At 45.6% G+C, this 72,089-nt stretch overlaps 1 protein-coding gene across 1 annotated transcript; it reads right to left on the reverse strand.

The window, feature by feature from the left end:
- Window positions 1–2,835: 2,835 nt before the first annotated feature.
- Window positions 2,836–21,391, reverse strand: LOC109774058 (pyruvate, phosphate dikinase 2). Its single transcript, XM_020332775.4, has 20 exons — window positions 20,963–21,391; window positions 20,652–20,860; window positions 10,961–11,017; window positions 10,485–10,856; window positions 8,408–8,570; window positions 8,063–8,298; window positions 7,620–7,748; window positions 7,137–7,316; window positions 6,576–6,719; window positions 6,280–6,444; window positions 5,963–6,124; window positions 5,724–5,813; window positions 5,425–5,563; window positions 4,715–4,892; window positions 4,385–4,514; window positions 4,023–4,151; window positions 3,674–3,811; window positions 3,406–3,483; window positions 3,230–3,321; window positions 2,836–3,141 (listed from the first exon to the last, which is right to left on the reverse strand). The coding sequence occupies exons 2-20, from the start codon at window positions 20,844–20,846 to the stop codon at window positions 3,099–3,101; spliced, it is 2,820 nt and encodes a 939-aa protein (XP_020188364.1). The 5' UTR covers window positions 20,847–20,860; window positions 20,963–21,391; the 3' UTR covers window positions 2,836–3,098.
- Between the last annotated feature and the right edge of the window lie 50,698 nt (window positions 21,392–72,089).

The following is a 72,089-nucleotide window of genomic DNA, read 5'->3' on the forward strand; positions in this document are numbered from 1 at the left end:
GTCTGGAGTCATACGAAAAGGCGGCGGGTGTTCGCCGGCTCGAGCTGATGCTGCTGAACCAACTGTTAGGGCTGAGCTGGCGGTTGTCGCCCGTCTCCATCCTGGGGCACGACCCGGTTCAATTGGGGTATAACCGGAGCCCCCGGGGTACTCGTCCCAGCCCCCAGTGTAGGTGTGTTGAACAGATGCCTAGGCTCGTAATCAACAGGCACGCGGGTCTCATGTCACCTCCTATGAACCATATCTAAAGCATTTTGCCGCATACCCATGTGTCAGGCCTCCGTCCTCAGGCCCTCTGTTTCCTGTTGGATTTGGGCTCGTAGCTGCACCATGTGAGCGTTCTCGGTGTTGACATCCTTCTGAGCCTTAGCCATCTGCTCGCGAATTTTAGCCACATCTGCATTGCGTTCCACTTGGTTCTCCGCTGTTAGTGATGACTCAAGGAGCGTCGTCAATGAGGCGACTAGCTCTGAAAGAACTTGAGCTGGTGTTTTAACTGGGCCAGTCACACTTGGATCAACTGCTGAAGTGTCGGTTCCTCCCATGGTGCCGCCGGCGTAGTGCCTACCATGTAGATGGTGGTCCAGTGGGGCGGCTCGTCATCAACCGGAGCCGGCTCATCATCAGAGCAGCCCCCAAGCCTGTCGTCATACAGCGGGAGGATTGACTCGGTATCCCCGATCGACTCGTCGTCGGAGTAAACAAGGGTGTCCCCACCAGACGTGGAGTTATCCGCGAGATCAATCCCCTGGTTGAAGCCGATGAAGACATGGTTCCGGCCGGCTTGGGCCTAGGCTGGTTGCGTGTGCCGAGCCGGCTCGACAATGTCGGTGCAGATGTCCGGCTCGGGTCCTGATTCACTGATTTTGCCGATGAAGACGTGGATCTTGCCGAAGGGGACCCGGCACCCGTACTCGATTGAGTCGGCCTCGGAGCCCCAGCTTGAATCGTCGATGTAGAGCATTCCGCGGCGACTCTTGGTCATGCGGCCGATCGCGTATCCATCGATCACTGGGAGAGCTCCCTCCAAGAACTCGACACCACCGAGCGATAGCCCCACGGTGAACGCCCACTGTCGTGGTTTTGTCACGGCAGATGTCCTCTTGAAAGGACTTAGTCGTGAGGCCATCGCCGTGAGGTGGTAGCTTGAACGGGGTTGATTGGAATCAAAGGCAAGGGTTTACCCAGGTTTGGCCCCTCTATATGGAGGTAATAGCCTACTTCCTGCTTGATTGATATTGATGATGATGATCTCAATTACAAGGGTGCGACTTGGCTATCCTAGTACTCGAGAGCTTGTAACTTAAGTTTTTCTGCCTCAGGGGCTCTCCTTTATATACAGGTCTAGGCCCTGGGCTTACAACAGAGTCCGGGTCGTACTACGACCCATGCCCTAATTAGTTTCCTACTCGTCTTGCTTCCCAAGTAAGGGAATTACAACATCCTTCAGTGAGCCGCCGCCTCTGGCGCTGGGACATGAGCAGGCACACTCTACGAGTCGCCCCATGGGCCTTGAGGTCTTGATCACCACAACCCATGTTAAGTCTTATTTGTCAGGCCGCCACCGGATAACCTGGCCCTGAATGGGCGGGTCATACCGTGGGGTTCTATCCCCAACAAGATGGATGTGTGGCCACACAAGGAAGGACCGAGTCCAAAATGATGATATACGAGATAGAGTTGGGGTAGTGTCGATTGAAGAGAAGCTTGTCCAACATCGTCTGAGATGATTTGGGCATATTCAATGCAAGCCTCCAGACGCGTCAGTGTATAGCGGACGGCTAAAGCGTGCCGATAATGTCAAGAGAGGTCGGGGTAAATCGAACTTGACATGGGAGGAGTCCGTAAAGAGGGATCTGGAGGGCTGGAGTATCGACATAGAACTAGCCATGGATAGGGATGCGTGGAAGCTTCCTATCCATGTGACAGAACCATGAGTTGGTTACGAGATCTTATGGGTTTCACCTCTAGCCTACCCCAACTTGTTTGGGGCTAAAGGCTTTGTTGTTGTTGTTGTGATGCTAGATACTCATGTGTCTGAAGTCTATGCCAAATTTCATGGAGTTTGGACATTTCAGCAGCTCTCGGCAAAAAAAAAAGACAAATTTGGGGTTGTAAGAAAGTGCACTGTTCACATACAGTTTTGACTTTTTTTTTTTGCCATGAGCTCCTCAGATGTCCGAACAAGCTAAAATTTGGCACGAACATCACGCATTGGAACATCTTCCACCTGAAAAAGAATTAAGATATTTTTTAATTGCTTTAGTAAATTTCTTTTTTGAATCTACTGTTCACCGGGTGCAGATGAGCCTCGACACCGAATTGAATATACAACATATAAATATGATACATACATGGTCGTATTTATTGTTTTTGCAAACATGTGCCAGTAATAACTGTTACTGGGAGGATTTGTTGGCATCAATAAGTGTACATATCTGGTACTATTAATTTCCTTTGACAGGATTTGGACAATTCGCAGCAGTAGTTATTTATGTGGTTTAGCTGGACATGCTTTACATTTGAAAACATGTCATGTTTAACTTTTGTTCGATTAGGCAGGCATTCTAAGGAAACTACAATATGTGCTCACAGTTTGTAGGGGAAACATCATTTTATAATTGCTCCATTTGTTTGCTGAGTTTTTGTGTACAGGCATCAATTTTGTTTCCTGAGTTAGATTGCTCTAGAAGTTGGACTCGGACAGATGGCAGAGTCTGAACTTCCAACTAAAATCAAGTGAAAAGATATTTGATTTACGCAATTGGGATGGGATCACATGCTTCACTTTCACAAGCAACTCGTAGCAGCCACTGAACAAAGGAAGAAATGGAATCACTTAAATTGATAGCACAGATAATCGCCACCTTTTATTCGATTTATCTTCGTCATCATCGCTGTTTGGTACATTACCATGGCAGTTCAGGGGAAATGCAGAGAACAAGCCATTTCAGGCTTACACGCGCATACGCATCATAGACTACATATATGAAACGGCCTTTGTTAGGCAGCAGAGTTTCCACAAGTCCATGGCTATGTCTTATTTATCTTCACCAGATGCACCAACAGCAGGTTATCCGGTTGACGAGGCAGCGTCCTCAGACAAGGACCTGGGCTGCAGCTAGCCTAGCAATCGGGACCCTGCGAAAAGGTTCCATATCAAGATGTTAACGGCTATAAATAGCGTCAAGGTAGTGCTAATCCTCCAAATTTCAATATTTCAGCCAACCTGAACGGGGAGCATGAAACATAATCCAGCCCAGCCTTTGCAAAAAAAGCAACTGAAGATGGCTCTCCACCATGTTCACCGCAGATGCCCACCTGTTTGGAAACACGAAATCGATCAGTCAAATGAACTAAGAATGAATTCTGCACAACAGATAGTGTCCTCGGTGGAATACTTACCTTCAAGTTAGGCCTCGCTTTGCGACCCCTCTCTGTAGCAATCTTTACTAGCTCCCCCACTCCTCTCTGATCAAGCACCTGGCATATTCATTAACAGGTAAGTTGCCAAGTACAATATGATAAGGTTATGGCTGTACAAAAAAAAAATCAAGAGAGGAACATGCAAAATGCCTAGACATGTGAGGTGCTCACGTGTGTGAGTGATGAAAATATGGGTGGTACTTAAAACAAACTTGAAGTGGTACGGTCCCAGTCGTAACAAATTTACCTCAAAGGGGTCATGCTGGAGGATACCCTGAGCCAGATAGATGGGGAGGAACTTCCCCACATCATCCCTACTGTAACCAAATGTCATCTGCGTGAGGTCGTTTGTTCCGAAAGAGAAGAACTCAGCCTGCTCTGCTATCTGCCAATGGATGTGCAACCAGCACAACGATGTCAGGTACATGCGTATTTTCCCTTGATATATCTGATAAACTAATTCTTTGCATTTGGAGAACTCCTATCGACCAAGAGTTCTGCTAACTAATGCATGTATTATTCAGTTTACATGCTGAACGTCAATGGCCAACATTTATGGTTTTACAGAAAGAACAGAGCTATCACAAGCTTTTTACCTCATCTGCCACTAGAGCAGCCCTGGGAATTTCAATCATAGTCCCAACTTTGTAATCAATGGTTTTCCCCATATTGGTGAAAACATTGTTAGCAATTTGGCGGATAAGAGCCACCTGATGTCCCAATTCCTGGCAAAACCAAATGTCAATTGTCAGAAGGAAAAATCAACTGCTGAATCAAACTTGCAATAATAAAATCAAGTGCAGTTTGAAGAGAAATGAAATGGTCAGGTTTCCACAAATAGGTGGTGTATGGTTGTATCCCATCAAATGGATTATGTCATTTTTCAACTGCACCAACTGTGAAGTGAAGGTACACCTTTATACCAGTCCAAAGAAGATACACGTGAAGAAAGACATACCTGAGGTGTTCCAACAAGAGGAACCATTATCTCTGGAAATACTTGAATACCCTGGTTGGTCATGGATATAGCAGCTTCAAAGATGGCCCGGGCTTGCATTTCTGTTAATTCAGGATACGATATACCAAGCCTGAAATATTAGCATCACCAGCATTAGTAAAGGAAAGAAAACAGAATTGCGAATGAAACAGGCAAGTAAATGAATGGGAAAGGAAAACTTGATTCAACAGTGGTTGTGTTAAAAATATGAAAAAGATTTACACTTTATTCTGTTGATCAAATGGATATATTTCAATCTCCAGCATAGCTAAACAAATAAACAACACCAACCTGCAACCACGGAAACCAAGCATTGGATTTACTTCTGAAAGTTTCTCCATTCTTGCAAGGACATCATCCTCAGCGGCTCCAGTTTCAGCACATAGCTCACGCACAATATCCTCCACATGCCCTTCTGGAAGGAACTCATGAAGTGGAGGGTCCAACAGCCGAATAGTCACCGGGAGCCCTGAAATGCAAACATTGATGCTCAGGTGGTTCTGTGTGACAAAAATGTAGTTGGGATTCCCTTGCAAAAAGTGCAGTCTATAACTAATGTCGTATGCCATCGATGGAAAGTGTTTATTTGATATCAGTTTCCATGGGACATGTTATTACATATACCACTTTCAACGAAAGAATGAACAAGCCCTGGTAGAATTATATACCCTAAACTACATGATGAGTGCCAAAAAAAATACTTCAAGGTTAGAAGCACAATTCTTATAAGATCCTGTAATCTTGCAATTTTTTCTACTTTGTGTGTTCACAGTTACACCCATAGTCAATATTCGCTTATTTAAGAAAGTAAGCCAGCTCGGGGTATTTGAACTCTAGTGCACCTCATCTAGTGAGACAGAACAATATATTTCCTCCGTCCGGAATTAGTTGACGCTCAAACAGATGTATCTAGCACTGAAATACGTCTAGATACATCTATTTGAGCGTCATCTAATTCCAGACGGAGGGAGTATATGAATAGATAGAGATTTTCCACATACCATCCATGGCACGGAAAATGCCTTCAAAGTCGGACCTCTGGTAAGGCAGAAGACGATCTAGTGCTTTCTGCCTCAGTTCGACAGTTGGAGCCATTATCATCTGCCTCACAGCCTTAATCCTCTCATCAGAAGCAAAGAACTACAAAGTATACAAAGGAGAACATTAGCCTTTTTTACTTGCCTAGAAGAGCAGACTTGTGTCCATAAAGTTCACTTCGAAAGTTGAACTGCAAAGAATAACTATCATAACAAAACAAATCCTCAAAAAAGCAAACAGTGAAGAAGAAGTTAACACCGACCATGTGTTCTGTCCGACAGAGTCCAATTCCTTCTGCCCCATTTTTCCTTGCTGCCAATGCATCCCCGGGGGTGTCTGCATTAGCCATAACCTAGAACACGCAACATATGCATAATAAGGATTTTTTGTTGAAGCTTGTGTAATGCTTAGGCCTAACGCAGTTAACAAGACTGATGTAATTTTTAGTTAAAGTCAACTTGAGGCAGTTTCTGTTCTTGTTTTTATTCCTAGGAAGTTTACCTTGAGCTGCCTAACTTCATCAACCCAGGACATGAAAGTTTCCAAGTCAGCACTAAGGGCTGGTGGGGAAAGTGGCTGTTTGCCAAGGATCACTTCACCAGTTGATCCATTGAGTGATATCCAGTCACCTTCATAGAGCATCTTGTCTTCAATAGCTACCACCTATGCGTATAGACCATATACCAAAGTAAGCACCTCTATAATACAAAATGATGAACACAGATTTATCATACTCCCATTATGAATTTTAAGGCTGGAATGAAGTGTTGCGCCTAACAATGTATTTCCTAGACATCTGCAGCGATAAGTTCAATCACCTTTTCAATTTCATTTACACGGATGCTTGAGCACCCTGACACACAGCATTTTCCCCAACCACGTGCTACAACGGCAGCATGAGAAGTCATACCACCTCTTGCTGTAAGAATTCCAGCGGCTGCATGCATGCCACCAACATCTTCTGGGCTGGTCTCTGTCCTCACCTTTACATTCAGAAAGTTCAAAAAATATCAGGATTACTCAAGAATAGAACAAGTCCAACCCAAAAGGACATAGGAAAATGAAGGAGACATCCTGCTATTAAAAAAGGAGGATGATAAGGACATGTACAGACCAGAATAGCAGATTTCCCTTGGGCATGCCATGCTTCAGCATCCTCGGCAGTAAATACAATTTGTCCCACAGCAGCACCAGGTGATGCTGGTAAGCCTGTAGTAATAACTTTGCCTTTGTATGAAGCAGCCTCGGGGTTCGCAAACTGGTTGTCATAACATAAGGGTAATAAAACTGTGTCAATATATTGCCATAATCCAGTTGCAAATAAAATTCAAATGAGGGATGTCAATATAAGGGTTAAAATAAAGTTCCAGACACCAATACATCTGATTAAATTTGAACTTGTATAGTAAGAAAGCAAGCAACTATCTATATACATCAGATTTTAGTAGTATATCAGAATCATAGGCCTATTGAATGAGTATACTATCTTCATTAATTACGAACACATTCTCAACATGCAAACGATGTGGTTCTTGTGTAAAATCATTAAGTTATGCAAATATATCCTGAAAGAGCAGATAATTTATTGGGATAACAGAGGCACTAACAAATTACATGCATGTATTTACATGTATCAGTTTTATACACCATTTGGGTATATTCTATTATCTTATACCTGTGGATGAAGAAGCTGGTCCAAGTGACCTGGTTCTACCATCTTAATCGCTGTATTGCGGTCAACAAGAGCCTCATTAACCATGTCTACAGCAATCTTCACAGCTCCTGTGCCAGTACGCTTTCCGGATCTGCATTGTAGCATCCAGAGCCTATTTTCTTGAACTGTAAATTCAATATCCTGAATTAAACATGAAAAATGCAAGTTATTCCCCATTGGAAATAGTAGGGGTTCAGGTTAATCTTTTGACATATTAAGGCAGGATCATGACCAAAGAGCATTCATGTCATGTGGGCAATTGTAAAGAGCACTGTAATGGTGCTTGAAAATGATCACATAAACTAATTAGATAGCTAAGTTCTTCACGATGTTTCAGAATAAGTTTTATATCACGCTATGGGTCAAACGCCTTGTTGCATAAAACAGCAACACTGACAGGCCCCTCAGCAGAGCTTCCTGCAAACAGTTGGTAAACTAACATACCATCATTTCCTTATAGTGGCTCTCCAGTATTTCACAGTTTTCAACAAGCTCTGCATAGGCCTCCGGCATGTGATCCCTCATGGCATCAAGATCCTCCGGGGTTCTGATTCCAGCAACCACATCCTCACCCTGCATAAGGCAAAAAAAAAACAGTTAAATTTTTACTTTTTTTTTAGCTGCATAGCAGCAGGAAAAACCCCAAAGCACAGGGGGAATACAAGAGTTGAGTTTTCAGATTACAGAAGAATCACAGGTTCAGGGAAACAGTTAAATTATGCACTGCCATTCAATGAATATGCAATATCCACAGACTGTATTATCTTGATTGCATAATCTATTTTAATAAAAGTGGGCAACATACTGCTCTTTTGCTGTGCGCACATACGTAGAGCATGGCAGCTAGAATTTAGAAGCAACCATGAGCGATCAGAACCGAGCCATACCTGAGCATTGACTAGGAACTCGCCATAAAGCTTCTTCTCCCCGGTGCTAGGGTTCCTAGTGAAGAGGACACCTGTTCCGGAGGTGTTCCCCATGTTGCCAAACACCATGCACTGCACGTTCACGGCGGTGCCCCTAAGTCCGGTGATCTGATTAATGCTTCTATACTTGTTCGCCCTCGGGCTGTCCCACGAGTCGAATACGGCCAACACCGCTAACTGCAGTTGCCTCTTGGGGTCTATGCCAAGGCAAGAAACAACAAACATATACACATATCAACTGGGTGCCAAAAACACAATGTCAGTTTCAAAATATATAAATAAAAAGGTGAAATTCATGAATTCAACCTGAGGGAAACTGTTCTCCTTTGGCTTCAACGTAGACGTTCTTGTACTGACCCACTAGCTCCCTGAGGTCATTGGCAGTGAGGTCGGTGTCGTTGTCCACCCCCTTGGCTGCTTTCATGGCTTCGAGCTTCTCTTCGAAAAGCGCATGGGGAATGTCCATGACCTGGCAAGAGGAAATATCCTGCTAAGAAACAAGGATCCTGCTACTACTGCTAGTTGCTAGTACGAATTGCTGTAAACAAAACGTCGACCCAACTTTTTCGGTACAAAAGAAACTGCTAGTATTTAGTGAGGAACGCACATCCCAAAATGCAGTATTGGAAATCCAGTTGCCAGATTAACTGGGCTGCATCCAGCTTTCGTTCCTCCTTTTGTGGAACAATGTACCAAGCAAACGAGTAAGAGGAATTTGATTAGCTCAGGCGTTCGCTGTCATAGACCCGCAGTCTTCTTCTTGTGCTAAAATAAAATCTGCTCGATCCAAACGAGTAATGACTCGATGTTTCCTCTTTTACCAGGGCGCCGCAGTCGGAGCCGACCTAGCCGCCGGGGTCGAGCTCCAGCCTCCATGGGGGGCACAGCGGCGGCCGGGCGGTCCGGCCTCCAACCGCGCGGGCTCCGCCGCCGCCGCCGCCGTCCTGCCACGGTCGCAAGTGAACCGGTGAAGTGGAGTCTTTTTTCCTTTTCTTTTTTTGATTTGCTGGTGAAGTGGGGTCGTTGGTGGGCATTGGACTGGTGAAGTGGAGTCTTTTTTCTTTTCTTTTCCTAGTAGTAAATAAAACTTGGTACTCCCTCCTTTCATGTATATAGGGCCTAATACATTTTTTAAGGTTGTCTTTGACTATTGATAAGATTAAAAGTATATGAGATATGTATAATTTAAAATTATATCATTAGAAGCTCCTTTCATTTACGAATTTGACGGTGTATTTTGCGTAATTTACGTGTCACATATTATTGCTCTTACATGTGGTTAAATTTAGCCTTGACAAACGTATTAGGTCCTATATAAATGGAAGGAGAAAATAATATCATTGGACTGCATTTTCACTCTAGAGCTAGAAGACAACACCAACTTGTCAGGTTTGTCGAAACCTACTATATGAATTAATATTGCAGATGTCATGGCTCAATGAAGTTGGAGCTGAAATTTTTTGTCATGTTTTTCGTCACCCCAAACTGACTGTTTTAATTGTTTTGTTTTCTAAGAACAAGACAAATATTTTCATGAAATCAGACATTGTGCTACGGAAGACTGCTTGTCTTATTGTTTTATCAAAGTTTGTCTCGTTGCTTTTTGTCTTATTTCAGAAGTAACAGTGTCAAAGTTTGTCCTTCTTTTCTGTTCATCTTATTTTCAGAGTGGAGCGAAATAATAGTGTCAAACTGTAAGACAGAGGTCGCTTTCATTAGTGATTCCTTTCTCCGAGAGAAACAGTTGCGGTCAAAATACGGCAGTGTTGCCGTGCAAACTGTCCTTGGGAATCGGATTAACTGTGCTGACAGTAACAGAAAAAGAATGCTTCTGAAAGTGTTTGCGGTTTGCACGTACGGGTAGTATGTGCTGCGGCTCAGCTTTCTTCATGCAAAAATATGTTTTTATTAACAAAAAATCCTCTTTCTAAAGCAACCAATTTCATATATATTTTTGTTCATATCTTTATTAAGCTTCTGTGTGATTTGATCTCTTGTAAATTACTACTAGCCAAACGTACTTATACTTAGCCCACAAAAAGGACGTACTTATACTTAAATAAATAAATAAACAATCATTTTCACCGGTTAAGTCTACCACCGGGCGTGGCGGGCACCCCAGAGATACCTTCGCAAGCATACAAGAGCCCCAACGTAATCCTTGTCACCTTCATCATAATGCAGCAGCAGCAGCAGCAGCAGCCAACGTCTCGGCGACGCAACCCGCGTCAGACGCACGTACGTCGCTCCCTCCCAAAGCAACGGCTGCTCGACGCACGCAAATTAACTACTCGTACAAGCAAGCGATGGAGCGACGCGCATGCATGCATGGAGCTAGGCTTAGCTTAGCTTAGTCAGAGCCAGGTGCGGTTGGTATACTCACGACGTTGCCGAACATGTCGAGGAAACGGCGGTAGGAGTCGTAGGCGAAGCGGTCGCCGCTCTTGGCCGCCAGCCCGGCGGCCACCTCGTCGTTGAGCCCCAGGTTGAGCACCGTGTCCATCATCCCGGGCATGGACACCGCGGCGCCGGAGCGGACGGAGAGGAGCAGGGGGCGCGCCGGGTCGCCGAGGCGCGCGCCCATGTACTCCTCCACCCAGCGCAGGCCCTCCAGGGTCTCCTCCCACAGCCCCGGCGGCAGCGCCCTCCCCGCCGCCTGGTACTGCTCGCACGCCTCCGTCGACACCGTGAACCCCGGCGGCACCGACAGCCCGATGCTCGCCATCTCCGCCAAGTTGGCGCCCTTCCCGCCCAGCTGCACACATCATGGTCCACGATCCAGTCATCATGATCAGCATATATAGTGAATTATTAGTGAAAATACATCAACTGAGAGTGATGGATCTAGCGACTACATACCAGGTCCTTCATGGCCTTGTTGCCCTCGCTCTTGCCCTTGCCGAAGTGGAACACCCTCTGCACGCGCGCGCATTGAGCAGGAGCCATTAGTGCGACGCAATGCTAGTGACGACGAACAGTAGTAGTACAACTCGATGGTTGCAGATGAATGAGCTTGTTGGATGCTCATGGAGTGGGAGCCGGGTTCTATTTATAGCAAGGGGAGGGCGCGGAGGCCTTGGCCACGTAGAAATGGCGTGGCACCCCGGTGAGACCCACCGTGAGACGTCACCGCACGATCGTCGCATACGGGGGACGGACCAGCCCGGGGGAGGGGCCGGGTGGGCGCGTGCTCCTCCGGTGAGCTCCATGCCAAGTGGCGCGCATCTTCAACGCCGATCATCAAAACGCCCACGCCCATATACGTCTGGACCGCGGAAGCCATCCAACACGAGTCTGCATCTATCCGCAGGAAGGTCCGGACGCATCTTCTCCCATAAACCGGAGAGAAACATGAGGGTTTTACGGGCGTCTGGATCGTTGTCACACCCGCGTCAGATTGCGCTGGCCATCCAGACCCCCCACCCGCCCCTCCCACGTTTTTCATCCCACACGCCGCATTCATGTTGCTCTAGAGCATGCAGTGGCCGGCATTTATGCACGCGATTTGACCGAACGGGAGTGCGGCACAGACGGACGCGACTTCTCACTGTCGGCACTGAAACGGCGTGACGGCCGAGAGAGCGCCGCCCCCAGCTCGCCCGTCTGAACATGCCTCCTCGCCGCATTCAAACGACCATAAAACACATGCGCGTGCTAAGAAACCTACTCTGACTACATGTCTGTTCGCGAGTCGTCCGTCATTAAACACAACGCCGGTTGGCTCCGGTTATCCCCCCGATATTTAAACGATACCAGACGCCGGGTAAAAATCACACCAACTCCGCTCTCGTCTCCTCCTTGCACACCATTTTCTCCACAAGCTCCATGGCATCCGGCGAGCAGAAAACAGAGTTCTCTCGCACAAAAGCTGGTTGGATGGCCTGTCGAGCCCGCCGGATACGAGCCAAACAACTTTCTACTCCGCCTCTGTCGATGGTCTAGGCGGTTGCAGGCCAGCTTAGGGAGGCAGAAGCTCCAAGCCAGCACGTCGTTCAACAACCCGCCGCTCCAAGCCAGTCCGCCGAGAAGTGGTGTGTCGCTCCATGCCGACACGCGGTGGACCACGGCGATACAAGCATCGTGGCTGCCATGGACGACGTTGTGTCGCACCGCTCCTCCCGTGCATGTGACTGCACCATCCGTCGTCAGCGTGTCTGTGACCGCGCCCTGGCAGAGGTCGGCGATGCGGCATACATCATGTTCGCGTCCACTGCCATCATTAGGAGAAGTAGAACACGGGAGGCCGTCACCGCTTGGGTCCCATGAAGGCCACCGCCGAGGCGACGTCGGAGTACACAGGCGGTGTCTTGCCCGGTCGCAGTTTATCGTCTTTCTCTTTTCCTCCGGCTGAAGCACATCGCGGCGGTTCCGCCCCGATGATCGGCATTGCCAAACATGGGGAAGCAAACTGCCCTTTGCGCTGAAGCATATGCCTCCGGGGCTCACGATAGTGCAACTAGGGCTGCCGGACATGAGAAAGACAAAGGGATCCGCCGCGGCCGGCTGTAGACTACTATAGTGTATCCGTTTCGCGGGAATGTAGCTCTGCGCGACCAGACGTGCACATAGTTTTAGTTATTTTAGTTAAAATATGTTCAAAATGTTATGTATTTCGTTTGGCCTATATGAAATCCGCTGTGTCCGTATGAGTTTCATCTATTTGTTGAAAAAATGTATGAATGTATGCAGGCAGCGTTGGATGCGGCCTCCCGTATTCATGTCCGCGGATTTGTCCCCTGTCCACGGACAGATGCGGGAGAAAATTTGCCGGGTTGCCATTGGAGATGCCCTAACGTGTGAAAACCAACTCTTAGGGTGCCATGTATATGTAGCTATACCCTACCTTTTTTTATTTGCCATCACCAAGTATGGTTGTTTGTTGGTTATTCCGTGAGTTCTGTTAGCTTGACGTATCTTTTGTGCCGCTGATGTACGTACGTAAGTTTACCTTTGATGCAGATGGAAAATGCATGGAAAAAATCACAGGCTGCCATCGTATCCCCAGTTTAAGGTGCACGTCGTCAGTTGGCACCCAGCTGGGCAGCTCAAGGTGTGAAGCTGCACGAACCGGCGAGCCAAAGTGACACCAGCTCAGTGCCCGCGCCACGCGGTCGCGGAACGGAACGAAAGGAAAAGGATAGCGGCGTCCGTCGTGGCATGCCGGATGGGTTGTGGGCTTGTGGCCGCGTAAAGTGGTTGGTGCGCGCCGGACGGATTCGCGCCGCGGCTCAGGCTCGGCAACACGTACGCACGCTCCCCCCTAATCTCTGCAGGGATATGGTATGATCCCTTTTTTCTGAGGAGTTTACATGCCGTCAATGACCATTTCGCGACTACGACATCACTTGTCAGGCTAAACCTTTTGGGAAAGGATATCATCGGATTAGAAGCGTATGATGTGCATGCGAAAATGCAATCAATCGCGTATATAAAATGTATGGTTGGTACTTGGTAGGAACCCGGAAAACTGCAGAGGAATCGTGTAGCTAGCGGGTAGAAACTAGGAGGAAATGGTGTACGTGCGTGACAGGTTAAACTCACCGTGCTCTCTTTAAGAAAAAAGATCAGTTCAACCTGAAGAACGTGCTTGATCGGTGTTCATTGACAACGTGCACGGCGGCGTGTGGCAGCGGGCGAAGACATTTTGTTTAGAAATGGGTCTGCGTGGCGGCCTCTTCTGAAAAGGATCGAGCCGAAGATCGTCTACCGCCGGTCAAACGAAGATAAGGCTGGGAACGACACGACAGAGCTGGAGCAGAGTGTTTCGCATTTGAACGGTGTCTCCGATCAAATCACTTGCGCACGTACGTACTTGTGGTGGTTTTGTTCAAAAAAATTAAAAATTAAACACTTGTGGTGGTTTTGGGTTGCTTCTCCCGCCGTGGCCGGATCGGATCGAAACGGAACGGAACGGATAGTATCGGCACGTACGCCGTACACGGTTGAGTCGTGCTGTCACGCAACCACCATCGGTCCGCGGCTCCGCGCAGTTGCAGCAGCAGCACGCGCTACCCAAGCCCAGCCGGGTCCGATATGTACGGGTAAAACGAACCCGCGGGGTGCGGGTCCCACGCACCCTACATCAGAAAGCCGTGTACCGCGGATGTGCGAGGGGTGCCATGCTGCAATTAAAAATGTCACGCTATCGAGCGGTACGTGATCGGTAGGGATATTTAGCTTCACCTCAAAATCCCCCTTAAAAAAAAGCTTCACCTCAAAAAGATATAGAGTTAGCTCAGCTCCGCTTGTTAATATAACGAGCTCATATTTAAACTTGGCTCAACTCATGTAGCTCAGGAGCTAGATATATGTGTTATGTATGCAATAATCTATAAAAAAAAGGAAACGTTTCTGGCCGGTCCGCCGGCTAACGCTCGCTCCGGTCGCTCGCGGGCCATCCGATCAACAACGCTTTACTCGCTGCTGGGCCGTCTGATCGAACAGCACACGAGGTCCCGCATCGCTCGCTAGCCACCACATAATCAGCCCACGCGTCCCTTATCTCGTTCTTTCTCTCGCGAAGCCTCTCAGCCACACGTTTCCTTATCTTCCCAGTCCCCACGTCTCTCGCACAATGACTAATCTCTGCTTTCCCAATCTCTCTCTTCTGAGCCGCCGCGCGCCGCTTGAAGCCCCGATGAGCCGCCCTGCTGTTAGCCAGCCATCGCCGGCCGGTGCGCGGTGTGCTGCAACCAACAGGCCGCGGAGTTACAACGGCGATGCCACAACGCTTCAAACAAGCAGGCGGCCGTGTAGCGGAGCGGGAAGACGCGCATCTGCGGAGGAGAACACCTAGCCCGTTCCAGCTCCGCCGCTCGCCGATTGCAACTCTCCTATAGCCGGTTGCAGCTCTGCCACTTGCCGGTTGCAGCTCCGACACAAAAGGGATGCAACTCTACTATCTTGATTTTGCTGACCAGCCCAATTTTTGCTACCACCGCTTTCAATTTTTGATGAAACCAACAATCTTTTTGCTACCACTGTCTTTTGTTTTTGCTGGAACCAGCCCCAGTTTTGCTTCCACTGTCTTTTGTTTTTGCTGGAACCAGCCCCAATTTTGCTTCCACCGGCTTCGATTTTTGCTGGAACTAGCCTGCTTTCACCGGCTTCGATTTTTGCTGGAACCAGCCTGCTTTCACCGGCTTCGATTTTTGCTGGAACCAGCCCCAATTTTTCTTCCACTGGCTTCGATTTTTGCTGGAACCAGCAATCCTTTTTTTTGCTACCATCGGCTTTGTATGCAAGCGACGCCGCCGTCACCATTGATGCTGCAACATGTGGTGGGCAGCACCGGCGAGGGACGGTGTTGCGGTCGGCGCCGCGAAGCTACCATGGATGCAACACGGAGGCAAGAGAAAAGTTGCTTTGGTCAACGGCTTATTTATTGCGAGCGACGGCGGCAAGCATCGGCGGTGAGCATCTGCGGCGAGGCAAACGGGCGATGTCGGCGAGCGTGAGTCGGCGAGCGTGAGTCGGCGGCGGTCGAGGACGAGCGGGCGCTGGTCTCTTTCCCCTTCCATTTTTCCCCTGCTTTTTTTTGCTGCAGCGTTTTCTATAAGGTTGACGAAGGAATCATACGGTCTACAACAGCTAGATCGTGCGGCCCACGCGGGACCGGCCGAAATTTTCAGCCGGTGCGCCGGCGCCTATCAGTCGCCTAAAAAAAATACATTTATAGACACATGTTTTTCTCCAAAAATCACAACAATCTACCATTTACACTAAGATGTCACTCAGCACACTCCCTAGAAGATAACAAACCATAATATTCCCCCCTAAAAAAATCAACAATAATATTGGCACTAATCTCATGTCCCCCATGATTGCCAAGTTTAATGAGTTCAATCTTTAGATCAGTCCATTAGACTTGTTTTGTTAATGAGCTTAGATTAAAACTTGGCTCGACCGGTTAGTCAACGAGTTCGAGTCGAGCCAAGCCAAACCACGAGCTAATTGCTTAGCTCATGGGCTTCGAGTTTTAAATTTGGTCCCTATACATCGGAATAGCTAACACTAAAAAAAGGACGAAAGGATCATACGAGTCAATAAACTAAAGTGAACTCGTAAATTAGTGCCAGCAAGATGGTCTAAACTTTATTGAAAATGACGCACATCAGATATTGCCAAAATCTCATCGAGAGATTTATGTGCAAAATGTGTTGAAAGTTTACAGATAACCGGGCGATTGAAAATGAACTCACCTACTCATCACGGTAGAATGAACAAAGGATGAACAAAGATCAACTCTACCAAAATTGCCAAATCAGCAGCTGCCAAAACGATCTGTTGCAGCTTCAAAAAACATAAAATCTACCAAGCCTACGCGTGAACTCATATTCATGTGTTTTAGACATTTTACGGCTTAGATCAGCCATTCATACGTTATTATGAGCATTTCACATTTTAATCCTTGTGTTTATTCTTGTTAAGGATGAACTTGATGCACAGAGATTTATGGATCTCATGCACCATGATCTCTTGAGTAAAAATATTTTTAAAAGATTGAAATTACCAGCCCACATGACAATCTCGTTTGACATAAAAATAAATTGCCAGGAATACGTGAGTTTTATTCCAAATAAACAGTGTTACAATCGCCTGTACTAGCTCTGAAATACTTATTGACACCTCCCACTATCTACATGTGTATCACTCGCTAACGTTGCTAAGCAAAGTCGTTGTCATACGGTAGAATTGGTTTGCAGTTTAGTGCATGAACCCAAACCCGTGGGTAATTCAGCCTCTGGTTTTCTAAGCACGACAGTGGTTTTCGACAAACATATTAAGAAATCAACACGCGAGATGCACCAAATCACAATGTAGTGCAGGCAAGCAAGCGTATACGTTGCGCGTCCTCGCTTGGAACCGACATATTTTAGCATATTTTGAATAGATATGCATTGTACGAAAGACAATACTTTGCACGAGTGTTTTGTGTACGTGCAACCTGAGTGGCACGTGTGCCTGGGTATGGATGCAAAGTTCATCTCTTAGTTTGTGAAAATAACGAGGTCTACAAAACAAGAAAATGGCAATAACATATAAGTTAATAAGTTAAATTTGTTCTAAAGCGAATTACAATGTTTAGTACTATTATTATCCTCGGGGGATTCTCTTCAGTCGCCATGAGTGGGTTTTTAAACTAGATGAGACCTTGTAAACATTGCGATAATTAGCTAAAAGTTGTGTGCATTAATCGATGCAGAGGCACCCGCAAAAAAAAAAATCGATGCAGAGGCTTGGAGCATGATCTTCTTCTTTTTAAGAATTTTCAAGGAAATACACAGTAGCTTCAAAACTTTGGACCAAAATACTCAAGTTGCAATTTATTTATTTTTTTGCAATCTACTCCCGTTGCAATTTGCGAGTAAATAAACACGCATTGAACAGATCGATGCTGAAAACATGCGCGCCTATATACAACCTTAGGTAGGACGTGGTTTTCTCGTGATGCCGCCAAGTGAAATGAACCTCCGCAACATGGACAAATGCCATACGTGCACACATGCATTGATCTACCCCAGGTGCTACATGGCTGCTGCTGTCAAACCCCCCGTGGTTTCTTGTACGGTTGTACTCCATAGATAGTCAAAAGTAATCTGGATCTTGTTTTAACCTGCGTGATCACAGCCTTGGCCGCTTGCTTGATGGTCATGCCTATCGACTTAATCAAATTGCTAGATTGCCAAAATGCGTTTGGCCATGACTTACCGTGGATTCTAGGCCCGATTCCTTCCACATTCTCGATGTGCTGGAACATGGAAGGAAGTTAGCTCTTTGCCTAGGCCAAGTTGTGCCTGTTTTACTGGTTTTGTGAAACCAGGGGCTTGAGTTGCAATCCGAATAGCAGAGTTCTGCCTAGCCATACATGCATCTATGCAGCGCAAGAAAATTGGAAAATGTCTGTACTTGATATATGGCAGCCTCACAGATCTGAGTTACGCATAAGTTTATCTTATTTTGGACCCTCCAAATAATGGAATTGTTCTGCAGTTTTTAACCCTTTTCTCAAATGGTCTTTTTTTGTCCCTGCTATTGAACAATTTTTTCTACATTTTGTTCTGTTACTAGAGATAATTGGTCATGTGTTGCAGTGGGGCACAAATATTCTAGTACGTTAGCTCATAAGTTACTGGACATATTAATGTGATTGTGTAAGAAAGTAGGATTTTATTTGGTAAGCACTTACTCCCTCTGTAAAGAAATATAAGAGCGTTTCGATCACTAACAGTGATCGAAACGCTCTTATATTTCTTTACAGAGGGAGTACTTGGTAATGTTTATTGGCTTATCAAAGAAAAAATAATTTTATTTGGTAAGTCAATAAGTGGTGGACTAACTGAGCTAGTTTTTAGGGGAACCGATTGAAAAAAATAGAAATGAAGAAAAAACAAAATAGGAAGAGGAAAGGGGAAACACATTTGGGCAACGAAAGAAAGGCGAAATTTCGGAGAGCGAAATAGGGAGCCTTACCTCTCTTTTTAAGTAGAGTAGACTAGGTAATTGTGCGTGCATTGCAACAAGGACATAAACATTATAGTAGTGATTTGCCTGCACGTATTAATTTGATTGTGTCTAAAATATATTATTATATTTTATTTGGTAAACACTTATCTGGTAAGCATTTATTGGGTAGAAAACAAAAAAAAATTGTAAGTCAATAAAAGTAGGGGTGTTGAGCCGGTTTTCAAAGAAAAATGATAAAAAAATCAAAGATCGGGGGAAAACAATTAAAACAAGGAGAGGTAGGGACAAATGTATGTAAAGCTAGACGAAGGACAAGTGGTGGATAGAATATCTTTTCCTTTTAAATAAGTTTAGTTACGCTTGCCAAACCGTTCTACAACCGCTCTACAGTGAACTTGTTGTAAGATGATACGGGAAACCCACCAAAGAAAACTATGTTGTCATGTTTGCCAGAGTTGAAGTTTAACCGTACTCGCATTTTTTAGTTTAACCAAATATCAAATCACAAAAAAAAATTGAACAACACACTACAAATGGAGATCTCTTCTATTTTTTTTAGTTAGCCACACATGGTTTTCTATACCGAGATTACATAGCTGAACGTCAAAATATGTAAAGACAACTTGACTGTCAATGTGTACAATGGCAAACATTGACTTACAATTGGATCATCCCTCTTTTTGTGTGTTTTAAAATGATATCTATTGAAGTGCCCCACCCCCTTTGTTTCAATCAAGAAAGAAAAAGATCGACAAACTATGGTGAAGTTATGTTGTCACTGGTCACCAAGGAACCTAGCTATGTGTATAATGACGTATTGGAAAAAAAGGAACTTTGAGTGTAATAAGTATGTGGATCTGGCATACTCCCCCATCCGCGAATAACTGTACTTCTAGCTTTTGTTCTAAATCGGAGTTTTAAAAGCTTTGACCAAATTTATTGGAAAAAATAGCAGCATTTATGACACTAAATTAGCATCACTGTATCCGTCTTGAAATGTACTTTAATAATGTACCAATTTAATGTCATATATGTTCCTTTTTTTTATAAGTTGGTCAAAATTTCAACACTTTGACTTAGAACAAAAGATAGAAGTGCAATTATTCGCGGACGGAGGGAGTATATAGCTTTGACCTCACGGAATGTGAATCATACGGCCCCTATGCGACTCATAATTCAATTTGAGACAGTATAGACAAGAAAATGCTGAGCACTTCTGTTAAGAAAAATGTAGATCGGTGAATGCCCAGGAACGTGATAGATCAAGGCATGCTATGTTGATTCAAGAGCTGAAGCAGCTCATGGAGGAAAGGGAAGTTGCATTTACTCATGTTACGAGATCTCAAAATAAGGTTAGTCATTCCTTAGCTAGTTTTGGAAGAACGGAAGCTAGAACTGTTGTGTGGCTACGTTCTGGTCCTGTAAACATCCCTACGCTATGTAGGGAAGAACTTATTCCTGCTTGAGTAATGCAATTTTTTTCCCTCGCAAAAAGAAAAGAAAAGAAAAATGTAGATCATTTTAGTTGCCAAAAACCCATGAACAAGAAAATGCATTCCATCGTATTGTAATTTTGAAGATACTTTTTCTTTGCCGGGTAATTTTGAAGATACTTAGTCATGTGTAAATCGAGTGCTCATATTGTGGATCTACCTCAGACACGTAGTACTTAGTAAACAACTCCCTCCGTAAACTAATATAAAAGCGTTTAGATCATTAAAATAGTGATCTAAACACTCTTATATTAGTTTACAGAGGGAGTAGTAATTAGACAAGCGTCTGCGTTTGTATTGTGCTTTAAAAAATAAGAAAAATAAATGATCTTCTGCAGTACTCCAGTATATATGTATTACCTCTGTCTCAAAATAAATGTTTCAACCTTGGCACAATTTTGTATTACTAGAGTGAGTATAAAGTTGAGAATCTTATTTTAGAACGGAGGGAGTATTGTTTAGTTGAGACTGACTAAATTGACGCGGTGCTTTGCGCGATCGTACGGATGGCATTTGAATTAGGAAAGCCCGCACAAGTCAACCGGAAACGATAACACTCCAGTGGCACACACGAGTCGCGAACTGTTTACCTTCTTTGTGGCGGGCATGGGCGCCGCGACTGCGTTGGGAGGCGAGCAATGCCGGCCCCGCGCCGGGTGGGTCACCGCCTTTGATTTCGCTTGACGGGCTCTCGGCGCCGCCACCGATCGGGCCGCCTCCCTGCTCCTCCCGCCGCCGCTCGTGGTCGGCCTCTGCACGCACACGGCCCTCGAAACCGACGGCATCCTTCCCACCTCACCTGCACCGGTTCATCCATACGCCAGCTAAGCTACTTCACCGCGTGATCGGTCGCCGGAGCAGAATCGAAACAGGGCGGTGGAGCACCAGCCGGCGTACGTACCTGACCGGAGCTGAGCTGAGCTAGGCGGGAGCGCGGTGGAGCTCCAACGATGCGGGAGAACCACGGGAGTGGAGGACCGGGGTAGATGTATCTGTGTATGTTTGTGTGTGTGAGTACGTATGGGCGGCAGCGCGTGTGATCGAGGCGAGATCGCGCGGAGAAAGGGGAGACGAACGGGTGAATCCGGCGGCCGTGGAATATACTGTCCGTGACATGTGGCGCGAGGGTGGTCACATGTGAGCCCGTCGCGGCGGGTGCACCTTATCCCGGCCCTTGGCCCCGTTGCCTCCCCGCGTCGTCGCCACGAGTGGCTGTAGACGCGAAGACCCCCGGCTCCAGGGAATTCCCGAAGCCCGGTTCCGGCAAGTGGTGGAGAACACCGGAGTTCATCAACCTCACGGCCCCCTTTTTTGTGGCATCGACCGTAGCAGGACCACTCTCACAAGCTGATGTAACGTCAGAAATATCACTTTTGAGAATATGGTTGATTGGGGTTAATTCCTGCCTAAGGGCTTCTCTAGCAGATCTCCAAAAATCATATTTAGAGCGAAAATTTCTGGTTTGAGGGATTAATCCTTAGCTTGCACGGCACTCTCTCATCCCAACTGAACAACCGCCGCCTCCACCTCGATTTCACTTCCTAGTTGCCGCCGCTGCCGCCACCTACCTCTCTGTCATCCAATGGCGGAGCTACAACAAGGCCGGATGGGCCATGCCCTGCCCAACATTTTGAAATTTATACACTTTTTTTTTACTATTGAGCCTTAGAACACCAGCCCATAGGCTATTTTTTCATTTTGGCCCGCCCAGAGTTGGGCTTCAAGCTCCGCCACTGCTGTCCTTCCGCCACCTTGCCGCTGTTAGAGACTAGTGGTAGGGCTAAGCCCCGGCATTGGTCGATGAAGGTGGTGGCGGGGAGGTCTCCGCTAACGCAGCCTTCGACGGTGAGATGCAATGTATGGACGATGACTTGAGGCAGATGGTGTGACTGTGCAGCCGCGGCGATGGCATTTCTGGCCCAGCCGACAGTCTTTGAGCGAGATGTTGACTAGTGTGTCGAAGTAGGTGAAAACCAGCTTTCTGCAAAACAAAATCACAAGCCATTTCCACTATCGTATCCACGCATATAAATGTTAGGTCTGTTACGACACCTCGTGTGTGACTTGCCAATACATTCAAAGTATTGCCATATATGATTGTAACGTCTTTTATGGTAGAGTTATCTTACAACGAGTAAGCGGTGCACAATAGGGTCGCGAGTCTACACTTAACTTGCAAGAGGCGTTAAAGGGACTCCATAGTTACCTTTTTATGCTTTTCGTTGTGTTTTATTTTGAACTAGTGAAAGTGCGTTATATCGACTAGAGGGGGGTGAATAGGCGATTTTTACAAATTCGTCACCGAGGAAATACAACTTGAGGAATTTGTTAAGTGACAAAATACAAGCAGCGGATAAAGTACTCAGGTGCATGCATAATAAGGCAGTAGCATAGTCATCATGATGAAATGAAACATACACAGAGCACAAGTAGCGTGCAAACAAGATAAGCAGGTAGAAGACATGGTGACTGAAGAAATAGGGTTGAGGAAATTGAGAAAGTCTTCAGTCAAAGTCTTCAAATAGTAACGATCAAGTTCAACAGCAAGTAAGCAAGGAAATGAAAGAGTTGAGGAAATAGAACCAGTAGCTCGGTGAACACAGTGATTTGGTAGACCAGTTCCAACTGTTGTGACAGTTGTACGTCTGGTTGGAGCGGTTTGATATTTAAACCAAAGGACACACAGTCCTTACCGTATTCTCCTTGAACTAAGGTCACACAGACCTCGCCCAATCACTCGTGGTAAGTCTTCAAGGTGACTTCCAAACCTTCACAGATTTGGTCACCCGGCGATCCACAATTCCTTTTGGATGCTCTAGACCATGACGCCTAACCATCTGGAAGATGCACAGTCTTCTACGGTAACAAGCGTCGGTTCCACACAGGAACAATCTCTTCAGTGATGCTCAATCACTTTGGGTTTTAGGTGTTGGGGTTTTGGGTTTTTCCTCACTGATGATCTTCTCTCAAAGTCCTCGGAGGATGGGATGCTCTAAATGACAAGTGTCGATCTATCTCTCGGAGCAGCCAACCAACTAGTGGTTGAGGCGGCGGCTATTTATAGCTAGGGAGCAGCCCGACATGATAAGACATAAATGCCCGTAATGATATGACCGTTGGATGGATAAGATATTTTGGACAGTTGGCACAAAGCACAGCAACGTCGGAAATTCGAACCATGAAATTCCTCAGTGCTACCATGTTCCTCACTGTAGGCAATTCACACTAGCGAATTTCTAACTCCTCAGTCAGAACAAATTCCTCTGAGACCAGAAGAACTTCGTCTTTGTCATTAAAGAAATTGACTGAACTGCAAGAGATTTCCAAAGTCTTCACTTGAAGGATTGGGCATGAGTAGGCTTTGAGATGAGCATCACTTGGAAATTTTTCCTTAGTATTACCTTGACCCCCTTTAACAGTGCGGTGTTTTCTATGACTCAAAAGAAGAAAATGAAACCACGAAAACAAAAGTCTTCACACTTCATAGTCCTCGCATCAATATCTTCAAGGTCATACCAATTTCCTCATTTTCAAAGTCTTCAAGAAAACCAAAGTCTTCAGATGAAGACATTCATTTTTAGGGGTCGACTTTCATCGGATATATCAAACTCCTCAGAAACTTATAAGACCTATGTACACTCACAAACACATTAGGCCCTTAACCTATAAGTCTTCAATACACCAAAATCATTAAGGGGCACTAGATGCACCTACAATCTCCCCCTTTTTGGTGATTGATGACAAATAGGTTAAGTTTTCAACGGGAATAAACATATGAAGTGTAAGTACTGATTTTGAGGAATTTGATTGCAAGAAATAGAAGAACTCCCCCTGAAGATGTGCATATTTGAGGAATTTGCTTTGGACTGCAAATGCACATTGTAGGATAAAATCATGGAGATCTCCCCTATATCTTGTAATCCATTCACCCATTTAATATATAGTACTAAGAATTTGAAATGCATGACTGAAAATGGTGTCTGGCGAAATTCAGCATGTGTGCATTAAGTAACTTGAGGAAATAAGCATGCAAAAAGCAGTTCAAAAGTGTCAGACCACCATTGGACTTAAGTTTACAACTCAACCAACAAACACTTCAGAAGAGCGAGAGTTGCAACTTAAACAAAAACAACCCAGATATAAGACCCGCTTGAAGACTGATGTCGCTTTAACTACGTCAGTATTTCCCCAGAGAGGAAGGGATGATGCAGTACAGCTATGGTAGGTATTTCCCTCAGTTATGAAACCAAGGTTATCAATCCAGTAGGAGAACCAAGCAACACTATGTAAACGGTACCTGCACACAAAGAACAAATACTTGCAACCCGACGCTTATGAGGGTTTGTCAATCCCTCTACGGGTAACGGTGCCAGAAATTGTCAAGTTGTCGGGATAAATTTGTGATAGATTGGATAAATATATCTCGATAAAATGCGAAATAAAAGATGCAAATAAAAGTGCAGCAAGATATTTTTGGGTTTTTGGAATAATAGATATGAAAACAAAAGCAAATAAAAATAGATCCCAAAGCAAATATGATAAAGAATAGACCCGGGGGCCGTAGATTTCACTAGTGGCTTCTCTCAATAAATAACACACGGTGGGTAAACAAATTACTGTTGGGAAATTGATAGAAGATCGAATAATTATGACAATATCCAAGGCAATGATCAATATATAAGCATCACGTCCAAGATCTTGTTATCCTTAATAGCAACGATACATGCGTGTCTTGCTACCCCTTCTGTCATTGGGAAAGAACACCGCACGATCGAACCCATCACAAAGCACCTCTTCCCATGGCAAGAAAAATCGATCTAGTTGGCCCAACTAAACCAAAGATTCGGAGAAGAAATATGAGGCTATAAATAATCATGCATATAAGAGATTAAAGAAGACTCAAATAATTTTCATGGATATAGATCTGATCATAAACTCAAAGTTCTCGGATCCCAACAAACACACCGCAAAAAGAGTTACATCAAATAGATCTCCAAGATACCATTGTATTGAGAATCAAGAGAGAGAGAGAGAGGAAGCCATCTAGCTACTGACTACGGACCCGTAGGTCTATCATGAACTACTCATGCATCATCAGGGAGGCACCAATGAGGATGATGAACCCCTCTGTGATGGTATCTAGATTGGATCTCGTGGTTCTAGAACTTGCGGCGGCTGGAATTGTGTTTCGTCGACTCCCCTACGGTTTCTGGAATATTTGGGTATTTATAGGGCGAAGAGGCAGTGCGGGAGGCCACCGAGGTGGGCACAACCCACCTGGGCGCGCCCTGGTGGGTTGTGCTCCCCTCGGAGCCCCCCTCTGGTACTTCTTTAGCCCATTGGATGTCTTCTGGTCCAAAAAAAATCTCCAAAAAGTTTCACTGCATTTGGACTCCGTATGGTATTGGTTTTCTACGAAGTAAAAAACAAGCAAAAAACGACAACTGGCACTGGGCACTACTGAAGGAAATATGCCCTAGAGGCAATAATAAAGTTATTATTTATTTCCTTATATCATGATAAATGTTTATTATTCATGCTAGAATTGTATTAACCGGAAACATAATACTTGTGTGAATACATAGACAAACAAAGTGTCACTAGTATGCCTCTACTTGACTAGCTCGTTGATCAAAGATGGTTATGTTTCCTAGCCATTGACATGAGTTGTCATTTGATTAACGGGATCACATCATTAGGAGAATGATGTGATTGACTTGACCCATTTCGTTAGCTTAGCACTCGATCGTTTAGTATGTTGCTATTGCTTTCTTCATGACTTATACATGTTCCTATGACTATGAGATTATGCAACTCCCGTTTACCGGAGGAACACTTTGTGTGCTACCAAACGTCACAACGTAGCTGGGTGATTATAAAGGTGCTCTACAGGTGTCTCCGAAGTTACTTGTTGGGTTGGCGTATTTCGAGATTAGGATTTGTCACTCCGATTGTCGGAGAGGTATCTCTGGGCCCTCTCGGTAATGCACATCACTTAAACCTTGCAAGCATTGCAACTAATGAGTTTGTTGCGAGATGATGTATTACGAAACGAGTAAAGAGACTTGCCGGTAACGAGATTGAACTAGGTATTAAGATACCGACGATCGAATCTCGGGCAAGTAACATACCGATGACAAAGGGAACAACGTATGTTGTTATGCGGTCTGACCGATAAAGATCTTCGTAGAATATGTGGGAGCCAATATGAGCATCCAGGTTCCGCTATTGGTTATTGACCAGAGACGTGTCTCGGTCATGTCTACATAGTTCTCGAACCCGTAGGGTCTGCATGTTTAACGTTTCGATGACAATTATATTATGAGTTTATATGTTTTGATGTACCGAAGGTTGTTCGGAGTCCCGGATGTGATCACAGACATGACGAGGAGTCTCAAAATGGTCGAGACATAAAGATTGATATATTGAAAGCCTATGTTTGGATATCGGAAGTGTTCCGGGTGAAATCGGGATTTTACCGGAGTACCGGGAGGTTACCGAAACCCCCCGGCAACATAATGGGCCTTAGTGGGCCTAGGTGGAAGAGAGGAGAGGCAGCTAGGGCTGGGTCGCGCGCCCCTCTCTCCTCTTTCCCCCCTCCCAAGTCCTAATCCAACTAGGAAAAGGGGGGAGTCCTACTCCCGGTGGGAGTAGGACTCCTCCTGGCGCTCCCAAGGCTGGCCGCACCTCTCCCCCTTTGCTCCTTTATATACGGGGGCAGGGGGGCACCCCATAGACACAAAAATTTATCTATTGATCTCTTAGCCATGTGTGGTGCCCCCCTCCACCATATTACACCTCGATAATATCGTAGCGGTGCTTAGGCGAAGCCCTGCGTCGGTAGAACATCATCATCGTCACCACGCCGTCGTGCTGACGAAACTCTCCCTCAACACTCGGCTGGATCGGAGTTCGAGGGACGTCATCGAGCTGAACGTGTGCTGAACTCGGAGGTGCCATGCGTTCGGTACTCGATCGGTCGGATCGTGAAGACGTACGACTACATCAACCGCGTTGTGTTAACGCTTCCGCTTTCGGTCTACGAGGGTACGTGGACAACACTCTCCCCTCTCGTTGCTATGCATCACCATGATCTTGCGTGTGCGTAGGATTTTTTTTGAAATTACTACGTTCCCCAACAGTGGTATCAGAGCCTGGTTTTATGCGTAGATGTCATATGCACGAGTAGAACACAAGTGAGTTGTGGGCGATATAAGTCATACTGCTTACCAACATGTCATACTTTGGTTCGGCGGTATTGTTGGATGAAGCGGCCCGGACCGACATTACGCGTACGCTTACGCGAGACTGGTTCTTCCGACGTGCTTTGCACAGAGGTGGCTGGCGGGTGTCAGTTTCTCCAACTTTAGTTGAACCGAGTGTGGCTACGCCCGGTCCTTGCGAAGGTTAAAACAGCACCAACTTGACAAACTATCGTTGTGGTTTTGATGCGTAGGTAAGAACGGTTTTTGCTAAGCCCGTAGCAGCCACGTAAAACTTGCAACAACAAAGTAGAGGACGTCTAACTTGTTTTTGCAGGGCATGTTGTGATGTGATATGGTCAAGACATGATGCTAAATTTTATTGTTTGAGATGATCATGTTTTGTAACCGAGTTATCGGCAACTGGCAGGAGCCATATGGTTGTCGCTTTATTGTATGCAATGCAATCTCCCTGTAATGCTTTACTTTATCACTAAGCGGTAGCGATAGTCGTAGAAGCATAAGATTGGCGAGACGACAACGATGCTACGATGGAGATCAAGGTGTCGCGCCGGTGACGATGGTGATCATGACGGTGCTTCGGAGATGGAGATCACAAGCACAAGATGATGATGGCCATATCATATCACGTATATTGATTGCATGTGATGTTTATCTTTTTATGCATCTTATCTTGCTTTGATTGACGGTAGCATTATAAGATGATCCCTCACTAAATTATCAAAGTATAAGTGTTCTCCCTGAGTATGCACCATTGCGAAAGTTCTTCGTGCTGAGACACTACGTGATGATCGGGTGTGATAGGCTCTACGTTCAAATACAACGGGTGCAAAACAGTTGCACACGCGGAATACTCAGGTTAAACTTGACGAGCCTGGCATATAACAGATATGGCCTCGGAACACGGAGACCGAAAGGTCGAGCGTGAATCATATAGTAGATATGATCAACATAGTGATGTTCACCGTTGAAACTACTCCATCTCACGTGATGATCGGACATGGTTTAGTTGATATGGATCACGTGATCACTTAGAGGATTAGAGGGATGTCTATCTAAGTGGGAGTTCTTAAGTAATATGATTAATTGAACTTGAATTTATCATGAACTTAGTACCTGATAGTATCTTGCTTGTCTATGTTAATTGTAGATAGATGGCCCGTGCTGTTGTTCCGTTGAATTTTAATGCGTTCCTTGAAAAAGCAAAGTTGAAAGATGATGGTAGCAATTACACGGACTGGGTCCGTAACTTGAGGATTATCCTCATTGCTGCACAGAAGAATTACGTCCTGGAAGCACCGCTGGGTGCCAGGCCTGCTGCAGGATCAACACCAGATGTTATGAACGTCTGGCAGAGCAAAGCTGATGACTACTCGATAGTTCAGTATGCCATGCTTTACGGCTTAGAACCGGGTATTCAACGACGTTTTGAACGTCATGGAGCATATGAGATGTTCCAGGAGTTGAAGTTAATATTTCAAGCAAATGCCCGGATTGAGAGATATGAAGTCTCCAATAAGTTCTATAGCTGCAAGATGGAAGAGAATAGTTCTGTCAGTGAGCATATACTCAAAATGTCTGGGTATAACAATCACTTGATTCAACTGGGAGTTAATCTTCCGGATGATAGCGTCATTGACAGAATTCTTCAATCACTGCCACCAAGCTACAAGAGCTTTGTGATGAACTATAACATGCAAGGGATGAATAAGACGATTCCCGAACTCTTCGCAATGCTAAAGGCTGCGGAGGTAGAAATCAAAAAGGAGCATCAAGTGTTGATGGTCAATAAGACCACTAGTTTCAAGAAAAAGGGCAAAGGGAAGAAGAAGGGGAACTTCAAGAAAAACAGCAAGCAAGTTGCTGTTCAGGAGAAGAAACCCAAGTCTGGACCTAAGCCTGAGACTGAATGCTTCTACTGCAAGCAGACTGGTCACTGGAAGCGGAACTGCCCCAAGTATTTGGTGGATAAGAAGGATGGCAAGGTGAACAAAGGTATATGTGATATACATGTTATTGATGTGTACCTTACTAATGCTCGCAGTAGCACCTGGGTATTTGATACTGGTTCTGTTGCTAATATTTGCAACTCGAAACAGGGGCTACGGATTAAGCGAAGATTGGCTAAGGACGAGGTGACGATGCGCGTGGGAAATGGTTCCAAAGTCGGTGTGATCGCGGTCGGCACGCTACCTCTACATCTACCTTCGGGATTAGTTTTAGACCTAAATAATTGTTATTTGGTGCCAGCGTTAAGCATGAACATTATATCTGGATCTTGTTTGCTGCGAGACGGTTATTCATTTAAATCAGAGAATAATGGTTGTTCTATTTATATGAGTAATATCTTTTATGGTCATGCACCCTTGAAGAGTGGTCTATTTTTGTTGAATCTCGATAGTAGTGATACACATATTCATGATATTGAAGCCAAAAGATGCAGAGTTGACAATGATAGTGCAACTTATTTGTGGCACTGCCGTTTAGGTCATATCGGTGTAAAGCGCATGAAGAAACTCCATACTGATGGACTTTTGGAACCACTTGATTATGAATCATTTGGTACTTGCGAACCGTGCCTCATGGGCAAGATGACTAAAACACCGTTCTCCGGAACTATGGAGAGAGCAACAGATTTGTTGGAAATCATACATACAGATGTATGTGGTCCGATGAATATTGAGGCTCATGGCGGATATCGTTATTTTCTCACCTTCACAGATGATTTGAGCAGATATGGGTATATCTACTTAATGAAACATAAGTCTGAAACATTTGAAAAGTTCAAAGAATTTCAGAGTGAAGTTGAAAATCATCGTAACAAGAAAATAAAATTTCTACGATCTGATCGTGGAGGAGAATATTTGAGTTATGAGTTTGGTCTTCATTTGAAACAATGCGGAATAGTTTCGCAACTCACGCCACCCGGAACACCACAGCGTAATGGTGTGTCCGAACGTCGTAATCGTACTTTACTAGATATGGTGCGATCTATGATGTCTCTTATTGATTTACCGCTATTGTTTTGGGGTTATGCTTTAGAGACGGCTACATTCACGTTAAATAGGGCACCATCAAAATCCGTTGAGACGACGCCTTATGAACTGTGGTTTGGCAAGAAACCAAAGTTGTCGTTTCTTAAAGTTTGGGGCTGCGATGCTTATGTGAAAAAACTTCAACCTGATAAGCTCGAACCCAAATCGGAAAAATGTGTCTTCATAGGATACCCAAAGGAGACTGTTGGGTACACCTTCTATCACAGATCCGAAGGCAAAACTTTTGTTGCTAAATTCGGAATTTTTCTGGAGAAGGAGTTTCTCTCGAAAGAAGTGAGTGGGAGGAAAGTAGAACTTGATGAGGTAACTGTACCTGCTCCCTTATTGGAAAGTAGTTCATCACAGAAATCGGTTTCTGCGACACCTACACCAATTAGTGAGGAAATTAATGATGATGATCATGAAACTTCAGATCAAGTTATTACTGAACCTCGTAGGTCAACCAGAGTAAGATCCGCACCAGAGTGGTACGGTAATCCTGTTCTGGAGGTTATGTTACTAGATCATGACGAACCTACGAACTATGAAGAAGCGATGGTGAGCCCAGATTCCGCAAAATGGCTTGAGGCCATGAAATCCGAGATGGGATCCATGTATGAGAACAAAGTATGGACTTTGGTTGACTTGCCCGATGATCGGCAAGCCATTGAAAATAAATGGATCTTCAAGAAGAAGACTGACGCTGATGGTAATGTTACTGTCTATAAAGCTCGACTTGTTGCGAAAGGTTTTCGACAAGTTCAAGGGATTGACTACGATGAGACCTTCTCACCCGTAGCGATGCTTAAGTCTGTCCGAATCATGTTAGCAATTGCTGCATTTTATGATTATGAAATTTGGCAAATGGATGTCAAAATTGCATTCCTGAATGGATTTCTGGAAGAAGAGTTGTATATGATGCAACCGGAAGGTTTTGTCGATCCAAAGGGAGCTAACAAAGTGTGCAAGCTCCAGCGATCCATTTATGGACTGGTGCAAGCCTCTCGGAGTTGGAATAAACGCTTTGATAGTGTGATCAAAGCATTTGGTTTTGTACAGACTTTTGGAGAAGCCTGTATTTACAAGAAAGTGAGTGGGAGCTCTGTAGCATTTCTGATATTATATGTAGATGACATATTGCTGATTGGAAATGATATAGAATTTCTGGATAGCATAAAGGGATACTTGAATAAGAGTTTTTCAATGAAAGACCTCGGTGAAGCTGCGTATATATTGGGCATCAAGATCTATAGAGATAGATCAAGACGCTTAATTGGACTTTCACAAAGCACATACCTTGACAAAGTTTTGAAGAAGTTCAAAATGGATCAAGCAAAGAAAGGGTTCTTGCTGTGTTACAAGGTGTGAAGTTGAGTAAGACTCAATGCCCGACCACTGCAGAAGATAGAGAGAAGATGAAAGATGTTCCCTATGCTTCAGCCATAGGCTCTATCATGTATGCAATGCTGTGTACCAGACCTGATGTATACCTTGCTATAAGTCTAGCAGGAAGGTACCAAAGTAATCCAGGAGTGGATCACTGGACAGCGGTCAAGAACATCCTGAAATACCTGAAAAGGACTAAGGATATGTTTCTCGTTTATGGAGGTGACAAAGAGCTCATCGTAAATGGTTACGTCGATGCAAGCTTTGACACTGATCCAGACGATTCTAAATCGCAAACCGGATACGTGTTTACATTGAACGGTGGAGCTGTCAGTTGGTGCAATTCTAAACAAAGCGTCGTGGCGGGATCTACATGTGAAGCGGAGTACATAGCTGCTTCGGAAGCAGCAAATGAAGGAGTCTGGATGAAGGAGTTCATATCCGATCTAGGTGTCATACCTAGTGCATCGGGTCCGATGAAAATCTTTTGTGACAATACTGGTGCAATTGCCTTAGCAAAGGAATCTAGATTTCACAAGAGAACCAAGCACATCAAAAGACGCTTCAATTCCATCCGGGATTTAGTCCAGGTGGGAGACATAGAAATTTGCAAGATACATACGGATCTGAATGTTGCAGACCCGTTGACTAAGCCTCTTCCACGAGCAAAACATGATCAGCACCAAGGCTCCATGGGTGTAAGAATCATTACTGTGTAATCTAGATTATTGACTCTAGTGCAAGTGGGAGACTGAAGGAAATATGCCCTAGAGGCAATAATAAAGTTATTATTTATTTCCTTATATCATGATAAATGTTTATTATTCATGCTAGAATTGTATTAACCGGAAACATAATACTTGTGTGAATACATAGACAAACAAAGTGTCACTAGTATGCCTCTACTTGACTAGCTCGTTGATCAAAGATGGTTATGTTTCCTAGCCATTGACATGAGTTGTCATTTGACTAACGGGATCACATCATTAGGAGAATGATGTGATTGACTTGACCCATTTCGTTAGCTTAGCACTCGATCGTTTAGTATGTTGCTATTGCTTTCTTCATGACTTATACATGTTCCTGTGACTATGAGATTATGCAACTCCCGTTTACCGGAGGAACACTTTGTGTGCTACCAAACGTCACAACGTAACTGGGTGATTATAAAGGTGCTCTACAGGTGTCTCCGAAGGTACTTGTTGGGTTGGCGTATTTCGAGATTTGGATTTGTCACTCCAATTGTCGGAGAGGTATCTCTGGGCCCTCTCGGTAATGCACATCACTTAAACCTTGCAAGCATTGCAACTAATGAGTTTGTTGTGAGATGATGTATTACGAAACGAGTAAAGAGACTTGCCGGTAACGAGATTGAACTAGGTATTAAGATGCCGACGATCGAATCTCGGGCAAGTAACATACCGATGACAAAGGGAACAACGTATGTTGTTATGCGGTCTGACCGATAAAGATCTTCGTAGAATATGTGGGAGCCAATATGAGCATCCAGGTTCCGCTATTGGTTATTGACCGGAGACGTGTCTCGGTCATGTCTACATAGTTCTCGAACCCGTAGGGTCCGCACGCTTAACGTTTCGATGACAGTTATATTATGAGTTTATATGTTTTGATTTACCGAAGGTTGTTCGGAGTCCCGGATGTGATCACGGACATGACGAGGAATCTCGAAATGGTTGAGACATAAAGATTGATATATTGAAAGCCTATGTTTGGATATCGGAAGTGTTCCGGGTGAAATCGGGATTTTAACGGAGTACCGGGAGGTTACCGGAACCCCCCGGCAACATAATGGGCCTTAGTGGGCCTAGGTGGAAGAGAGGAGAGGCGGCTAGGGCTGGGCCGCGCGCCCCTCCCCCCTAGTCCGAATAGGACAAGGAGAAGGGGGCGGCGCCCCCTTCCTTCTTCTCCCTCTCCTCTTTCCCCCCTCCCAAGTCCTAATCCAACTAGGAAAAGGGGGGAGTCCTACTCCCGGTGGGAGTAGGACTCCTCCTGGCGCGCCCCAAGGCTGGCCGCACCTCTCCCCCTTTGCTCCTTTATATACGGGGGCAGGGGGGCACCCCATAGACACAAAATTTGATCTATTGATCTCTTAGCCGTGTGCGGTGCCCCCCTCCACCATATTACACCTCGATAATATCGTAGCGGTGCTTAGGCGAAGCCCTGCGTCGGTAGAACATCATCATCGTCACCACGCTGTCGTGCTGACGAAACTCTCCCTCAACACTCGGCTGGATCGGAGTTCGAGGGACGTCATCGAGCTGAACGTGTGCTGAACTCGGAGGTGCCGTGCGTTCGGTACTCGATCGGTCGGATCGTGAAGACGTACGACTACATCAACCGCATTGTGTTAACGCTTCCGCTTTCGGTCTACGAGGGTACGTGGACAACACTCTCCCCTCTCGTTGCTATGCATCACCATGATCTTGCGTGTGCGTAGGAATTTTTTTGAAATTACTACGTTTCCAACAACTATGTCAATAGGTTAGCCCCAAAAAATGATATAAAGTTGATATAAAATGATTGTAGAACATCCAAGAATGATAATATAACAACATGGAACAGTAAAAAATTAGAGATACGTTGGAGATGTATCAAAGACTAACTCAACTTTCTCCCCCTTTGTCATCAAATGACCAAAAGGGACGAAAATTAAGGACTAATGCCCCTGAAGAATATCAACTTGAGGTTGGTGGAGGAGCGCCAGCTTGTCGGGTCGTTTGTCGATGTAGGGCCAGTCGCAGTCTCGTCAAGATCCTCAGCTTCATCCGTCTCACACGATGAAGAAAATGAACTAGCGACCAGCTGAGGAACTTTGACTTTCTTGAATTTCTTCGAAGGAGGATGTGACCAGTCAAAGTTCTGCTGAAAGTCCATCTGCTTGAGGTCTTCTTCTGTATAAAGATGTGAAAGTATGGCCCAAGTGCGGTCAAAGATTTCATGCACATAGTAGTGATTTTTCTCCACAGTGTTCTACGTGACAGTCATGTTCTGAAGAATTGAGCCAAATTGACGCTTGACCCACTTGTGATTGCGATCGACTTTTTGGTGAAGACTAAGAAGAAGCTCGCGATCATTCATCACACGCGGGGCAGTGGCCTGAGGATTTTGCTCCGTGGCTTTCCCATTTTTATCAACTGAGGAAATTGTCCTTTTGAGGACTTCAATAGGCGGTAGAAAGCTCACGATCAGCCATCACACGCGGGGCAGTGGCTTTAGGAATTGAAGACCTTGCTCTGATGAACCTCATAATCCAAGGAGCATAAGGCGTCAATTCAAACGGCGAAAAAGAGCAACATTGGCCAAATTCCTCATGAAGAAATCGTGATAGTTTGTGGGAATCCCATGAATGATGTTGAACATCAGATTCTTCATGATGCCAACAACTTCTTCTTCCTCAGAATTGTGGCCTTTGATCGGACTGAGGGTTTTGGTCAGGATGCGGTAGACTGTTCCGGGCACATACAACAAATCCTTCATGAGGAAGGTGGTTCTTGGAGCTTGTCCTGAACGCAAAGGTTTCATCAACACTTGCATGAGATGATTTGGAAGTTCAGATTCCTCATACAGCCTTGCACCTTTTGCTGGAGGGCTGACTAGGATGGCATGAAGCAATTGAGTTGCCGGAGCTTTGTAGTGAGTGCTTTCAGTCATCCAGTCCAGAACCCATGAGTTGACATCTGAGACATTCCCAGTGAGGTGCAGAGTTGCATATAACTGAAGAATTAGCTCTTCATTCCAATCACATATGTCAGCACAGAAATTGAGGAGTCCAGCTTCGTGAATAACATTTAACACGGGTGAAAATCATGAAATTGACTCCATATCCACATGAAGAATTTGACGGTGTTGGAAGACTTTGTCCTTGCCAAAAAGAACTAAGGCATAAAAATTCATCTGACTTGCAGTCCAAAACCTCTTGCGCCTTAATCTTGCTGAGTCATAAGGATTTGCATCAGTGAAGAAGTGATGCTCAGCGAAGAAATCAACATTGTTGAATTTTGGCCTCCTTGTGCCAGACTAAGGATTTTGAGGCTTGGGCTGAAGATTTGCAGTAATAGGCCTCACAACCTCTCTAGGCACAACTTCTGGTGTAGTAGACTAAGGAATTGAAGCGGCAGTTTCATCAGTCTGGGTCTCCATGTCTTCAGCTGATGCAGTTGAAATTTCTTCAGGTATGGACAGGAGAGAAGTTTGGCGTCCTTCAGATCCGGTCAGTATTTCTTCAGCTTGCATAGGGACTGATGAATTGATTGAAGAGGTGTGGCAATTGATGAATTTGGGTGAAGAGTTTCCCAATATCCATCATTTAGTACTGGAGCGGTTGAACCAATGTCCACATCTTCATCAATTTATTTTACGCCAGCCTCTTCAGCAGTGAACTGCGGCAGGGGCGAGGATACCAGTGGTGTTGAAGCATTTGCTTCCATATCAATTTCTTCATCAATCTGCTCTAAGGAAGCAACATAATGATCTTCTTCATCATTGTCACCATCAGGAATGACACATTCTTCACCATATGGAACTATTTCCTTTGATGGCACAATAGAAATGGGAATTGCATCTATTAGTTCAGTTGAGGAACTCATTAAAATCCTCATTTTCTTAGGAGCTGAGGATTCTGCAGATGTTGATGCTTTCCTTTTCTTAGCGGCTTCCTTCTCCGCGGCCTTTGTTTTCTTTATTTCTGTTGTAGAAGGAAGTGTGGTTTTCTTCACCTTTGAAGATTTTGCAGGAGGAGCAGAGGATGAGGTTGGTGTAGTTTCTTCAGGCATGACTGATACAGTCGCCCTGGCATTCTCAGTTTCTTCAGGCACAATAGATTCTTCACTGGCCTGGTTTGATCTTCAGGCACAATATTGGAAGTTGCCCTGGCAGTTTCTTCAGTGGCCTGAATTTCTTTAGCTGCGCTTGCAGTTTCTTCAGCAGGCTGAGCAGATGTTCCAGCCTGAGTAATTTGTGGTTGCGATTCAGCAGCAACACTAGCATTGTGGTCCTTGATGGTCTTGTTAGCAATCTTGACGAATCTGACCTTGGCACCTAGCCAATCAGCATGATAGCAGTCAAATTCATCACTGAGGTTTTTGATCTCCTTTTGTATAGTGACAACTTCTTCAGGAGACAAAGTCAAAACATTGTTCCACAGAAAGCGCTCTTTCTTGTACTAGTTCTTCTTGACTCTCCTGGCCTTCTCAAATTTCCATTTTTTTGCCTATGAAGGCAGTCAGCATTTGACTTTGACCAGGAATCAGATTCGGGTCAGGAAGAGGGGTATTGGGATCCTTGTGCCATATGTCAATGAAATCGAGGATCTTCTTTGGATCCAGCATACGAGTGTTGGAAATATGCCGTAGAGGCAATAATAAAATGGTTATTATTATATTTCCTTGTTCATGATAATTGTCTATTGTTCATGCTATAATTGTATTAACCGGAAACCGTAATACATGTGTGAATACATAGACCACAACATGTCCCTAGAAAGCCTCTAGTTGACTAGCTCGTTGATCAATAGATGGTTGTGGTTTCCTGACCATGGACATTGGATGTCGTTGATAATGGGATCACATCATTAGGAGAATGATGTGATGGACAAGACCCAATCCTAAGCATAGCACAAGATTGTGTAGTTCGTTTGCTAAGAGCTTTTCTAATGTCAAGTATCATTTCCTTAGACCATGAGATTGTGCAACTCCCGGATACCGTAGGAATGCTTTGGGTGTATCAAACGTCACAACGTAACTGGGTGGCTATGAAGGTGCACTACGGGTATCTTCGAAAGTGTCTGTTGGGTTGGCACGAATCGAGACTGGGATTTGCGTTATGGAACAAGTAAAGAGACTTGCCGGTAACGAGATTGAACGAGGTATGAGGATACCGACCATCGAATCTCGGGCAAGTAACATACCGATAGACAAAGGGAATTGTATACGGGATTAATTGAACCCCCGACATCGTGGTTCATCCGATGAGATCATCGTGGAACATGTGGGAGCCAACATGGGTATCCAGATCCCGCTATTGGTTATTGGCCGAAGAGATGTCTCGGTCATGTCTGCATGGTTCCCGAACCCGTAGGGTCTACACACTTAAGGTTCGGTGACGCTAGAGTTGTTATGGGAAATTTTATGTGGTTACCGAAGGTTGTTCGGAGTCCCGGATGAGACCCCGGACGTCATGAGGAGTTCTGGAATGGTCCGGAGGTGAATATTTATATATGGGAAGTTCAGTTTCAGTCGCCGGAATGGTTTTGGGGGTTATCGGTATTGTACCGGGACCACCGAAAGGTGTCCGGGGGTCCACCGGGTGGGTCCACCTGCCCTGGAGGACTTAATGGGCTGAATACCCCCTAGTGGGCTGGTGCGCCCCCCAGTGGCCCAAGGCGCCTAGGGTTGGAAACCCTAGGGGGAGGGGGCGCCTCCCACCTTACTTGGGGGGCAAGTCTCCCCCTCCTGGCCGCCCCCCCTCTAGATGCATCTAGGGGGCCGGCCCCTCTTCCCTTCCCCCTATAAATAGTGGTGGTGGTGGGGGGGGGGGGTTGGGAGGGCAGCCACACCCCTTCCCCTGGCGCAGCCCTTCCACCCTCCAACTCCTCCTCCTCCATAGTGCTTGGCGAAGCCCTGCAGGAGAACCACAAGCTCCACCACCACGCCGTCATGCTGCCGGAGCTCTCCCCCAACTTCTCCTCTCCCCTTGCTGGATCAAGAAGGACGAGACGTCCCCGGGCTGTAATTGTGTTGAACGCGGAGGCGCCGTCCGTTCGGCGCTAGATCGGATCTTCCACGATTTGAATCGCCGCGAGTATGACTCCATCAACCGCGTTGTTGTAACGCTTCCGCTTAGCGATCTTCAAGGGTATGAAGATGCACTCCCTCTCTCTCTCTCTCATTGCTAGTATCTCCTAGATTGATCTTGGTGACACATAGGAATTTTTTTTGAATTATTACTACGTTCCCCAACAGTGGCATCATGAGCTAGGTCTGTGCGTAGATTCTATGCACGAGTAGAATACAAAGTAGTTGTGGGCGATGATTTGGTCAATTTGCTTACCGTTACTAGTCTTATCTTGATTCAGCGGCATTGTGGGATGAAGCGGCCTGGACCGACCTTACACGTACGCTTACGTGAAACTGGTTCCACCGACTGACATGCACTTGATGCATAAGGTGGCTAGCGGGTGTCTGTCTCTCCCTCTTTAGTCGGATCGGATTCGATGAAGAGGGTCCTTATGAAGGGTAAATATCAATTGGCATATCACCGTTGTAGCTTTTGCATAGGTAAGAAACGTTCTTGCTAGAAACCCATAGCAGCCACGTAAAACATGCAACAACAATTAGAGGACGTCTAACTTGTTTTTGCAGGGTATGTGATACGTCTCCAACGTATCTATAATTTTTGATTGTTCCATGCTATTATATTATCCATCTAGGATGTTTTATATGCATTTATATGCTATTTTATATGATTTTTGGGACTAACCTATTAACCTAGAGCCCAGTGCCAGTTTCTGTTTTTTCCTTGTTTTTGAGTATCACAGAAAAGGAAAACCAAACGGAGTCCAATTGACCTGAAAACTGACGGAGATTATTTTTGGACCAGAAGAAGCTCACGGAGTATCGGAGATGGGCCAGAAGAGTCCCGAGGCACCCACGAGGGTGGGGGGCGCGCCCTACCCCCCTGGGCGCACCCCCTACCTCATGGCCGCCTCGGAGACCCCCCTGACTTGTTCGTGACGCCAAAATCTCTTATATATACAGAAACCCCCAGAACATAACCTAGATCGGGAGTTCTGCCGCCGCAAGCCTCTGTAGCCACCAAAAACCAATCGGGACCCTGTTCCTGCACCCTGCCGGAGGGGGGATCCCTCACCGGTGGCCATCTTCATCATCCCGGCACTCTCCATGACGAGGAGGGAGTAGTTCACCCTCGGGGCTGAGGGTATGTACCAGTAGCTATGTGTTTGATCTCTCTCTCTCTCTCGTGTTCTTGATTTGGCACGATCTTGATGTATCGTGAGCTTTGCTATTATAGTTGGATCTTATGATGTTTCTCCCCCTCTACTCTCTTGTAATGGATTGAGTTTTCCCTTTGAAGTTATCTTATCGGATTGAGTCTTTAAGGATTTGAGAACACTTGATGTATGTCTTGCATGTGCTTATCTGTGGTGACAATGGGATATTCACGTGATCTACTTGATGTATGTTTTGGTGATCAACTTGCGGGTTCAGTGACCTTGTGAACTTATGCATAGGGGTTGGCACAAGATAATATTTCAAGAAGTCTCAAGCATCTAAGCTTGGGGATGCCCCGGTAGGCATCCACCTTTCTTCTTCAACAATTATCGATTAGTATCGGTTGAGCCTAAGTTTTTGCTTCTTCACATGATGAGTGCTATCCTTGAAATGTCATTTTATTTTGTTTTGCTTGCTGTTTGAATAATATCCCAAGATCTGAAATTCTTAAATGTTAGAGAGACTTCACATAGTTGCATAATTATTCAACTACTCATTGATCTTCACTTATATCTTTCGGAGTAGTTTGTCGTTTGCTCTAGTGCTTCACTTATATCTTCCTAGAGAATGGCGGTAGTTTTATTTTGAAGAAATTGTTGATCTCTCATGCTTCACTTATATTATTTTGAGAGTCTTCTAGAACAACATGGTAATTTGCTTTGGTTATAAAATTAGTCCTAATATGATGAGCATCCAAGATGGGTATAATAAAAACTATCATATAAAGTGCATTGAATACTATGAGAAGTTTGATTCTTTATGATTGTTTTGAGATATGAAGATGGTGATATTAGAGTCATTCTAGTGGAGTAGTTGTGAATTTGAGAGATACTTGTGTTAAAGTTTGTGATTCCCGTAGCATGCACGTATGGTGAACCGTTATGTGATGAAGTCGGAGCATGATTTATTTTTTGATTGTCTTCCTTATGAGTGGCGGTCGGGGACGAGCGATGGTCTTTTCCTACCAATCTACCCCCTAGGAGCATGCGCGTAGTACTTTGTTTCGATAACTAATAGATTTTTGCAATAAGTATGTGAGTTCTTTTGACTAATGTTGAGTCCATGGATTATACGCACTCTCACCCTTCCACCATTGCTAGCCTCTCTAGTATCGCGCAACTTTCGCAGTACCATACACCCACCACTACCTTCCTCAAAACAGCCACCATACCTACCTATTATGGCATTTCCATAGCCATTCCGAGATATATTGCCATGCAACTTTCCACCGTTCCGTTTATTATGCCATGCTCATCATTGTCATATTGCTTTGCATGATCATGTAGTTGACATCGTATTGGTGGCAAAGCCACCTTCATAATTCTTTCATACATGTCACTCTTGATTCATTGCACATCCCAGTACACCGCCGGAGGCATTCACATAGAGTCATATTTTGTTCTAAGTATTGAGTTGTAATTCTCGAGTTGTAAGTAAATAAAAGTGTGATGATCATCATTATTAGAGCATTGTCCCAAGTAAGGAAAGGATGATGGAGACTATGATTCCCCCACAAGTCGGGATGAGACTCCGGACGAAAAGAAAAAAAAGAGAAAAAAAGAGGCCATAAAAAAAGAGAAAAAGGCCCAAACAAAAAAAAACAAAACAAAAAAAATGAGAGAAAAAGAGAGAAGGGGCAATGCTACTATCCTTTTACCACACTTGTGCTTCAAAGTAGCACCATGATCTTCATGATAGAGAGTCTCCTATGTTGTCACTTTCATATACTAGTGGGAATTTTTCATTATAGAACTTGGCTTGTATATTCCAATGATGGGCTTCCTCAAAATGCCCTAGGTCTTCGTGAGCAAGCAAGTTGGATGCACACCCACTTAGTTTCTTTTTGAGCTTTCATACACTTATAGCTCTAGTGCATCCGTTGCATGGCAATCCCTACTCACTCACATTTATATCTATTGATGGGCAACTTCATAGCCCGTTGATACGCCTAGTTGATGTGAGACTATCTTCTCCCTTTTTGTCATCTCGACAACCACCATTCTATTCCACCTATAGTGCTATGTCCATGGCTCACGCTCATGTATTGCGTGAAGATTGAAAAAGTTTGAGAACATGAAAAGTATGAAACAATTGCTTGGCTTGTCATCAGGGTTGTGCATGATTTTAATATTTTATGTGATGAAGATAGAGCATAGCCAGACTATATGATTTTGTAGGGATAGCTTGCTTTGGCCATGTTATTTTGAGAAGACATGATTGCTTTGTTAGTATGCTTGAAGTATTATTGTTTTCATGTCAATATTAAACTTTTGTTTTGAATCTTATGGATCTGAATATTTTTGCCACAGTAAAGAAGATTACATTGATAATTATGTTACGTAGCATTGCACATCAAAAATTCTGTTTTTATCATTTACCTACTCGAGGACGAGTAGGAATTAAGATTGGGGATGCTGATACGTCTCCAACGTATCTATGATGTTCCATGCGATTATATTATCCATCTAGGATGTTTTATATGCATTTATATGCTATTTTATATGATTTTTGGGACTAACCTATTAACCTAGAGCCCAGTGCCAGTTTCTGTTTTTTCCTTGTTTTTGAGTATCACAGAAAAGGAAAACCAAACGGAGTCCAATTGACCTGAAAATTGACGGAGATTATTTTTGGACCAGAAGAATCCCATGGAGTATCGAAGATGGGCTAGAAGAGTCCCGAGGCACCCACGAGGGTGGGGGGCGCGCCCCCTACCTCGTGGCCGCCTCGGAGACCCCCCTGACTTGTTCCCGATGCCAAAATCTCTTATATATACAGAAACCCCCAGAACATAACCTAGATCGGGAGTTCCGCCGCCGCAAGCCTCTGTAGCCACCAAAAACCAATCGGGACCCTGTTCCGGCACCCTGCGGGAGGGGGATCCCTCACCGGTGGCCATCTTCATCATCCCGACGCTCTCCATGACGAGGAGGGAGTAGTTCACCCTCGGGGCTGAGGGTATGTACCAGTAGCTATGTGTTTGATCTCTCTCTCTCTCTCTCTCTCTCTCTCTCTCTCTCTCTCTTGTGTTCTTGATTTGGCACGATCTTGATGTATCACAAGCTTTGCTATTATAGTTGGATCTTATGATGTTTCTCCCCCTCTACTCTCTTGTAATGGATTGAGTTTTCCCTTTGAAGTTATCTTATCGGATTGAGTCTTTAAGGATTTGAGAACACTTGATGTATGTCTTGCATGTGCTTATCTGTGGTGACAATGGGATATTCATGCGATCTACTTGATGTATGTTTTGGTGATCAACTTGCGGGTTCAGTGACCTTGTGAACTTATGCATAGGGGTTGACACACTTTTTCGTCTTGACTCTCCGGTAGAAACTTTGAGGCACTCTTTGAAGTTCTTTGTGTTGGTTGAATAGATGAATCTGAGATTGTGTGATGCATATCGTATAATCATACTCACGGATACTTGAGGTGACATTGAAGTATCTAGGTGACATTAGGGTTTTGGTTGATTTGTGTCTTAAGGTGTTATTCTAGTACGAACTCTATGATAGATCGAACGGAAAGAATAGCTTCGTGTTATTTTAGTACGGACTCTTGAATAGATCGATCAGAAATAATAACTTTGAGGTGGTTTCGTACCCTACCATAATCTCTTCGTTTGTTCTCCACTATTAGTGACTTTGGAGTGACTCTTTGTTGCATGTTTAGGGATTGTTATATGATCCAATTATGTTATTATTGTTGAGAGAACTTGCACTAGTGAAACTATGAACCCTAGACCTTTTTTCCTAGCATTGCAATACCGTTTTCACTCACTTTTACCACTTGCTACCTTGCTGTTTTTATATTGTCAGATTATAAAAACCTATATCTACCATCCATATTGCACTTGTATCACCATCTCTTCGCCGAACTAGTGCACCTATACAATTTACCATATTGTATTGGGTGTGTTGGGGACACAAGAGACTCTTTTTTATTTGGTTGCAGGGTTTCTTGAGAGAGACCATCTTCATCCTACGCCTCCCACGGATTGATAAACCTTAGGTCATCCACTTGAGGGAAATTTGCTACTGTCCTACAAACCTCCACTTGGAGGCCCAACAACGTCTACAAGAAGAAGGTTGCGTAGTAGACATCGGTATGCTATGTGATATGATATGGCCGAAAGGATGTGATGAATGATATATGTAATGTATGAGATTGATCATGTTCTTGTAATAGGAATCACGACTTGCATGTCGATGAGTATGACACCCGGCAGGAGCCATAGGAGTTGTCTTAATTTATTGTATGACCTGCGAGTCAATGTAAACGCCATGTAATTACTTTACTTCATTGCTAACCGTTAGCCATAGTGGTAGAAGTAATAGTTGGCGAGACAACTTCATGAAGACACGATGATGGAGATCATGGTGTTTTGCCGGTGACAAAGGTGATCATGCCACACCTTGAAGATGGAGATCAAAGGCGCAAGATGATATTGGCCATATCATGTCACTTTATGATTTGCATGTGATGTTTGTTATGTTTACATCTTATTTGCTTAGAACGACGGTAGCTTAAATAAGATGATCCCTCACTAAAATTTCAAGAAATGTGTTCCCCCTAACTGTGCACCGTTGCGAAGGTTCGTTGTTTCGAAGCACCACGTGATGATCGGGTGTGATAGATTCTAACATTCGCATACAATGGGTGTAAGCCAGATTTACACATGCAAAACACTTAGGTTGACTTGACGAGCCTAGCATGTACAGACATGGCCTGGGAACACGAGAGACCGAAAGGTCAAACATGAGTCATACAGTAGATGCGATCAACATGGAGATGTTCACCGTTGATGACTAGTCCATCTCACGTGATGATCGGACACGGCCTAGTCGATTCGGATCATGTATCACTTAAATGACTAGAGGGATGTCTATCTCAGTGGGAGTTCATTAAATAATTTTATTAGATGAACTTAATTGTCATGAACTTAGTCTAAAATATCTTTACAATATGTCTTGTAGATCAAATGGCCGACGCTAATGTTGCCCTCAACTTCAACGCGTTCCTAGAGAAAACCAAGCTGAAAGACGATGGTAGCAACTATACGGACTGGGTCCGTAACTTGAGGATCATCCTCATAGCTGCCAAGAAAGAATATGTCCTTGAAGCACCGTTAGGTGACGCACCCATTTTCCCAGCAACTCAAGACGTTATGAACGCCTGGCAGTCGCGAAGTGATGATTACTCCCTGGTTCAGTGCGGCATGCTTTACAGCTTAGAACCGGGCCTCCAAAAGCATTTTGAGCAACACGGAGCATATGAGATGTTCCAAGAGCTGAAAATGGTTTTCCAAGCTCATGCTCGGGTCAAGAGATATGAAGTCTCCGACAAGTTCTAGAGTTGTAAGATGGAGGAAAATAGTTCTGTCAGCGAGCATATACTCAAAATGTCTGGGTTGCACAACCGCTTGTCTCAGCTGGGAGTTAATCTTCCAGATGACTCGGTCATTGACCGAATCCTCCAGTCGCTTCCACCTAGCTACAAGAGCTTTGTGATGAACTACAATATGCAAGGGATGGAGAAGTCCATTCCTGAGTTATATTCAATGCTGAAATCAGTGGAGGTGGAGATAAAAAAGGAACATCAAGTGTTGATGGTGAAAAGACCACTAGTTTCAAGAAAGGCAAGGGTAAGAAGAACCTCAAGAAGGACGGCAAGGGAGTTGCCACGCCCGGTAAGTCGGTTGCCGGGAAGAAGCCAAAGAATGGACCCAAGCTTGAGACTCAGTGCTTTTATTGCAAGGGAAATGGTTAATGGAAATGGAACTGCCCCAAGTACTTAGCTGATAAGAAGGCTGGCAATGCCAAAGGTATATATGATATACATGTTATTGATGTGTACCTTACCAGCACTCGTAGTAGCTCCTGGGTATTTCATACCAGTGCGGTTGCTCATATTTGTAACTCAAAACAGGAGCTGCGGAATAAGCGGGGACTGGCGAAGGACGAGGTGACCATGCACGTCGGGAATGGTTCCAAGGTCGATGTGATCGCCGTCGGCATGCTACCTCTACATCTACCTTCGGGATTAGTTTTAAACCTCAATAATTGCTATTTAGTGACAGCTTTGAGCATGAACATTGTATCTGGATCTCGTTTAATGCGAGATGGCTACTCATTTAAATCCGAGAATAATGGTTGTTCTATTTATATGAGAGATATGTTTTATGGTCATGCCCCGCTGGTCAATGGTTTATTTTTATTGAATCTCCAACGTGATGTTACACATATTCATAGTGTGAATGCCAAAAGATGTAAGGTTGATAATGATAGTCCCACATACTTGTGGCACTGCCGCCTTGGTCACATTGGTCTCAAACGCATGAAGAAACTCCAAGCAAATGGACTTTTGGAGTCTCTTGATTATGAATCATTTGACACGTGCGAACCATGCCTCATGGGAAAAATGACCAAGACTCCGTTCTCCGAAACAATGGAGCGAGCAACCAACTTGTTGGAAATCATACATACTGATGTGTGCGGTCCAATGAGCGTTGAGGCTCGCGGTGGCTATCGTTATGTTCTCACCCTCACCGATGACTTAAGTAGATATGGATATGTCTACTTAATGAAACACAAGTCTGAGACCTTTGAAAAGTTCAAGGAATTTCAGAGTGAGGTAGAGAATCAATGCGACAGGAAAAATAAAGTTCTTACGATCAGATCGTGGAGGAGAATACTTGAGTCACGAGTTTGGCACACACTTAAGGAAATGTGGAATTGTTTCACAACTCACGCCACCTGGAACACCTCAGCGTAATGGTGTGTCCGAACGTCGTAATCGCACTCTATTAGATATGGTGCGATCTATGATGTCTCTTACCGATTTACCGCTATCATTTTGGGGCTATGCTTTAGAGACAGCCACATTCACTTTAAATAGGGCACCGTCTAAATCTGTTGAGACGACAACGTATGAATTATGGTTTGGGAAGAAACCTAAGCTGCCGTTTCTGAAAGTTTGGGCATGCGATGCTTATGTCAAGAAACTTCAACCTGAAAAGCTCGAACCCAAATCAAAAAAATGCGTCTTCATAGGATACCCTAAGGAAACTATTGGGTAAACCTTCTACCTCAGATCCAAAGGCAAGATCTTTGTTGCCAAGAATGGATCCTTTCTGGAGAAGAGTTTCTCTCGAAAGAAGTAAGTGGTAGGAAAGTAGAACTTGATGAGGTAACCCCTCTTGAACCGGAAAGTAACGCAGCTCAGGAAGATGTTTCTATGGTGCCTGCACCGACTAGAGAGGAAGTTAATGATGATGATCATGAAACTTCGGATCAAGTTGCTACTGAACTTCGTAGGTCCACGAGGACACGTTCCGCACCAGAGTGGTACGACAACCCTGTCCTGGAAATCATGTTGTTAGACAACGGTGAACCTTCGAACTATGAAGAAGCGATGGCGGGCCCGGATTCCAACAAATGGCTTGAAGCCATGAAATCCGAGATAGTATCTATGTATGAAAACAAAGTATGGACTTTGACGAACTTGCCCGATGATCGACAAGCCATAGAGAATAAGTGGATCTCTAAGAAGAAGACTGACGCGGATGGTAATGTGACCATCTATAAGGCTCGGCTTGTCACTAAGGGTTATCGACAAGTTCAAGGGGTTGACTACGATGAGACTTTCTCACACGTAGCGAAGCTGAAGTCCGTCCAAATCATGTTAGCAATTGCCGCATTCTATGATTATGAGATATGGCAAATGGACGTCAAAACGACATTCCTTAACGGTTTCCTTAAGGAAGAATTGTATATGATGCAGCCGGAAGGTTTTGTCGATCCTAAGAAAGCCGACAAAGTATGCAAGCTCTAGCACTCCATCTATGGACTGGTGCAAGCATCTTGGAGTTGGAACATTCGCTTTAATGAAATGATCAAAGCATTTGGGTTTGTACAGACTTATAGAGAAGCCTGTATTTACAAGAAAGTGAGTGGGAGCTTTGTAGCATTTCTCATATTATATGTGGATGGCATACTATTGATGGCAAATGATATAGAACTTTTGGAAAGCATAAAGGCCTACTTGAATAAGTGTTTTTCAATGAAAGACCTTGGAGAAGCTGCTTACATATTAGGCATCAAGATCTATAGAGATAGATTGAGACGCCTCATTGGTCTTTCACGAAGCACATACCTTGACAAGATATTGAAGAAGTTCAATATGCATCAGTCCAAGAAGGGTTTTTTGCCTATATTGCATGGTGTGAGATTGAGCACAGCTCAATGCCCGACCTTGGCAGAAGATAGAGAAAAGATGAGTGTCATCCCCTATTCCTCAGCCATAGGCTCTATTATGTATGCCATGCTGTGTACCAGACCTGATGTGAACCTTGCCATAAGTTTGGTGGGGAGGTACCAAAGTGATCCCGGTATGGAACACTGGACATCGGACAAGAATATCCTGAAGTACCTGAAAAGGACTAAGGATATGTTTCTCGTTTATGGAGGTGATGAAGAGCTCGTCGTAAAGCGTTACGTCGATGCTAGCTTCAACACAGATCTGGATGACTGCAAGTCACAAACCGGATACGTGTACATTTTGAATGGTGGGGCAGTCAGCTGGTGCAGTTGCAAGCAAAGCGTCGTGGCGGGATCTACATGTGAAGCGGAGTACATAGTTGCCTCGGAGGCAGCACAGGAAGCAGTCTGGATGAAGGAGTTCATCAACGACCTAGGAGTTATTCCCAATGCGTCGGGCCCGATGACTCTTCCGTGACAACACTGGAGCTATTGCCCTTGCCAAGGAGCCCAGGTTTCACAAGAAGACCAGGCACATCAAGCGTAGCTTCAACTCCATTCGTGAATATATTCAAGACGAAGACATAGATATTTGTAAAGTGCATATGGATCTGAATATCGCAGATCCGTTGACTAAACCTCTTCCACGAGCAAAACATGATCAACACCAGAACTCTATGGGTGTTCGATTCATCCCAATGTAACTAGATTATTGACTCTAGTGCAAGTGGGAGACTATTGGAAATATGTCCTAGAGGCAATAATAAAATGGTTATTATTATATTTCCTTGTTCATGATAATTGTTTATTGTTCATGCTATAATTGTATTAACCGAAAACCGTAATACATGTGTGAATACATAGACCATAACATGTCCCTAGCAAGCCTCTAGTTGACTAGCTCGATCAATTGATGGTTGTGGTTTCCTGACCATGGACATTGGATGTCGTTGTTAACGGGATCACATCATTAGGAGAATGATGTGATGGACAAGACCCAGTCCTAAGCATAGCACAATATCGTGTAGTTCGTTTGCTAAGAGCTTTTCTAATTTCAAGTATAATTTCCTTAGACCATGAGATTGTGCAACTCCCGCATACCGTAGGAATGCTTTGGGTGTATCAAACGTCACAACGTAACGGGGTGGATATAAAGGTGCACTACGTGTATCTCCGAAAGTGTCGGTTGGGTTGGCACGAATCGAGCCTGGGATTTGTCACTCCGTATGACGGAGAGGTTTCTCTGGGCCCACTCGGTAATGCATCATCATAATGAGCTCAATGTGACTAAGGATTCAGCCACGGGATCATGCGTTATGGAACGAGTAAAGAGACTTGCCGGTAACGAGATTGAACGAGGTATGGGGATACCGACGATCGAATCTCGGGCAAGTAACATACCGATAGACAAAGGGAATTGTATATGGGATTAATTGAATCCCCGACATTGTGGTTCATCTGATGAGATCATCGTGGAACATGTGGGAGCCAACATGGGTATCCAGATCCTGTTGTTGGTTATTGGCCGGAGAGATGTCTCGGTCATGTCTGCATGGTTCCCGAACCCGTAGGGTCTACACACTTAAGGTTCGGTGACGCTAGAGTTGTTATGGGAAATTGTATGTGGTTACTGAAGGTTGTTCGGAGTCCCGGATGAGATCTCGGACGTCACGAGGAGTTCTGAAATGGTCCAGAGGTGAAGATTTATATATGGGAAGTCCAGTTTTAGTCGCCGGAATGGTTTCAAGGGTTATCGGTATTGTACCGGGACCACCGAAAGGTGTCCCGGGGTCCACCTGCCCCGGAGGACTTAAGGGGCTGAATATGGGAGGGAACCAGCCCCCTAGTGGGCTGGTGCACCCCCCAAGGGCCCAAGGCGCCTAGGGTTGGAAACCCTAGGGGGAGGGTGTCGTGGTTCTAAGTCTGACAGTAGAATGGGGGGTCAGGGATGTAAAGGCAAGGTCCTAGCTATGGAGAAGCTGTACGCGCGAGTTTTACGAGTTCAGGCCCTTCTCGGAGGAAGTAACAGCCCTACGTCTCGGAGACCGGAGGCGGTCGACTAGATTATATGTGTGTGTGTTATAGGGGGTGCGAACCCTTGTGCTAGTGGAGGGGGGTGGTTTATATAGAGTGCGCCAGGACCCCGGCCAGCCCACGTTACAAGGAGTTCAATGTTCATAAAGCAGGAGCGTTATAGGTAACACCTGTAGTAAAGTAATATAAATGACTATTAAGTCTAAGAGTAAATGCCCGACCGTTGCTGCGCGGAGTGGCTTTAGGTCTTCTGCACGTCGAGTGGTTTAGTGGTCGAGTGACAGAAACAAAGGGGGGTCTCCGAGTGAATGGTAGGTCGAGTGGATTACACTCGACACCTTTGTTGGGTCCCCTCTATTTACTCTTGAACCTCTTTGCTTCTAGGACAAGGACCTTAGGTAGGAGGTATAGGTCAGGCCTATTACCCTACCCCAGGTCTATGTCCTCATCATTAGCCCCCGAATGGATTGAGGTCCGAGTGAAAAGAAGGTTGAAGTTGACTTTGCTCTGGCTCTTGCTTTCATCTTCAAATGGATGCCAGTTGCTGGAACTTCGGCTTCGTTTCAGCTGCCTTGATCAATTCAGAAATGACCGACTGGTTTTATAACATCATCCGTCGAGTGTTATCTTTGACATGGAATCTTTGGCGTTATCGGTTATAGAGGATCCCGGATTTTGCGGGATTCGAAATTTTGGTGGAAGCGCGCCAGGCGGAGCGCGCCGTGGTAAGCGGAGTGGATAAGCAGGGCGTTTCGATTTCCGCGCCACCTTTTTCGCCACGTATCCCGTGTGCGACTGTTAAGGGATTTGACAGGATCGCCCGGACCCACGCGTCAGCCACTCGGAAGTAGGCCCTTAAAAGCGGCGAGGCCGAGGCGTCCGCACTGTGCGTGCCCATTCTCCCTCTTCTTCCTCTTGCTCCTTTACCTCGTTCGGCTTCTCCACCCTCGACGCCGCCACTCCGCAGCCATGGGGAAGGAGAGAACGGCGGCGCTGGAACACGCGAAGAAGGCGATGGGGGCGGTGAAAAGCAAGAAGACGAATCGGGGATCTTCATCGCGCTCGGGGCTGCCGTCGGGTTGGATCCAGGGAGATTGGATCCGATCCTCACTTCAGCAGGAAGACCTGGACGATATGGCCGAGCTAGGGCTGATCATCCACGAATCTGCACGGCTGCCGGAGGGGGAAACGGAGCCACAGCCACGACCGGGTGAGTGTGTTCTGCTCGCCACCCATGTCGACCGCGGCTTCTCGCTTCCTCCACACCCCTTCTTTCGAGGTTTCTTGAATTTCTTCGGGGCTCAACTCCATCATTTTACTCCCAACACCCTCACATATCTTGCCGCATTCGTGTCCATGTGGGAGAATTTCCTGGGGTGTCGCCCGCACTGGGCTCTTTTCAAGCACATTTTCACTATCCGCTCCCAATCAGTGAAGAAAGCGAACTCGAATGACTGGAAAACCCATGTTATCCAGATGTGTGGGGGCCTGGGTATTCAGAAGAGGAAGAGGAGTTCCTTCCCTCCGATGACTCTCCCTGAGTCGGTCAGGGGCTGGCAGTCGACCTGGTTCTATTGCCAGGATATCGCAACCCCAGGCCACTCGGCTGGACTTCCCCCTTCCTCTTTTGATCGTGTTCAGACTCCATCTTCGTTGAAAGTGACCACCGCGGAGAAGGCGGAGACGGGCATGTTGGTCGAGAGGGTAGTTCGACTGATCAACCAAGGTGTCACCGTCATGGATCTGCTGGAGGTGATTCTCAGTCGGCGCATTCAACCACTCCAAGCTTGTGACCACTCCATGTGGATGTACTCCGGGGCTGGTGATACCGCTCGGGTTCATCCGGAGGAGGTGACGGCCAAAACGGTGGCTGAGTGGCTGAGCGGCATCACCGGGAACAAGGACAACCCCAGGGGCGCCAGGAGAGTCAAACCTTTCAGCGACAGCAACCAGCCAGACAAGGTTTAGCCATTACAACTGATTGAATTTGGATGTGTTTTCTGACTGTTTGTTGATCCGACTGATTTCCACTCGGCTACTTGTTTTGTAGATTTATACAGAGATGTACTCAATGCCCAATGGCGAACAAGCTCTGGAGCAGTACCATGAAGGCGAGGACAGCGCGGAGGAGAGCGGCGAGTGGGAGTCACCAGCCGACGATGATGAAGATGAGAGCGATGAGTTGGACGACGAGGTGGTAGCCGACTCACCACCTTGTTCTGAACGTCGATCCAAGCAGCGCCATGATCCCGCGGGCAGGCACGGCAAGGCTGTGGCCTCGAGCGCTCCATCTCAAAAGCGCGCTCGGTCTTCGACTCCAGAATTGGCTGAGAAGGTCACCAAGCAGCCCAAGATCAATCCTTCGAAGGCTCGGAAGACCTTGCCTAGGATCAAGATGGACGTTCCTGTTGCTTCTGGGTAGATGTTCTCTCCGTATTTTCTTGTTCTGGCCGATTCTCTTGTACTGACCGAGTGGATGATGAACCTTTGTAGCCCGGCCTCGGCTGCGACTGATATGGATATCGACAAGACCCCAGACAACGAGGAAACCGATGACGCAGCTACCTCCAAAGCCAGTAAGTTTGCCCGACTCGAGTTTATTTGGACGACTGGATTGTTTGTCAGCTATCTCTTTGACTTTCTCTGTTTGTTGCAGTGCCACGGGACGTTGTTGTGCTCCCGGACGATGAAGAAGAAGTGCCGCTGAGGGGAAGGAGGAGGAGGGACAAGGAACTGAGCGGGAAAGCGCCCGAGGCCCAGGTTCCTCAGTCGACTGATATGCCTGGGACGGCCGTCGAGCGATCGTCAGATCCGGCACGTACCAACGTCACTTTTGCTATCCCGCTGTCGACTGATTGCCCATCAGGATCAGCTGCTCAAACTTCTGCTGTACCAATACAACCCCACGCATCAGACCCAGCGGTTGCTCCGACTACTCTGCCATCATCGCTTTTTACTGTGTATCAAACCCCGGACGACCCACCGTCTGCCGCCAAGGAAGCTCTTCTTCAGTTGAACCTTGTGATGGGGCAGATGAAAGTGGTGCATGAGGCCAGTCAGGTGGCCTTCAACGCCGGAGCTGCTCTGCAGACCAATGTCCAGGTTAGTTGATTTCCGATTGATCATATTTCTCGTCCGATCACCCACTGGGGTGTGACAGTTTTGAAGTTGCACGAGTCAATTTGAGTCGTCTTGGATTGAATTTTTGAACTAGTGGGGGCACTCTTAGTGCACCCACTGGGTGTAGTCCCCGAGACCATAGTTAACTGCGGGCAGTCGACTGTGGTCTGAGAACCTGAATTTTGTCACTCGGTCTGGACTGGCCAAGTCGAATGACACCAGAACTAGTGGGGGCACGCGAAGTGCAGCCACTGGGTGTAGTCCCCGAGATCGTGGTTGACTGCGGGCAGTCGACTATGGTCTGAGAACTGTTTTTTTTACTCTCGCACTGGGCAGACCATGTCGAGTGTTTATTCAAACCAGTGGGGGCACGCCAAGTGCACCCACTGGGTGTAGTCCCCGAGACTGCCGTTGAATGTTTGATTCGGCGGTAGTCTTAGAGTAACTATCACTGCTATGTCTTTTTATCCTGGTCAATTGATATGGCTTAAACTGCAGAAATCTTGTGATCTTGGGGCTCAGCTTTCCGCAATGAACAAGCAACAAATCAGCCTCAACCTTGATCTGGAATTGGCCCAGAAGAATCTCAAGACTTCTCGTGATGAAGTAGCTGCCATGGGAGGTAACCAATCGACAACTGTCTTTCTCACTGCCGGCCCTTCTCCTTCCCATTTTTTGAACCGAGTGACTCCACTCGAGCAGATGTATGTAGTGAAAACCGTCAATTCCAAGCCCGTCTGAAGAATGTTATTTCTTTAGAGAAAATGAAGCAGGCTTTGGAGAAGAAGGATCTGGATCTTGCTGCTGCACAGAAGGAAGCGCGAGAGAAAACGGCGCTTGCTGACAAGAAGCTTGCTTCAGTCGGTAAGTTAGAAGAGGAGAACTCCAAACTGAAGGCTGCTGTCTCTGACGCCAATCGGGAGGTCGAGCGACTGAAGAAAGACAAGGACAAGCTGACTGACGAGCTTGGGAGTCTCAAGGCCAAGAAGGGCGAGTTGGAGTCTTATCTGGGCCAGCTTGCTGCAAAGCTGGTCCTAAAACTTGAAGGTACTGATGATTGACTGACTTATTGCGGTCGACTGTCCAGCTTGATTATATCGTCGACTCATCGTTTACTCGACTGTGCAGAGCTTTGCCAAGACTTTGAAGCGGAAACTGGGCGGGTCGAGATGGGTCTCGATCCCATAAATTGTCCAGTCAAGGATGATGTTGCGATGAATGTGCTGCGGTTGGAATCTCGCATGGACAGCGCGGTTGCTTATCTTGCTCGCCTGAAGGCAGCGATGACTCGGGTTGATGCTGAACTCTGGCCTCAGGCGGAACTGTCTCAAGATCTCGAGTCTCTGATGGCTCGACTGAATCAAATACCTGACCGAGTGCAAGAGTGGAAGAAGTCATCTGCTCGCTGTGGCGCTGATGTCGCGTTGTCCTTGGTCCGAGTGCACTACAAAGACATCAAAGAAGACAAGCTGGCGGAGCTCAAGGTTGCTAACACAAAGAGGCACACCTTCCAATCCTTCATGGACACTTTCCTTGACGCTGCCACTCGCATTGCAGACAGCATAGACCTTGACAGTTTCTGCGACCCAACCAGTCCTTCTCCTGACGCGTGACCGAAAAACATTATGCTCCACTTTTATTTGCCTCGGAATGCCGAGTGATTGTGTAATCGTTAAACTTCTTCGGGCTTGGTGCTCGAATACTTTTGATCCATCGTCCGGAACTTTAGGATTTATCTGAACTTGGTTTATCTCTGAATATGCTTGTGTTTTCCTTCGAGTGGATTTGGTTCTTCACTCGGAATAATCTTTGTACTTGAGATGCAGCTCTGAGGAGGAGATCCCAATCGACCTGTACCTCGTCGTCCTTGCGGACGAGGATGGAGCGTACGTTGTACTTGTGGCGCAGCTCCGAAGGAGAAGGTTACAGCCGACCTGTACCTCGTCGTCCTTGCGGATAGGGCAGGAGCAGACGTTGTACTTGTGGCGCAGCTCCGAAGGAGAAGGTTGCAGTCGACCTACACCTCATCGTCCTTGCGGATAGGGATGGAGCGCACATTGTACTTGTGGCGCAGCTCCGAAGGAGAAGGTTAAAGTCGACCTGCACCTCGTCGTCCTTGCGGATAGGGATGGACTTCGAACTTAGGCGAGTACTAGACTGCAGCTAAGCCCCCGAGTGGAAGGGTTGCTCACCACTCGGTAGGGTTTTACAAACTTAGGCTAGTACTGGACTGCAGCTAAGCCCCCGAGTGGGAGGGTTGCTCACCACTCGGTAGGATTTTACAAACTTAGGCGAGTACTGGCCTGCAGCTAAGCCCCCGAGTGGGAGGGTTGCTCACCACTCGGTAGGATTTTTCAAACTTAGGCGAGTACTGGACTGCAGCTAAGCCCCCGAGTGGGAGGGTTGCTCACCACTCGGTAGGATTTTTCAAACTTAGGCGAGTACTGGACTGCAGCTAAGCCCCCGAGTGAGAGGCTTGCTCATCACTCGGTGGGATTTTTCAAACTTAGGCGAGTACTGGACTGCAGCTAAGCCCCCGAGTGAGAGGCTTGCTCATCACTCGGTGGGATTTTTCAAACTTAGGCGAGTACTGGACTGCAGCTAAGCCCCTGAGTGAGAGGCTTGCTCATCATTCGGTGTGATTTTTCAAACTTAGGCGAGTACTGGACTGCAGCTAAGCCCCCGAGTGAGAGGCCTGCTCATCACTCGGTGGGATTTTTCAAACTTAAGCGAGTACTGGACTGCAGCTAAGCCCCCGAGTGAGAGGCTTGCTCATCACTCGGTGGGATTTTTCAAACTTAGGCGAGTACTGGACTGCAGCTAAGCCCCCGAGTGAGAGGCTAGCTCATCACTCGGTGGGATTTTTCAAACTTAGGCGAGTACTGGACTGCAGCTAAGCCTCCGAGTGGGAGGGTTGCTCTCCACTCGGTAGGATTTTACAAACTTAGGCGAGTACTGGACTGCAGCTAAGCCCCCGAGTGAGAGGCTTGCTCATCACTCGGTGGGATTTTTCAAACTTAGGTGAGTACTGGACTGCAGTTAAGCCCCCGAGTGGGAGGGTTGCTCTCCACTCGGTAGGATTTTACAAACTTAGGCGAAACAGATTCGCGGCTAAGTCCCCAAGTGAGAGGCTTGCTCATCACTCGGTGGGATTTTTCAAACTTAGGCGAGTACTGGACTACAGCTAAGCCCCCGAGTGGGAGGGTTGCTCTCCACTCGGTAGGATTTTACAAACTTAGGCGAAACGGATTCGCGGCTAAGTCCCCGAGTGAGAGGTTTGCTCATCACTCGGTAGGATTTTACAAACTTAGGCGAAACGGATTCGCGGCTAAGTCACCCACTGGGGGATTTCAGACGTAAACAAAAGTAACAACAACCATTTAGGAAGACTGTAAAGCCCTTGTCTTTGATAAACAAACTACAAAGGTACTTCTTATTACATCTCATCCGAATTGGTACTTAAGTATAAAAGTGGCGGAGCAGCTCCGCGTTCCAAGCCCGTGGCTCGTCTTTCTGATGCTCGACATTGTAAAGATGGTATACTCCATTGTGGAGAACTCTGGTGACAATGAAGGGACCTTCCCAAGCAGGGGCGAGCTTGTGTGGTTTCTGCTGATCCACTCGAAGAACCAAGTCTCCCTCTTGAAAGGCTCGGTCCCTCACCTTTCTGGTGTGGAATCGACGCAAGTCTTGCTGATAAATGGTCGACCGGATTAAGGCCATCTCTCTTTCCTCCTCTAGGAGATTGACTGCGTCCTGCCGGGCCTGTTCTGCTTCATCTTCAGAGAAGAGCTCGACTCGGGGTGCATTGTGAAGCAAGTCACTCGGTAGAACAGCTTCAGCTCCATAAACCAAGAAGAATGGAGTTCGGCCAGTCAACCGATTGGGAGTTGTCCTCAATACCCAAAGAACTGATGGAAGTTCATCGACCCAGGCGCCTGCTGCGTGTCTGAGATCACGCATCAGTCGGGGTTTCTGTCCTTTGAGAATCAAGCCATTTGCTCTTTCTGCTTGTCCATTCAACTGGGGGTGGGTGACTGAAGCATAGTCGACTCGCGTGCCTTGGGAAGCACAGAAGGCTCTAAACTCATCAGAATCGAAGTTCAACCCGTTGTCAGTGATGATGCTGTGCGGAACTCCATATCTGAATGTCAATTCTCTGATGAAGCTGACGGCAGTACTGGCTTCAAGATTCTTGATAGGCTTGGCTTCAATCCACTTGGTAAACTTGTCGACTGCTACAAGCACATGAGTGAAGCCGCTCCTACCAGTCCTCAGGAGTCCAACCATATCCAACCCCCAAACGACAAAGGGCCAGACGAGTGGAATAGTCTTCAGGGCTGATGCAGGCTTGTGGGACATATTGGAGTAAAACTGGCAGCCTTCACATTTGTCGACTATATCTTTCGCCATTTCATTTGCTCGTGGCCAATAAAATCCGGCTCGGTATGCTTTGGCCACAATGGTCCAAGAGGACGCATGATGACCACAGGTCCCCGAGTGGATGTCGTTGAGGATCACTCGACCTTCTTCTGGTGTGATGCATTTCTGGCTGACTCCAGTTACACTTTCCCTAAACAGTTGTCCTTTTATCACAGTAAAGGCTTTGGATCGACGGACGATCTGTCGAGCCTCTTCTTCATCCTCTGGGAGTTCTTTCCTAAGGATATACGCAATGTATGGCAATGTCCAGCCGGGAGTGATGACCAAAACCTCCATGATCAGGTCGACCACGGCTGGGACTTCGACTTCAGTCGGATCTGTGCCGCTCTTAGGCTGCGGGGGCTCTTCAGTGAAAGGATCTTCTTGAACTGAAGGTGTATGAATGTGTTCCAAAAACACGTTGCTGGGAATGGCTTCCCTCTTGGAACCTATCTTTGCCAAATCATCGGCTGCTTGATTTTTCAGTCGGGGTATATGATGGAGCTCTAACCCCTCAAACTTCTTTTCCAACTTCCTCACCGCATTGCTGTAACCAGTCATAGCTGGGCTTCTGACGTCCCACTCCTTCATCACTTGATTGACTACCAAATCTGAGTCGCCGTAGACCATGAGGCGACAGACGCCGAGTGAGATGGCCATACGTAACCCATATAAGAGTGCTTCATATCCCGCTTCGTTATTGGAGGAATCAAAGTGAATCTGGAGAACACATCTGAGCTTGTCTCCTAGGGGGGATACCAGTACCACCCCAGCACCGGAACCATTCAGCATCTTGGAACCATCAAAGAACATGGTCCAGTGCTTGGAGTGGACTTGAGTCGGCAGTTGCTGTTCGATCCACTCGGCGAGGAAATCTGCTATTGCTTGGGACTTGATAGCTTTCTTTGCCTCAAACTTGATATCCAAGGGAAGAAGTTCAATCGCCCACTTTGCCACTCGACCAGTTGCATCTCTGTTGTTCAGAACCTCTGATAATGGAGCGTCGCTGACGACTGTAATGGAGTGGTCAGAGAAATAATGTGCAACCTTCTTCGTGGTCATATAAATCCCATAAACAAGCTTCTGATAATGTGGATACCTTTGCTTTGATGGAGTCAAAACTTCAGAAACATAATATACTGGGCGCTGAACTTTATAGGCTTTTCCTTCTTCTTCCCGCTTGACCGTAAGTACTGTACTGACGACTTGTCCAGTGGCTGCAATGTAAAGTAGTAAAGGCTCTTTGCTGATTGGGGCAGCAAGCACCGGCTGGGTGGAAAGTAGGGCTTTGAGCTCTGCAAATGCTGCATCAGCTTCAGGAGTCCACTCGAACTTATCAGACTTCTTCATCAGTCGGTAAAGAGGCAATGCCTTTTCACCGAGGCGAGAAATGAATCGACTTAAGTCGGCCAAACAACCTGTAAGCTTCTGAACATCGTGCACACGCACAGGGCATTTCATTCGGAGAATGGCACCAACTTTCTCTGGGTTAGCGTCGATCCCTCGTTCGGAAACAAGAAAACCGAGTAATTTTCCGCCCGGAACTCCGAATGTGCACTTTGATGGATTAAGCTTGATATCATACCTTCCGAGGTTGGCAAAAGTTTCAGCAAGGTCAGCCAGCAGGTCGGAACCTTTACGTGACTTGACCACAATGTCATCCATGTATGCTTCCACATTCCGACTGATTTGAGTGAGTAAACACTTCTGAATCATCCTCATGAATGTAGCTCCAGCATTCTTCAGGCCGAATGGCATGGTGACATAACAGAAGCACCCAAACGGAGTGATGAAAGCTGTTTTTATCTCATCGGGTCCATACAGTCGGATCTGATGATACCCGGAATAAGCGTCCAAAAAGGACAAGCGCTCACACCCTGCAGTCGAGTCGACTATTTGATCGATGCGGGGTAGAAGAAAGTGATCTTTCGGGCAGGCCCGATTGATATGCTTGAAGTCAATGCACATACGAAGTGAGTCGTCCTTCTTGGGGACCATGACAACATTGGCTAGCCACTCGGAGTGGTAAATCTCTCAGATAAACTCAGCTGCTAGGAGCCAAGCTACTTCTTCACTGATCGCTTTTCTCTTCTGTACGGCGGACCGTCGAAGATGTTCTTTGACTGGTTTCACTTTTGGGTCGACTCGCAAACGGTGCTCAGCCAGCCCCCTGGGAACACCCGGCATGTCAGAAGGTTTCCATGCAAAGATGTCCCAGTTCTCACGGAGGAACTGGATGAGCTCTTCTTCCTATTTGGAGTCGAGCGTTGTCGAAATGTGAGTCGGAGCAGCATTGGGATCGGTCGGGTGAATATGAATCGGCTTCGTTTCACCAGACGACTAAAATGCTGAATCCGTGGCAGGCTTCTTTGCTCGCAACAAATCACTCGGATCTGCGTTCTTTTGATACACTTGCAATTCCACTACTGCCATTTGTGCATCGGCGATCTTTGAGCCCTTCTGGAAGCACTCTTCTGCCTTCTTCCGATTGCCAGTGATAGTGATCACTCCTTTGGGACCAGGCATCTTCAATTTGAGGTACACGTAGCATGCTCGAGCCATAAAACATGCATAAGCCGGCCTGCCCAGGATAGCATGATAAGCACTCTGGAAATCGATGACTTCAAACGTCAACTTTTCTTTGCGGTAATTCTTGGAATCACCGAAAACCACATCAAGGGCGATCTGGCCGAGTGATTCAGCCTTCTTGCCAGGAATAACTCCATGGAAACTCATATGGCTTTCACTGAGTCTGGACATTGGAATGCCCATTCCTTTCAAGGTCTCTACATACAGTATATTCAGGCCGCTGCCACCATCCATCAGAACCTTAGTCAACCGAGTGCCTTCGACGACTAGGTCGACCACCAACGCTCACCTCCCAGGGGTGGCTATGTGTGTTGGGTGATCAGACTGGTCGAATGTAATGGCAGTCTGAGACCACTTCAAATAACTGGGCGTCGCTGGTGCGACCATGTTCACTTCTCTGTTGATGACTTTCAGTCGACTTTTGCTCTCAACATCAGCAAAAATCATCAGAGTTGAATTGACGTGGGGGTAACCATCATCGTCCTCTTCCTTATCCTCAATCTTGTCTGATTCTTTCTCCTTCTCTATGGGCTGTTTCTCTCGGAATTGCTGGATTAGGAGATGACATTGTTGAGTGGTATGCTTCGGGTAAATGAGATTACCCTCCTCATCATTTTTTATGTGAATGTGGCACGGTAAATCCAACACATCATTTCCATCTTGATATTTTACCTTCTTGGGGTTCCATGGCCCTGTGGGCTTCTCCTTGAACTTTCCTTGAGTCACGGCTAAGGCTTCTCCGGGAGCAGCTAGCTCGGCTTTGCGCTTCTGCTTCCGACTGGAGTTCCCTCCCCCGGTTTCGTGGGCGACTGTTTTGTGCTTTCCACTCCGGAGCCGATCCTCCTCTTCACCATTAGCATACTTGGTGGCAATTTCCATCATTCGACTCAGAGACATATCTCCGGTCCGACCGAACTTCAGATTCAATTCCCGATACTTGACGCCTTCCTTGAAGGCACAAATTGCTTGGTGATCAGACACATTCTCCATCGTGTGGTGCAACGTGATCCATCTCTGGATATAATCTCTCAAAGTTTCATTCGACTTCTGCACACAAGACTGTAGCTCTATCGGCCCTGCTGGCCGTTTGCATGTACCTTCAAATGTTCTGACAAATACTCAGGCAAGCTCTTCCCAGCTATAAATACTGCCAGGTGCTAGCTGATTCAACCACGCTCTGGCCGAGCCCTCTAACATCAGAGGAAGGTGCTTCATGGCCACTTCATCATTACCACCACCAATCTGCACAGCCACTCGGTAGTCTTCAAGCCAAGTGTCAGGCTTGGATTCACCAGTGAACTTGCTGACTCCAGTCGCCAACCTGAAGTTGGGAGGAATCACTGCTGCTCTGATGGCTCTGCTGAAACACTCGGGACCTGAAACATGCACCCTGCTGCCGGTCGGGTAATCTCTATCGTGGCCATCTCTGTGTGCTCTGTTCCTGTCAACCAGACCTTGAACGAGAATGGATCTCGCGTCAAAGCCCGGCTCCCGGGGGTCGACTGGAATCCTTCGCCCACCACTGTGAGGGCGTCTGTCATCGTGTTGCCGAGGCGCGTATGACCCACTCCTTGGGGGAGGCGTGGGTACTCGACGACGATCGTACTGCTCACGGTTCCTGTATTGATCCTGTCGATCTCCATGTCCCTCACCCCTTGGAGGCGATCTCGGGCTGTGAGCCGACTGAACTGTATCTGCCATCACAGACCTACTATGAATCCTATTCCGAGACTGTGACACAGCTGTGTTCTGCTCCCCCGCCGCCCGAAGCAAAGCCCGGATCTGCATCAAACCCCTACCAGCCTCCGACTGGGAAGGCTGAATCGACTCTGCTATTCGGGTAGCAGCTGTGAGATTCTGGATCGGAGTTTGATATACCTGGGTTGGAGGCGGAAAGAGTTGACATCGAATGCATTCAGGAACTCGCTGTCGAGCACGCTCGTCGAGTGCGTGCTGGAGATTCTCCAGTCGAGTGCGCTCAGCCAAGTTGGTCAGGCGCACCTCCTCCAAGGCCCGGGCCTCGGGGGTTTCTCCAAAGATAGGAGTGTGAAGTGCATCCATGTTACGGCGGCGAAGCTCTTCCCTCTGCTGCGATGAGAGGGGCTCGGGGCGGTACTCCTCGTGGGCACGCGACGGATCGCCTCCGCCATCACTACCGTTGACGCGGGGGAAGCCAGGAGGACTGCGCGGTCTGTTGACCATCAGGACTTCCACGGCAGGGTCACTGCTGTCGCACTCGGATGCGGTCTCAACGGAGCCAGTCGACAGGTCGAACAGGCCGTAGAGAGTTTCGTCGGGCTCGATTGCCGTGACTTGAGGTGTGGCCGACTAGCGAGCCACCGCATGCCTCACCCACCGCTGGAGCCTCGACCGACCAGAACGCTTGTGCCGGTGGGCTGCAGGGAGTGAAGACGCCACAGGAGCCGACCGATACTGGGTCGACGGCTGCCGTAGGAGGACGCCGCGGACGCACGCGCGAAAGTGCGTTGCCCCGTGGACGGGGAGCGCCTCGACGTCGAGTGGAGCCTCTTGGAGCCAAGCGGAGTCGTCTGCGACGAACACGAGCGCGCCGAGACGGATCTCGCGGCCCTCGGTCAATCCTCGGCCTGAAACCATGTTGATGGGGATCGGAAAAATTGCAACTTCTCCAACAAGTCGCTCGAAAAAATTGCAACTTCTCCAACAAGTCGCTAAAACACCTGCCCCACGGTGGGCGCCAACAGTCGTGGTTCTAAGTCTGACAGTAGAATGGGGGGTAGGGATGTAAAGGCAAGGTCCTAGCCATGGAGAAGTTGTATGCGCGAGTTTTACGAGTTCAAGCCCTTCTCGGAGGAAGTAACCGCCCTACGTCTCGGAGACCGGAGGCGGTCAACTGGATTATATGTGTGTGTGTTACAGGGGGTGCGAACCCTTGTGCCAGTGGAGGGGGTGGTTTATATAGAGTGCGCCAGGACCCCGGCCAGCCCACGTTACAAGGAGTTCAATGTTCATAAAGCAGGAGCGTTACAGGTAACGTCTGTAGTAAAGTAATATAAATGACTATTAAGTCTAAGAGTAAATGCCCGACCGTTGCTGCGCGGAGTGGCTTTAGGTCTTCTGCATGTCGAGTGGTTTAGTGGTCGAGTGACAGAAACAAAGGGGGGTCTCCGAGTGAATGGTAGGTCGAGTGGATTACACTCGACACCTTTGTTGGGTCCCCTCTATTTACTCTTGAACCTCTTTGCTTCTAGGACAAGGACCTTAGGTAGGAGGTATAGGTCAGGCCTATTACCCTACCCCAGGTCTATGTCCTCATCAGAGGGGGCGCCTCTCACCTTGCTTGGGGGGCAAGTCTCCCCTTCCTGGCCGCCGCCCCCTCTAGATGCATCTAGGGGGGCCGGCCCCTCTTCCCTCCCCCTATAAATAGTGGGGGGGGGGGGGGGTGGGAGGGCAGCCGCACCCCTTCCCCTGGCGCATCCCTTCCACCCTCCAACTCCTTCCCCTCCTCCGTAGTGCTTGGCGAAGCCCTGCAGGAGAACCACAAGCTCCACCACCACGCTGTCGTGCGGCTGGAGCTCTCCCTCAACTTCTCCTCTCCCCTTGCTGGATCATGAAGGAGGAGACTGACAACCCACAAGTATAGGGGATTGCAATAGTTTTCGAGGGTAGATTATTCAACCCAAATTTATAGATTCGACACAAGGGGATCCAAAGAATATTTGAAGGTATTAGCAGCTGAGTTGTCAATTCAACCACACCTGGAGATTAATTATCTGCAGCAAAGTGATCAGTAGCAAAGTAGTTTGATAGTTTTGATAATAGTGACAGCAGCAACGGTAACAGTAACCGTGATAGCAGTAATTTGTAGCAAGTGTAACAGTGATGATAGCAATAGTAACGCAACAAGATCAATATAAATAAATTTCTAGGCATTGGATCAGTGACTTGTTGGATGATATTCATCATGTGACAGTTATAACCTAGGGAGATACGGCACTAGCTCCAGTTCATCGATATAATGTAGGCATGTATTCCGTAAATAGTCATACATGCTTTATTAAAAGAACTTGCATGACATCTTTTGCCTACCCTCCCGTGGCAGCGGGGTCCATATTGGAAACTAAGGGATATTAAGGCCTCCTTTTAATAGAGAACCGGAACAAAGCATTAACACATAGTGAATACATGAACTCCTCAAACTACGGTCATCACCGAGAGTGGGCTCGGTTGTTGTCACTCCGGGGTTGTCGGCTCATAACACGTAGTACGTGACTATAACTTGCAAGATCGGATCTAAAACATGGATATAATGATGAATTCATAAACGGTTCAGAGTTGAGTTCATGGCACCTGGGCCCAAAGTGACAAGCATTAAGCATAGCAAATTCATAGCAACATCAATCTAAGAACATAGTGGATACTAGGGATCGGGCCCTAACAAAACTAACTCGATTACATGATAAATCTCATCCAACTCCTCACCGACCAGCGAGCCTACGAAGAAATTACTCACTCCCGGTGGGGAGCATCATGGAACTGGCGATGGAGATGGGTTGGTGATGACGAAGAACGAAGATCCCCCTCTCCGGAGCCCCAAATGGACTCCAGATCTGCCCTCCCGAGGAAGAACAGGGCTTGGCGGCGGCTCCATCTCGTGGAACGTGATAATTGTTTCTCCCTCATTTTTTCTGGAAATATGTGATTTTATAGTATCAAGGTTGAGGTCTGCGGGGCCACCAGGTGGGTACAACCCACCTGGGCGCTCCAGGAGAGGGGGCATGCCCTGATGGGTTGTGCCCGCCCAGGGGCCCCTCTCTGGTGGGTCTTGGCTCCAGTAATTCTCTTTTATTCCATAAAAATCATCACAAAGTATCGTTTCATTTCGAGAACTTTTATTTCTGCACAAAAACGACACCATGGTAGTTTTGCTGAAAACAGCATCAGTCCGGGGTTAGTTTCATTCAAATCATGCAAATTAGAGTCCAAAACAAGAGGAAAAGCGTGAGAAAAAGTAGATACATTGGAGACGTATCAACTCCCCCAAGCTTAAAACTTTGCTTGTCCTCCAGCAATTCAGTTGATAAACTGAAAGTGAGAAACTAAAACTTTTACAAACTCCTTTGCTCTTGTTTGCATAAATAAGCTTAAACAGCACCGAGGTTTTCAGCCAGCATTATAACTAACCATGTCAACAATAACTCTTAAAGATTATATTTACTCATATCAATGACATAATCAGCTAGCGAGCAATAATAAGATATCTCAAACAGCAACACGTTGTCAAAACAACCATGATATAATATGACAATAGTGGTATCTCGCTAGCCCATTCTGAGACCGCAAACATAAATGCAAAGCACCTCCAAAGTTCAAGCAATGACTAAACATTGTAATTCATGGTAGAAAAGATCCAGTCATGATGCACCCAACATTAGCTACACACAATGCATAAATCATGACAACTGTGCTCTACTCAGTTTCTGGCGCTTGTTTGAGAAGGTGATGCCACAACATAAAAGTAGATAGAAAGTCCCTTCGCAGAGGGTAGCAGTGATTTGCATAGATACGAGAGCTCAATTTTTAGAACTGAGGTAAATGATTATTTTGAGACATGCACCCTTCTTATTCACTTCACGACCATCAGTTATCAACATCTTTCATGCTAAGCACGCTAGTGGTGGTTCCCAAGCGATAAAAGTAAAGGTTTACTCCCCCTCCTCCATTAATCACACTCCACGGCTTGTCTGAAACAACCGGTGCCGTCCATACCATCATCAGTCTCGGGGGAGTTTTGTTTAATTATTTGCATTTTCGAGTTCGGGACTGGGAATCCCCATTACCGCCCTTTTCTCGTGCGATGGCGAGTGAATAAACTCTCGACCTGAGAATAACCCGCTTAGCATGGAAGATACCGGCCACCTCCTGTCGTTCCATGAACGATCCAGGCACACAAAAAGGATAGTTTTTTAGAAGTTTTTAGAGGTGGCACATGCAAATTTACTGAGGACGGCAGGGTAATACCGTATATAGGTAGGTATGGTGGACTCATCTGGAATAACTTTGGGTTCAAGGTTTTTGATGTACAAGCAGAATTCCCACTTAGTACAGGCGAAGGCTAGCAATTAAGATTGAGAAGCGGCCAGCTAGAGAGCAACAATGATCATAACCATGCATTATGCATAAGTAACATTGGACACTAGCATGAGTAGGATATGAACACCATGAACATAGATATTATAGAGGCTATGTTGGTTTTGATTCAACTACATGCATGAATATGTACCAAGTCAAGCCACTCGAACATTCAGAGGAGGATACCATATCATCATACTACATCACAATCATTTTAATGCTATGTTGATATCCAAGATAAATCATTATCAACTCCCAGCTACTTATCATGGCATGAGAAACTATAATCTCTAATTTTCATTGCAAACATGTTTAATCATAATGGGCTGAAGCCTGGATACTAGGTTAAACATATTTACACAAACATAACAAGTCGAGTTCATACCAGTTTCTCTTTGCCACGACCAGTTCATCGAATATCGTCATTATTGCCTTTCACTTGCAGGACCGAACGATGTGAAAATAATAATAGTGCAAGAGTGCCATGGACTAAGCTGGAATCTGCAAACATTTTATTCAGCAGGAGAAGACAAGGTAAAATGTGCTCTTTATTAGTTCAACAATTATTCATATGAGAGCCACTTAACATTTTCACCGTGGTCTTCTCCTCGGTACAACTCGAATAAAAAGAAAAGAAATTCAGAGAAACACACTGAAATATTGTTGGAGTTTTTGGTTTTCTTGAGCAAGCAAATAAAAGCAAAAATGAGAAAAACTATTTACATGGGAAAGCTCCCAACAAGCAAAAGAAGAACAAGGAAATCTTTTTGGATTTTCTTTTAAGTGCTACTACTAAGCATGCATAGAAAGTAAATTACTACAACTATTTTTTTGTTTTTTCTAAAAGTTTTCAAACACACAAGAAGAAAGTAAGAAAATAAATCTAAGCATGGATGATACAATGAAAAAGTGTGAACACCGACAAATGGAATGATATAAGTGAACATGAATATAATGTCGGTGAGAAACACGTACTCCCCCAAGCTTAGGCTTTTGGCCTAACTTGGTAGTAAATCACTATCCTGGATGGTAGTAGGGATCCTGAGGAGCGGGCATCCACTCATCCCACTGCCGAGGCTCCGCTTGTGCTGCCTCCACTGCTGCTTTCTGAGCTCGAGCCTCGTTCTCAAGAACAAAATGTCTTCCTCTGCTGTGATAATCAAAGAGAGCAGGCGCAGGCAAATATGTGTCCACAACATGTGATTGGTTAAACAACAGATTGTAAGTGAATTTGTCAACCTTTCCCTTGAGAATCTTATGCTCCTTTAAGGTGTCAAAATCTAAATACTACATGGGTAGGATAGGGTCAAAGGGCAAAGGTGAAACACCCAGCCCTCATGCTAAACGCGTGGCGTAAATTCCACCATAGAACCAGCCACTTTTGGCGTTATGATGAAGTCTACGTGCAACAATCGCTCCAAGGTTATAATTCCTTTCACCAGTGAGAGCGGTGTGAATGAGGCTCAAGTCTGGCGCACAAAGTATGCTACAGTCTTGCTTGCCTACTATGCATTTCCCGTTAAATAATGCAAAATACTGAATTGCGGGAAAGTGAATGCTCTTTATTCTTCCTTGTCTCACTCCCCAATTTTCACCGTAACAAAGGCTAGTCAAGAAAGACTCATACCCAGCCGTTGGTGGCTCATCAAGCAAACCCCAAAAATGGAAGTTTTCAATGGTAAGCAAAATTCTCTAGTGGAATAGTAAATGGGTTATCATAAAGCATAAACGACACCCTAGACTCACGTGGAAAATATTTAAATCCTTTGACAAATGATTCAGTGAGAAGTTGGCGTTGTTCACACTTATCTGAAAGGTAGGGACCGAGACCGGCATTGTGAACATATTGCTCAAATTCCTCCTTAATGCCCACACGCAACATATATTCATCACAAGACCATAAGCATGTTTTGATGGCGGCATCTCGTGTGGAACTTTCACTTGGTTCCACGTAAGACCGGCAGGCAGAACTGTCACTAGAAGATGCCCCCGAGGATCGCCTCCTCGAAGAACTCCTTCCAAATAAGTTCATCATGTCTGCGTACAATTTTCTGAAAATAAAATTTTTGGGTGACAAAAAATTGTCAACAAAACTTTACAAAATTGATAGCAACTACTCATAGGGATACATAGAGGCCATAGCAAGCATTCAACCTACTTAGAACACTAAGAATTCAACATGCAAGCACATCTACAGCAGCACCAAGAGTAGCTAATTATTCAAAGTATAAACCACTAAAACAAAAACTAATTGGACAAATGGTGGAGTCACATACCAAGCAACAATCCCCCGAAACAGTTTCGGAAACGGAGCTTCGAGCAAAGAGATCGAAATCCGTGGGTTTGAGCTCAAGAACACGGGAGAGAGAGCAACAGAGATTTTTTTCTGGAGGTAAGTGATGATGTGGGCTAAAGAGATAAGTGAGGGGGCCCACGTGGGGACCACAACCCACCAGGGCGCGCCTGGGGGTCCTTGCGCGCCCAGGTGGGTTGTGCCCACTTGGTGCACCTCCCTCTGGTATTATTTGCACCAGAAATTCAGAAATATTCAGAAAAAAACGTATAAAATTTTCAGGGCATTCTGAGAACTTTTATTTTTGGGTCATTTTTTATTGCACGGGAAATTCAGAAAACAGACAAATCATGGCATTTTATTTTATTTAACTAATAAAAGCAGAGAACAAAAAGTAAGGACAGAAAGTAGTGCTTACTAAATTCATCAACTTCATACCGCTCAAAAATGATTCACTAATAAGGTTGTTCAGGTCTTATTAACAACCACTTTCGATTAGCATGAAACCGAAGAACTCTCGTAAATCACTAAGTTACCTCAATGGGGATATGAATGTCCCCAACAATAAGCATTTCATATTTCTTTTTGACAGTAGGTAGAGGTATTTGGAAACTTCCAATAGTGATTGTCGGAGATTTTTCAATAACATTAATACCATTCACTTGGAATTGTTTCTTCAGAAAGTGCACCGTATGCTCATTACCATTAATATGAAAAGTGAACTTGCTTTTATTGCAATCAATAACAGCCCCTGCAGTATTCAAGAAGGGTCTACCATGGATAATCGACATGTTGTCGTCCTCGGGCATCTCAAGTATAACAAAGTCAGTCAAAATAGTAACATTAGCAAACAACGGGCACATCCTCACAGATACCGATAGGTATGGCAGTTGATTTGTCAGCCATTTGCAAAGATATTTCAGTAGGTGTGAGTTTATTCAAGTCAAGTCTTTTATATAAAGAGAAAGGCATAACACTAACACCAGCTCCTAAATCACACAAAGCAGTTTTCACATAATTCTTTTTGATAAAGCAAGGTATAGTTGGTATTCCCGAATCTCCAAGTTTTCTAGGTACTCCATCATTGAAAGTATAATTAGCAAGCATAGTGGAGATTTCAGCTTCCGGTATTTTTCTCTTATTTGTGATGATGTCTTTCATATACTTTGCATAAGGAGGCATTTTCAAGATATCAGTCAAGCGAGTACGCAAAAAGACTGGCCTTAGCATTTCAGCAAAGCGTTCAAATTCTTCATCATCATTCTTTTTAGTTGACTTGGGTGGAAAAGGCATAGGTTTTTGAACCCACGGTTCTCTTTCTATACCGTGTTTTCTAGCAACAAAGTCACTTTTATCATACCTTTTATTCTTAGGTTGTGGGTTATCAAGATCAACTGGTGGTTCTATCTCAACATCATTATCCGGTTCTTTTTCATTGTTTGTTTGAGCATCTTGATGAACATCAACATTATCTTTTTCATTATCACTAGGTGGATGTTCATTACCAGATTGAGTTTCAGCATCAGATATAGAAGTTTCATTTTCATTATCAGGAGGTTTTTCTATTTCAGGTTCACTAGAAGTGTGCAAAGTCCTATCATTTTTCTTTTTCTTTTTCTTTTTAGAAGGACTAGGTGCACTAGTGTTATTTCTTTGTGAATCTTGTTCAATTCTTTTTGGGTGTCCCTCAGGATAAAGTGGTTACTGAGTCATTTTACCTCCTCTAGTTGCAACTCTAACAGCAAAGTCATGCATATTATGATTCATTTCATCAAGTAATTCTCTTTGAGATTTAGCAACTTGCTCTAACTGAGTTTGTACCATAGAAGCATGTTTTCCAACTCCTCTAACATCATTTGAGATTCTAAATAACAAGTCACTCAAGCGAGCAATCATATCAAAGTTGTATTTCAATTGTTTCATAACATTTGCATTGAAGTGATCTTGTTTTCTAATGTAGTTTTCAAACTCATAAAGGCATTGACTAGGGTGCATATTGTGAGGATTGTCATTATCATTGAACTTCATTAGAGAATTTACCTCTACCACCTTAGGTAGTGGTGGTGTATTAAGCCCATGTATTTCTTCAATAGGAGGTAAAATTTTAACATCTTCAGCTTTAATACTTTTTTCCTTCATAGATTTCTTTGCCTCTTGCATATCTTCAGGACTGAGATATAATATACCCCTCTTCTTCGGTGTGGGTTTAGGCGGTGGTTCAGGAACAGTCCAATCATCATAACTTTTCAATATATTATTCAATAATTCTTCAGCTTGAGCAATAGTTTGTTCCCTGAAAACACAACTAGCACAACTATCTAGGAAGTCCCTAGAAGCATCAGTTAGTCCATTATAGAAGATATCAAGTATTTCATTTTTCTTAAGAGGATGATCAGGCAAAGCATTAAGTAACTGGCAAAGCCTCCCCCAAGCTTGTGGGAGACTCTCTTCTTTAGTTTGCACAAAGTTAAATATTTCCTGTAAGGCAGCTTGTTTCTTATGAGCAGGAAAATATTTTTCACAGAAGTAATAAATCATATCCCGGGGACTACGCACAACCAGGAGTAAGACTATTGTACCAAGCTTTAGCACCACCCTTTAATGAGAAAGGAAATAATTTGAGAATAAAGTAGTAGCGAGTTTTCTCATCATGAGTAAAAAGGGTAGCTATATCATTCAACTTAGTAAGATGTGCCACAACAATTTCAGTTTCATAACCATGGAAAGGATCAGATTCAACCAAAGTAATTAACTCAAGGTCGACAGAGAATTCATAATCCTTGTCATCAATAAAGATAGGTGAAGTAGCAAACATAGGATCATACTTCATTCTAGCATTCAGAGATTTTTCTTTATACTTGCATAATAATTTCTCTAGATCATCTCTATCCTCACAAGCAAGAATATCTCTAGTTGTCTCCTCATTCATAACATAACCTTCCGGTACCTTAGGCAATTCATATCTAGGAAGGCTAGTTCTAGCAGGTGTTTCAGGAGTTTCAGTTTCAAGCTCATCATCAGATTCAACAACACCATGTTGTATTACTCTAGCAATTTGTTCATCAAGAAATTCACCAAGTGGCACATCATCATTATCAAGCAAGGTACTAGCATCATCATAAGCATCATTCATAGTAGAAGTAGCATCATCAATAACTTGCGACATATTAGAATTGATAGCATGTGGTGGTGTTGCAAGTTTACTCATAACAGAAGGTGAATCTAAAGCAGAATTGGATGGCAGTTCCTTACCTCCCCTCGTCCTTGAGGGAATATCTTAGTCTTAGGCTCCTTCAGATTCTTCATAGTGATAAATTGATAATAATCCCAAGTGACTCAACAAATATAGCTATGCTCCCCAGCAACAACGCCTAAAAAAGGTCTTGATAACCCACAAGTATAGGGGATCGCAACAGTTTTCGAGGGTAGAGTATTCAACCCTAATTTATAGATTCGACACAAGGGGAGCCAAATAATATTTGAAGGTATTAGCAGCTGAGTTGTCAATTCAACCACACCTGGAGATT

This window comes from Aegilops tauschii, chromosome 1 (genome assembly GCF_002575655.3).
Source record: "Aegilops tauschii subsp. strangulata cultivar AL8/78 chromosome 1, Aet v6.0, whole genome shotgun sequence".
NCBI lineage: Eukaryota > Viridiplantae > Streptophyta > Magnoliopsida > Poales > Poaceae > Aegilops > Aegilops tauschii.

Coding starts and splice junctions, on each gene's coding strand:
- LOC109774058 (XM_020332775.4), bottom strand. CDS start 20,846: ATGCCGTCGGTTTCGAGGGCCGTGTGCGTGCAGAGGCCGACCACGAGC. Junction 11,018..20,651: donor CCATGCCCGCCACAAAGAAG/GTAAACAGTTCG, acceptor GCGCGCGTGCAG/AGGGTGTTCCACTTCGGCAA. Junction 3,142..3,229: donor GTTTCATGCTCCCCGTTCAG/GTTGGCTGAAAT, acceptor ACCTTTTCGCAG/GGTCCCGATTGCTAGGCTAG.